This window comes from Osmerus eperlanus, chromosome 10 (genome assembly GCF_963692335.1).
Source record: "Osmerus eperlanus chromosome 10, fOsmEpe2.1, whole genome shotgun sequence".
Classification (NCBI taxonomy): Eukaryota; Metazoa; Chordata; class Actinopteri; order Osmeriformes; family Osmeridae; genus Osmerus; species Osmerus eperlanus.
This window is the reverse complement of record NC_085027.1, coordinates 15,269,897-15,331,001: the sequence shown is the minus strand read 5'-3', so window position 1 is coordinate 15,331,001 and position 61,105 is coordinate 15,269,897. Positions and strand designations below refer to the sequence as shown.

Here is a 61,105-nt window from a genome sequence, read left to right as displayed (position 1 = left end):
TTTAGACACGAACAGACATGTAGTAAAGTTTGCTGTGTAGGCTGTGTTGTTTTCTCTTTGACTTAGCAACTTAATGTTCATGATTTTCTGTGTATGTAATAATGTTCAGAATTAAAAAAATATATTTGTTGAAAGAAATATAAATAAATATATACGTTTCAATGTATCAAACCACAGCATGATCAGACTGGAAAATGTATTGATTTGGTTATGATTAATAATGTCCCTCCTCTTTTAGGCTCCAGTTTGAATTCAACGTATTCTGTGAGGTCATCTTTGAGGATTTTTGTCCCTTGTCCCTCCTATCTACCGCTGACTGTTAGGTTTGGAATGACGACACCTTTGCTCCGCCCCAATGCAAACTCGCTCTTCGCGTTCATTTCATTCCTGTTCTCATTCCGAGCATTCTTCGCATCTCTGTCGGTGCGCTGCCGATTCACGTACACATACCCGGCTGGTCCAGAAACACAAGAATAACTTTACACAGTTTACAAAAACTACAATATCCCACATTAGACAGAAAAAGGGGGACGATTTTTTTTAAATGAAATAACAATAACGGAGGTGTTGGAGGTAAGTTTCTATGTAGTTAATGATATGCAAAATGGTTGCAGATAACATTGTTAAGGTTTAGTTCATCGTGAATAAAAGGTAATTATACTATCATTGAATACATGTATTCGGTTTCATATTAGGTTACCATAAGAATAAGACTGGGAAGTATCTATTGGTGAGATTTTAGGTGGCCGTTTCTCATCGCTGTTGCAACAGGGTGCTCTCACTTTGTCCACTCAGTGTTGTATTCACTGACATAGCACGAAAATCTTTGACATTTTTTACATTTTTGTAAAGAAGCCCGACCATACGCCCTACTATAATGCAGTAAGTCTTGTGCATGAACCTCAGAAACTCAGAACAGGATTCGGGAAACGATTGGACGAATGCTACATTATTTTATGAATCACAATTTTGGACAAGATGACCGATCAAAATGTTGCTGTTTTCTTCTCTATAGTTGGCTCAGTCGGGACTTGGAGATTTCACTTGAGAATTTTCGGAGCACGGCAAAAACATCATCCTGAAAGACTTGTTGCTTCAACACATTTGGCCGGGGGTTTTCCTATTCTTGCTTTGAAGTTACTGTAAGTACATGTTTCTATATTTATGGCTACATTTACAGGAATCCCAACAAATTCTTTACATTCCATTTCCCTAATGGTAAAATCGATGTAACCGATCTGAATAGGACTAGTCATGTTGCAGGAAAGATTAGATCAACGTTTTTAGATAATGTGTCTGTTTTGATCATCTGTAAAAGTGGGGGGCTGGTTATTGTTTTGAATTCAGAAACCCCAAGTACCAACTCACAAAGTAGGATATTTTGCGTACAATAATGCTACTATTTTATCGCTATCAGTTCCATCTGTAAATAGTATAATAACGACACCAAACATTTTAAAGTGCCATAGGTCGTTTTGCTTTCAAAGCCGAACATGCCATTTTTTCTGTTTTTGCACTTAAACATGGTTCAAACAAACCCCTAGCATTAAAAACCCCCATGTCATGTTTGTTTTTGCTTGAAATACATGCTTTTTCTACTCAGTTTAAATTGAAATAATGTCAAATAGTTGTACACGAAACTTCAGTCTGTTTTATTTTTATGTAGCCTTTCGCATTCCACGCTCCGTTCCATTTTCCATATATCAGTCTCCTTTCGGAATACATAGTTGCCTGCTCAGCTAAAAACAAGAATGCTCAGACGACAGTAGTATGCAGCCAAGGCCACTTTTGAGTTTTTACCATTGGAGAAACTGATCAGATTCCGAAGAAATTATGGGTGTCACTTGTAACGTTACAGTGTTTTTTTTAATAGTCTGTGCATTTACAAAGTTTGTGATGTGGACTTAACATTCATTGTAGGCCAACATCATTTACCTTCTCGAGTTTTATTATGTTGAAACTGTTGGAAAGGGGGGCACTTACTTTTTGTTTATTTGTGCATTGGTGTATCTTAAGATGTATTTGTGGACCCCTGAAAGCATGCAATATGTAGTGCTGGACTGCCCTTGCTTAAACTATACATTAAACAACACTAAGATCATACCAACAGAAGAGAATATTCGCTTTTACGCATAGTATAAATGCAAAGTATTCATTCAAATCTTGTTTCTGTTCATTTCATTGGGTATTTGCCAAATGTATGATTCAAGTCAAAACTCACGTGAAGTTTTTCTCTGCAGCAGTCCAGCAAGTGTTCTGCCATGCTTTGTGTGATTAGAAAAAAGACGCCTTTCATACAGTCAATTATGGTCTTATATTTCAATGTGGCTCTTGTGGAAACAGGGATAAATGAGTCTTAATGTTTTTTTTACGTGTGGATTCCTCTAACTAGGTATAATTTGCTACAATAAACACATTGACACCTATCAGACTTAACCCTGACGTGACATCACCATGTTGAGAAGTACATCTGCTGCTTAGATGGGATCACAAATAAAGGAGAGCAATAGATGCATTGTTTTCAGCTTATGCAAACAAGGGGACCTGTTGGACTCTGGCCTGCATGGCATTTTCAAGTGCAAGAATAGGACATTGTCTCTACTTGACCACTTAGCTCATTACTTTTGAAAGTGGGCTTATGAATTCCTTCCCCTCTGAACATGTGCTGAGGCTAAAGTATATCTGAAAGTATTACGAAAATTCCAACTAATGTCAACAAATCCAATAATAAAGTCAATACTATAAATAGAATCATATTATGACACAGCGAAGCACATTACTAGTATGGCAATATTTGTACATATTTAATCCATGATTGAATGGAAATTGGTTGCAGGCAATTTCAGAAGAATAACATTGAGTATGTTTTTGATTGGCTCACTCACATGTGTGCTAAACAAACATTGTTCTCTTTCCTCTCCTTCTTTTGAACATATGTTATCCGTGTTGTTTTAATATTCAATCACAGACTAGGACGTATCAGAGAGATAAGGGATTGTACCCTTCTGCCCATGATATCTTTACAACGGATGCATGATTAGACTATGTACAATTTTATTAAAAAACAAAAATCCCTGTTAACATCTGGAGATACATTCCTATTAGTTTAGGCGTTCTGATAGACAGTTGAGAAGCACAGCCCACATAGACCGACAGAATATAATTAAACCTCTGTTTTTTTGCACATTGCATTTTAGCAGTGCTTTTTCAGGATTTAAAGAAGAATGTAGTCTTTCAGTTGTGAAATGTGAAGAGAATAATGTGCATTTCTAAGGCATTGAGTGTATTGGGTTACTTCTGGGAGCAGAGAGAGAACCATTGTCTTTTCAGTCAGTGGTCCAAACTGAGATTGTGGAAAGCTTGTTGAATTGCAGAAAGCAAACAACGATGTTCACAGACTGACATCTGTTCAGGTTGTCTTCTGCACCTGGAGATGAAACAATGAAGGCACAACGTTTGCTTTTACTGTACTGAGATTTCATGCAAATGACGATTTGACAAACTATGCTTCTCACTGTCAGGTCCATGCTATCGTTATGCCAGTAAAAGGTCACTGCGGCTATGGCATCATATAGCACTCGTGTGCTCCAGATAATCTGTCCGTTAACAATACAATAGTATTTTAATATGCTTCATATTTCAGTCACCAACTGCTGTTAACAAATGTAAATGTTTGTGTGTGCGTGGGTGTATGTGTGTGTGGCGATCATGGGGTCCGTAGGGAAGGATTGATGTGAACTACATGTGTATATATGTGTATGTTCAGTGTTTCCTGCTGTATTTTGAACCCAAAGGGTTTTAAAAATTAATTTTTACTATTTTTGAAAAAGCATATAACTGATGCTTACTGAATTAGAATGGCATGTTCTGAGAAAAGCACAAACATAGTCGTGTCATAATTTATGTGTCATATAAATTCAGAGAATACGGTACATGCTAATTACCAGCATCATGCATAGTAACATACACTTGGCCTGATCATTATTTTGATTATTTCATAAAATGAAATAATATATCCCTACTGTACATGCAGTAAGTAAGGATGAATGGTCCGAACATGAGTCTTCATGTAGTGTTTCACTTAGAACCAGCCTGTGGGTTTTCACCCTCTGGAGCCACAAGGCATTGTGAAGCAGCACTCTGCTGGGATGAAGCCCAAAGCAAACAGGCACATCCTGACTCTGATAGTCTGCAAAGACATAATTTCCTAATAAAAAACATCTGTGGTTGAAGCAAATTAAGATTCAACGTAGGAAAAAATAATTAAATGGAAACTTTTGGATGTTCCATGTTCGTTTTTCTTTTCTTCAGAAATTGTTACCTTACACATTTTATGAAGACAGCAGTGGACATAATTGTAGAACGCTATTTTGTGTATGAACAATATTGCTTCCCTTCACATTAGTTGCACTTCCGGATCTTAAGAATCTGAAAGACATCATTCATGTCAGTTCGACTCAAAAAAGTCGCATGTTTATTGTCATTTTGTGTGTTTTATGACCAAAACAAGACAAAAACAAGGGCATCAGAGTCATTGATAGAATGAACACAGGATTATTGGCAGTGTAATTGTCAATTGTTGTGTGTTTACTGAATACAACGTGTGAATGTGCAGGGTCAGGGCCACCTGAAAGCATTGGTGTACCTGTAGGGGAGGAAGCATGCTGCATCAGATGACAGACCAGCTGCATCTCTGGCTGTCTGTGCCCTGAGTTAAACCCTGCTCCAGAAAGGGAATTGTTGAGTATGGTCTGCTGCTCAACAGTTTGAGTTAGGCCTCAGAGAGGCCGGCGTAGAGTGCCACCAAAAGAAAAAGCTGGCTCAAAGCCACTGACGTCATCTAAGTAAATCAGCTTCAGCACTGCAGCCATAAAATGACTGCCAGCTACTGAGTGCACTTTGGCCTTGTCAACTGCCTTTGAAAGTACTGTGCACTTTTTCTCCATATGTGTAATTGTGACAAACAGCCTATATATATATATATATCCCTTTGTTTATTCTTGTCACAATGTTTACTTTCAAAAAGACCAATGAACGTGCTCTTTTAAATGAACTACAATGCTGTTATTGCGTTGTACTGGGATATTCTTGCAAAGCATATGTGGGATGAAATAAGAGGGAGAGAGAAACGTAAAATGTAAGAGCTTTCTTCATCTTTAGAAGTCATACAGTAAAGAAACCACTGTTTCAGCACTTTACAATTATAGTCTCATAATTCCTACCATATGTCAGCCCCAGTCAGCTTCTCAGGAAAGAAAATAATGAAGAAACAAATTATGTCTTAATCACTGTGTCATTAAACAATAATGACACAGAAGTCATTGTGACATTGTTAGACATAGCCTCCCTGTTTTCTCACTTTTGTAACTTCTGGAGAGTTTCAAATTAGCTATCCCACGATCATGAAACAGATGAAAAGGAATATTTAATCTATGATTCATTTGATGAGTCAGTTCCTGAAACCACTATAAACCTTCTAGTTCTTGGCCACAGCTGAAAGCAGGAAATCCAGGCTTCAATAACTTCCTTGCCCAGTATTGGCTGTGCTATGGGGCTAGCAGCCGTGGTTTAGAGCATGCTGCCTTCCACTAGCAAAAGATATTTGAAGAGATGTACACCCGTGGAACAAAGGTTCTCAGTCACTTCATTTACTGAAACTGTTTATAATTTGTGGGCTGTATTCAAATGTGGGCCGTCCAGGCTCTCTGGCACCGTATTCCCTAGTCCTCGCTTGTAATAAATCCCTACAAGGCCTTTCATTAATGGCTGCTGTATTGTTATCATGGCTGACAGAGATCAGACAGGCTCTCTTTGCCCCCGAGCTGCCCTGGCTTCGTCCGAAACACAGATACACCCGGGGGTGGCTCTCAACATTAGTATGCAGGCTCTGCCCAGTGAATAAGGTTGAACTATCTGGGGCACAGCATTTCAGCGTTTCAGTTTCTTTAACTTACTAAGTCAGTGTGTATGTAAATAGAGAGCACGTACAGCAGGGAATGCTGGGATAGATAATATGATTACACCTCATAAACAGTTTAACTGCTCCATCCGAGAACGATGCATCCTGCTTTGGTCCATTTGTTTTGTGTGCATGCTGGAGTTACTTGACTAAGTACTACAGCAATGTATGTCCTCAGAATGTTGCTGGGCAGTCACTAGATGTTCTAACCAAAAACGTGTTTTTATATCTACAGTCCTTTGTGCCCAATATTCATCCTGTAATATTGTTTTGAAGGTAAGGAATTTAAAAGCGGAAAGAGGGAATTTTTACTGCATTTTTGGCTTCAATAGAGAAATGGGTATTGGCAAAGTGTACACAGATTTAATAGTTGCTTTAAAATAATTGTGAGAGTGCTGGATGCTTAATTGGAAAGGCTTATAAATAGAATGCAAACTTTATTGAAGTAGGTTATTGAAATGCTGTTTATTGTTTCCTTTCAAAGTACAGAAGACCTTAGGTCAGGTTGTGTTTCAATTTGATCCGCTGGCAGATTTATATGCTATTTGTCTCATACAACAGCCCAATATGTACTTACCATGGTAGGTCGGAAAGGAATTTTTGCCCATCAAATTACCTTGGAGCTCTGAAAAGACGATGTGTCACATCTGGCCAAGCTCTCCTTTAAGTACCAATAAACTGGACAGCATCCGCCATACAATGAACAGCAAACAAAATAGTTTCTAGAAAATTCTATTTGACCTTTTCACCACTAGCTGCTCAGGAGGAGGGGGTGGTTTATGGCAGATGGAAGCCCAAACAGACAGCTTTTTTGATGAGATAGGACGGGTACAAGAGGAGAAGAGAGGGACATGACAGAGGGGAAAGGAGTGGAGAGGAGCAAAGTAGAGAGGATGGCATGGCTGGGGGAAAGAGGAGATTAGGAGAGAGTAGAGGGTGGGCTGAAACACTGAATGCAGATGGTGGCCTTCATGCCCATCACTGTGATTAGGCCCGTCCACAAGTGTCATGACCGAGACTCCATGGCCAGGCTCCACTGCCCTCCAGTCCTGCTGCCCTCTAGTCTCACTGCCCTCTAGTCTCACTGCCCTCTAACCCTCCAGTCCTGCTGCCCTCTAGTCTCACTGCCCTCTAGTCTCACTGCCCTCTAACCCTCCAGTCCTGCTGCCCTCTAGTCTCACTGCCCTCTAGTCTCACTGCCCTCTAACCCTCCAGTCCTGCTGCCCTCTAGTCTCACTGCCCTCTAGTCTCACTGCCCTCTAACCCTCCAGTCCTGCTGCCCTCCAGCCCTCCAGTCCTCCAGTCCTCCAGTCGAACAGCCCTCCAGTCCTCCACCCTTCCAGCCCTCCAGCCCTGCGCTGCTCTCATAACTGTCAAGGGATCCTTTATCTGGTAGACCTTTATTTACAGCTTTAATTTCCTGAGCTGTATGTGCTCTCTATTCTCTCTCCTCACACTACTGTGATGTGAGCATGTGCAGCCTCTGGAATGCACCGCATATTTGCGACAGCCTGAGAGAGACAGGACAATCAAGTCATCAAATGTATGGATGGTGTCATTGTTATTGTTCGATTGGAAAATGTTTACGTCTCATTTCAGATATTTAGTCACAGGATCTCTGTGGCCTGCAGGAACACTGGATCAGCAGTGACATGATTGGCATGCTCTTGCAGAGTGATAGGGATCTTCAGCATGCGCTGCCTCCACAGTTGATGGGGTGACAGAGTGGCGTATGCACTAGCCACCTGACTCCCATCAGACGGAGGCAGATGGGGGGAGCTGCGTTGACAGTCCCTGTAAATCAATCCCATTCTGCGGCGAGCAGAGATTGATCCCCGAGGGGCCCATTGGTAGGGTGCCGCCCGTGAGCCTCCAGGCCTCAGATTTGAGTGGGATATTATCAGACGGATTCACGGCACCCATGCCTGCTGGTTTAAAGAGGCATGAAATAAACGCTTGACAGTTGCCAATAACAGAGGAGGCATTAGCCCGCAAATGCACTGGATCTTTAGCGGCCTGCATCTGGAGATTGGTATTGAAAAGCTTGTTCATTCACTCATCAGCACTCTGTGCCCTAGAGATTTATTCATGAAACCTGGAGAAAAATCCAATACAAAGTAGATCAATCGTTTTGTCCTGTGGACAACAAGACATGCTTGTATACTGTATTAATACAGACCGCTTTGCAATGTTACCCTAATTACTCTGATTGTTAGGGTCATTTCCCCTATCTATCACCTGTTTTTCTTCTCCTGTACAAGGTTCAGTGTCAAGACACGTTGCGGAGGAAGTGCACTTTCATATTATGGGTGGGGTGATTCTTTTGTTTATTTGTTTGAAACTCAGATTTGACGTTTTCTAAACAAAGATATTCAGAAATTCAATACCACTAAAGTTTTTATCACTTTTACGGAACATTCATCTATTTCGTTAATCCTATTCAAAATATTCTTCAGTTGCCTGAAACTTTATTTCCCAAGGTCTGTGTCGAACAGAGGCTTATTTTGCCTTTTTATTCTAATACATGCCATTCCACCGATAATGAATGTGTTTTGATGACAGGAAATGTACAAGTAAGTGGAATCTCAGTAATGTTCCATCCTTGTAAATATGCATAATTGGCTACTTTTTGTTTCAAACATGAAGGTTTTGGAATACTTTCAGCATTACTAAAATAATTAACCAAAGGCCACGGTAGGGTTTTAAAACACACAGTGAACATCGAGTTTTGTAATCACATGGTAATTATAGTTCTTCACAGTGCGGCCTTAACTGCTACGGGTCATTATGGGGTGCGCAAAAGCCATTCACGGAATCATTATCGCACCCTCCGAGATAACAGCACAAAAGGACTCCACATGGAAAATTACATTTAAGACCTCTCATTTGCTATTTCATTACCTTGGTTGGTGTGAGGGTGAAATGACTTCTCTTAATGTAAGGAGCTGGATTACAGTTAAGGGTAAATGAGAGTGGTTTATATAATCTGCTGATAAGTTTCATATCCCATAATGCCTTGTCACAGCTATAGCCAACTATAGCCAATGCAGTCACTTGTTGCCCTGGTCCCCTCTCCTTTTATCTTGCTAATAAGACCATTTCCATGGTGCGGACATAGGAGAGATAGGAGGATGCAATTATCTGTGGCTTCAAGTATGTCTACAGGTGAAATTCCTACCTCTCCCTAACACAATTAGTGTTCAGATTCTCAGACACTAGGAGACCAGCTCAATGGGCATCAAGGCAGCCTCCAGCCAAGGCTGCTTCAACCTTATTGTAGCTTCAGAAGGATATCATAGGACGACAGGAAGTGGATAGAATGGTGGCGAAGGAGGAAGAGAAAACAAGCATTTGTATTTTTGGTATTTTTTAAGTACAATCCAAGCAAGTGCAGGGATATTTTTTTATTACAACTGATAGGATTGACTCAACATGAGCAGAAAAGTCATAAAAAAACATTGCTCTCTAACATACAGTTATTTTTTATATTTGTACCCGTCGAACACTAACACTCCATGAGGTTTTCCAACAAACAAGGTGTACAGTAGCACAGTGTCCTGAGGATGTGTAAAATCTATAAACAGAGCAGGAGCATGAGGAATTAACAAGGAGTGTGGCGTGTTCCATGGCAGGATCTGTGATGGGCCGATAATGATTCCCTCGTCAGAACAGCCCACTCCTGGGGAATAAAGGACGTGTGACCCACACGGCAGCACTAAACATGCTCACTCTCACACAGAAAGGAGCCTTTCTGGAGGATTCTGGAAAGGCAGATTCAACAGATGTAATTTTCTTGGTCAGTTAAATTGGATTTTGCGATAGTCGAATATACAGAAACCTTTTCAATCATTCAAGCAATGTTCTTTGTATTTGTATTCATCATTTATGGTCAGGTTTAATATAGATTAGGACTTAAGGGGGTTAATTAAGCTATTAAGGCTGTTTCAATGCACTATCTAAGAGCATTCAATGACCTTGGAAGAGCGACATGTACAGTAATGGCAGTGGAATTCCATGATGATCCATATATCTTGGAATGCTCAGCTTAGCCACCCCTCGGACTCTAGGACTGCTACCAAACATGCCGTTGTTGTTTTCTCATCGCCGTAGTCTTTGCTCATTGTATACATGGATTCCAGTCGTTAGTTAGCCGATATCAGTCCACCTGTCTCTCTCTCTCTCTCTCTTACTCTCTCTTTGTCTGTCAACCAAAACAGATACAAAAAATCCTACCATCAAACAACAACCACATACTGAATCCTGTTAAGTTCCCATCATTTTTTTTGATGGATCCAAATCCCCAATCCTGGAAGTGTGTGTGTGTGTCTCTGTACATGTGTATGTGTGTGTGTGTGTGTCTCTGTACATGTGTATGTGCGTGTATTGGTGCAGATGGCTGTGAGTTGTGAAAGAGGCGTGTAGGAACACATCCTGGCTTCAGTGAGTTAGACTTGTCAACAAGAGGAAGGGCCTCTGGAGAACTTAACTTGGGAACATAGACACGGGTGGAGCTCAAGTCTTATGTGGGAAGATATCATTTAGGGTCCTTGGCAGTAAATACTTTTTCTTTTGGAAAACGTTCTTGCCTTTCTTTCCTATCTTGCCTAGTAAAGACAATTTGAACATTGAGTATCTGTGTAAAAGCAATTTGTTCCAAGAGACCTCTATATTGCCACCCAAATGACATTAGAAACCTGGCCCTAAGTTATTGGCCACTAAAGTTGAAATGCTTAGACATGCAGTTCAGTCTATGCTTCTACATGTTTTTATAGAGCTTCAATCCATTGTATGTCAATAGTTGAAAATGTAAGTGGAGGAAATATGTTGCTGTAGCTGAGTTACCTACTACATGTGCTGTCATCATGTACTTTGTAGAGGGTATGGCTAGAACAGTGTTTTGGGAGATTGATATTATTTGGTTTGTTTGATAAAAAATCCTGCAAGCTAAAAAGACCCAAAAGCCAGCATGTTCCCTACCTGCTGGAAGATGCAGGTGTCTGTATTGTTTGAGCATGTTTGTACCATTAGGTGTAATGTTTTAATGGGTCCAGACTGAAGAGCTTCTACCAAACCCCACTGCTACATTAGAGCCTCCGTGCATTTTTATTAAACCTCTTATTGTTTTTGTAGGCATGCTGTTTGCCAGCTAATATAAGAAGTGGTTTATCAGACTTGTGCAATCTTTGTAATGAAATGCTTGCTAATGATTAAAAATGATACATTGGTTTTCGTTTCTTCTTGGACATACTTACTGACACAAAGTGTCCTGACGACACCCTATTTCTTAAGGCAAGTTGTAAATTGAAGGTTTACAATTTACAACTTGCCCTTCCTTCACCCCCTCTCCCTCCAAACATACATACAAATACAATTATATAGCGAAGTGTGATCACACAAAGTGTCTTATCAGAATATCAGGAGGAGTGGAAGATTATTTCTTGAGATCACTGTGGTATGCAGCCTTGTATGCCGCATTTGTTTGAAATGTTTTCCATGCTTGGAGAACGAAGTGCAGCCCTGATTGTTGCATGACCAATCTCTCTCGCCCATCTGCCACAACGGCCTGGACAAACAACGGCACTTCAGCATCATCTGGACACATATTGCTCTAATCACAACAGTCGTCTATTGCCTGCTCCGAACCTCACAGCCAGCTAGTCCTGCATTGCATACCTGTAACGGCTGAAAGATTGAGTCTAATTATATTCAGTGACTGTTCAGAAATAATTTTGTGCTCCTCAAACTACATCTCATAGTCAAACTGTCCAATTGCTGTAAATAAACTACAAACACTATTCATTCACGTGTTGATTTGGGGCATATTTGACAGATGGTTTTAGTATGACCCACTGGGAAATACCTTGAAGCTCTTCTGCAGTACGTGACACTCAGTAAATGGACAGGGAAAGGGACATGGATAAATACCTTATGGAGACCATTTAGGAGTATATCTTGGGAGATGTGGTCCATGCTGCGTTCGGAAGTAAAGAGAGGCGTTTAAAAACAACATGTCCCTTGTGTTTGTTTGTCAACTTAGACTAGAGATGTGACAATTCACAGGCCTATGAGGAAATAGTTTAGAAGCCATTGTTTTTTTTACCATAAGCATTTTATTTTGGCCTATAGATCCAATAGGTTTATAGTATTCACTATATTAATAATGTTTAATATGATGTTATGAAGAAACCTGCGTGCTGTACATGGAAAGACTGAATGTACGTCAAATAAATACAAATAAAGGAAGAAATGCTATCAAGATATTATTATGCAGTTCAACGCCGTTCAGCTACTGTTGTGTGATGTCAGGAGACAAATGAAGTGGAGGTTAAAGAACAGAATGTGGCGGAGTTGACCCGACCTCCCTCTCCTCTCCGTGGCAAAGGGAGACCCTTCCTCAGCATGGAGACACAGCTGAGATCCTTTTAGAACCCAGTCCTCCTGAGACAGGTTGTTTAAGAAAAAGGGTGCAGGAAAGGTAAATAATTGAAGCAGATTTATAGTAAAGCCAAATGACTGTGGAGTGAGTTCGGCCCATGTTTCATGACGGAGAGGAGTTTAAGACTATTGATTTTGCGGACGTTCTCTAACACATGTCCAGGTTAATAGACTTCAATGTCTTAATGACAGAGCAAGGTGAAGATCTTTACTACACGAACCAAGATGGATAGGGCTTTTACTCTAATTCCTAATGATGCTTTCACTCTTGATAATGTATTCTTTCATCCAGTCTGCCTAAAGAAAATGAACTGGCAAAAGGTGCAACCTTGGTTATAGTAATAATAATAACGTGAAAATAAGTTTAAAATCTTACATATAGTATTTGGATTTGTGTGACTGGTGATTGAATTGTCTCCATTGGCAGTGGGGATGGGGGCCCTGGGATGCCTTTTGATGCCTTTGTGGTGACATGGCATGCAGAGGGTTCTGCTGTTTTCCTCTCTTGGGTTAATCCCACAGCACATGCTTTTGTCCACCTACCTCAGCTCAGTCTTGGGAAACCGATGACAGGCAGGCAGTGCCAGAACAACTCCTGTAGCTACACATAGAAACTACAATTCAGCTTACTTCTAACCCCATTCACATGTCAGGATTGTACCTAATATTTTATTCTTTTGTTGATGTTAGTGTCAGAGAATCCAAGGTCTGTTTTCCTATCCTAGTGGTGGAGTGAATTGTAGTTGTGGGTGAAGTGCAGTTGTTTTTGTTGTTGTGGGACAGGGGGTGGGGTAGAGGGTTCAATAATTCATTGTGTGTTTCACCGTACGAGTATTCATTTCCTGGAGTGATGCGCCAGGGGAAACCACCTGTGGAAGAAAGGCGAAACATCAGGCTGCCTGGTTTGCTTGGATGAACATGGCCATGGTCTCACTGTGGATCCGTCCAAATGACACTGCTGGCTCTGTGGTTCCGAGGGAAATCTTGAGCTGGTATAGACTGTACAAAAAGAGAAGTTGTTTTTGCTTAGCTCTGGCCAAGCTAGATGTTGCAAAGATATCGTTTGGTCGTGTCAAGTCATTGGAAAGCAGTTTAGTACAAACGGTAAGGCACATGAGATAACGTATTACGTTCGACAAAGCTGCAGAAACGTGGATGGTTTCACTCGTAGAGTAAGGAAAGAAGTCTTCTTTGTGGGAGCGATGGGTAATTCCTATCACCCTATCCTATCACAATGTCCACATCCACGCTGGGAGTGATTATCAGTGTCGTTCATGATTCAGAGAGGGGAGAGTCATGGTAGAGAGAGAGAAAGAGAGGGCAATACAGAGACACATACCCAGCCCATTTGTGGGGGAAACAGGAGTTTTCCCCTCCCTCATCAGTCTGTGAGTTAGTTCTGCAGTGTCAGCAGTCAGCACACAAAAACGGAATTCAGTAAAAGCTCTCTCCACTCTGGGAGGGTTTTTTTTTTTTTTCCCAACAGCTTGCTCCCATCCCCCCCTCTCCCCCCCTCATGAACCGACATTCTAGAAGAAACATATGCTGCTGGTCCCACTCCACAACAGCTTGTGCTGCTTGAATAGGATCTTGCCGGCAGAGGAAGCGGTTGTCTGGAGGGAGGGAGAGAGGAGGATAGGGAGAGTGGGATGTAGGGAGAGAGGAAGATGGGGAGGGAACATGGGAGGTAGCAGGGAGGGTGGGAGAGAGAGAGGGGGAGGAAAATAGGGAGGGAGAGAGTAGGCTAAGGAAGGAGGTGGACTGAGAGATTGGAGCCGGGGAAGGGGATGAGAGAAGTACAGAACATAGAGCAAGGTTTTTTTTTTTTTAAGACTAAACCTTTCAGCGAACACTGATAATGTTTGTTTTCAAAACCTTTTTACGAGTCTCTTTTTTGGAAATGTTGATTTAGCTACTTCAGTTTAGGTACTTCACTGCCACTAATTTAAATGTGATTTTTTTCCACTTCTTTTGCCCCCATCTAGCAGCTGGCATTCATTTTTAATGGAAATGAAATTCAGTTATTTGTTTACCTGGCGTACATCTAAATGGAGAATTACTTTAAGGCCCACTGCTGTCCATCATTGAAATTCCAAATGTAAAAATGGTTGTTCTTGTTCGGTTAAGGAGTAATTGTGTGTGCCATTTGTTTTTAGTGTGGGTGATTTATTATCTGCTCTTCTTCTCTGTGCTTCATACACTCTCTACCCAACTGTACTTGAGGTTGGTATGGTTCAGAATGACCTCATTCTGAACCATACTCCTCTTAAAAAGAGGATCCGCTAAGGTTCTGCTCAGTACACAGGTGCCAGGTGCACTGGCTGAGTGGGATTCTGTCATTTCATATTTTATAGCCTAAACTCAGACATCCTCATATAGCCATCTTGTACCAGCCCGCATTCTCTCTTGTGGCCTTACAGAAAGATGAGATACTCTGGAATACTGAAGGAACTACTTGTGTGCAAATACAAATCTCTGTCCAATGTGTTACATATTTATTGCGTTGAGTTGTGTCCCCCAACCTAAGGACCAGCTCTCCCCAGTATTGTTCAGATTACCTCGTATATCATGTGACACACCAGAAATCTTCCCCGCTGGTGTGTGTGTGTCTTTAAATCAGCTTCTTGGCAAAAATAAATCATATACTTCCATGGCAAAAGTGTTGTAGCTCCTGGCAGAACTGTCCCCCAGTCCAAACACAACATCCTGGGTAGATCAGCCCAACAACTGTCTGGCTGATCCTCATGTCGGCCCTGGCGCTCTCCTCGCCATGCTGTCGTCCAGCAGGCAGCAGTGTGCCCTGGTCTGAGTGTCGTCCAGCAGGCAGCAGTGTGCCCTGGTCTGAGTGTTGTCCTGCTGCAGGCAGATGTCTGTGCTCTGGAGTGGAGAGTGACGGGTGGCTTGTGTTTGTTTATTGGGAATTCCAGGTCTCTCCCTAGTCTGGTCCAGGCTTCGGCTTGGAAAGCCCGAGCGCCACCATTGATCCCAGCAGCTGGAGCGGCAGCGAGAGCCCTGCCGAGGACATGGAGAGGATGAGTGACTCGGCAGACAAGCCCATGGACAACGACGCGGAGGGGGTGTGGAGCCCTGACATCGAGCAGAGCTTCCAGGAGGCCCTGGCCATCTACCCCCCCTGCGGCCGCAGGAAGATCATCCTGTCTGACGAGGGCAAGATGTATGGTGAGTGCCACCTTCGTGTGTGTGTGTGTCTCTACGTTCTTTCATTTAAAGGTTACGTTTTTTTTTTTTTTATATCAGTTTGTTTCATGCTTTTGAAAACGGACCAGAATGTAACTGGAGATGACAATGTGAGGAAAAAAGATGAGAGGAAAACAACCGAATGTGAGTGAGATTGTCAATCAGAAATTAGTTTGTTAGCACTTAATTTGTGAGCCCTCAATCAGGGCTCCCTTGGCTTTCTAGGGGATGACCATACATTCATTTCCCTGCTCTGCAATAGTAAGATTCTATAAGTAAAGCAGCATGAACTATTAGTCTGGAGCAGATGGTACTGCGGCTGCCACCAGCTGTGCCCGTCCCCCCCATCCCCCTCCCCTCCCTTCCCCCATTCCTGGCTGGGTGATGTCATGGAAAGAGGGAATATTTTCTTTCTGCAGTGTTGGACTATCTCACAGCCTGTCAGTGTCAAGTGAAAGCAGAAAGCCCCTCGGGGAGTTCGTTTGCAGCTGTCATGTGACCCCTCCGGCCAAACGAAATGTAAAGTCTAGGAGTCGCGGCGCAGACCCTCAGCTGCCGGTACAAAGAGACTGCTTCAGACCACACCACTCTTCCCTCCCTTTCCCTCCCTTTCCCTCCCTCCCTCCCTCCCTCCCTCCCTCCCGCTCTCCCTCCACTCCTCTCTGCTCCACTCAGACTGGGAGTGCCAAAGAAACTCGCTCACACTCCCCCTGTTCTGGATTAGAGCATGACAAATAGGTTTGCCTACCGAGTTTTAAATGATTAGCGCTAAGTACTAGACTCACTATTCTGATTCATGCTCCTTGACATGTCAATGAGAAGTTGACATCACACTTTTTTTTTTACCACGGGCACGGTGACTCTACAAACATATTTCTGAAAGAAAAAAACGAAGTCTGAAAGTCACACTTCTTCTTGGTGTACTTAGTACAATAAGTACATGTAGAGTATTGTTTTCTTCTATTCTGTCCGTGGTTTTGTTGTTTGGGGTTATTGAATGTACCTTGACCTGGCCGAGAGCAGGGGTATTGAGTGGAGGTCAACCATACCAGATGTGTGTAGTATCCGGTTGCATATTTACTCAGGAGCACAATCCTCTGTGTCCCCGGGAGTAGCCTTTCACGGTGGCTCAGAGCAGTGCACAAAGACAGACCTGTCAGACACACACACACACACAGAGAGAGAGAGAGAGAGAGAGAGAGAGAGAGAGAGAGAACATTTTGACTGGGGTGTAACTGTGGCTAAAGGGATGTTTGTGTCCACAACCTACACATGTTGTTATGCTCTTATAACATTTAAAACAGGATTGACTGCCAATGTATAGCTGTCTGAAAGAGACAGGCCAGGGTTTTTTGTAGTTTTTTTGTTTGTAATTTGGAGAAATTGGATGTAGTCTTCTTTTTCTCACTAACACAAAGTTTGGCGGGTCTCCGTGGAGGGGAGGAGATTGGAACTAGTGTCAGTGTGTATGTGTGTGTATGCATGTATATGCGTGTGTGTGCGTGTGTATGTGTGTGGCTGCTCTGTCTGGTGGGAAGGGCCTGCTGCTCAACCCTGCAGCTGTTGCTGGGTCCTAGTGCCAAACTCATCACTCATGAACTGTGAGCTCCAATACTCACTCAGCCATGAAGCAAGCTCTTTCCAGATGGAAAAGAGACAGTGGGTGGTGAATGTTAATTTATGGATAGTGAATGTTAATTATTAAAGGTTAATGTGGAAAAGTATGATAAATGTATGTGTAATCAATCAATTAATTCATCAGTAGTTATTATAGAACAATTTGCGTGTTCAATACAGGACACAAATCGAATCAGAATGCCAGACTACATTTATGAATAATGAATATTTAAAATGTGAATGAAAACTTGATGATCTTGAAGTAGAGAAGTCAACCTGTAGATACGCTAGATATGTTTAGTGCGGTGTGTGAGACCCGGGTCCAGCCCCTAGTGTTGGAAATAGCCAGGAGACATGCAACTAGTTTAACAAATCTAATGTTGTCTAACAGGAGACACAGTGTCTGACTGGAGAGCCGGGAGGAATCTCACGAGCAGACCTCCTCGTCTCCTCTAGGAATCTCTCACCTTCTCTCCTGTCCCCGGCCAATTCAGACAGCTATAGGATGCATGCTACATTGTTTACGGTCAGAGGATAAAATGCTGATCTCCCGAGGCTGGGCGCACTTGTTCATGAGGAATCACTCACGACAAGAGAGGCCCCCCATCTTTAGATTTCCCTCTCCAGCGTAGCGAGCTGGCTCTGCTCCCCTGTTCCTCATCCCCTCAGAACACTGAGCGGTGTTGTTTACCATGTGAACATGGGTCTGTTCCTCGCGGCGTGCCTCCGATTGCCATTAGCGAGGCGCTCCTTGCTCGCAGGGCATCACTTCAGAATGCCACCAGAGGTGATGAGAAACACATGAAGTGGCCCCTCCACGCTGATGGAGGGCATTGATTTGTCTGAGACACAGCAGTGATTTGTGTTTTAAGAGGGCGAGGCTCTGCCAACCATGCTGCAGCTCCCAAAGTCCCCCCCCCCACCCACCCAGTAATCCTGGTCCATGTGGGGATAGGAGGACACCCACAGACAAGGCCAGAACCTCTCCTGGCATCTTGGAAGAAGAGGAGGATGGAAGGAGGGTGATAGGAGGCAGGCGCAGGTATTTTGGTGATGAGAGACCCATGGGATGGCACAACATTCTGAACACAAAGCCCATCACAAGAGGAACCGTCCTGAGTGCCCTTAAGCCCTTTGTTACCCAGGGGCCGAGAGCAGTTAATTAGCAACAGTCTCTATAGCAACTGCCTCTCGGTTCAAAACAATGTCTAATTTCTGCTTCTTAGCTTATCATGGTGTTTACCTGAAGGGCTTTCTTGATGCCCTGGGTCTGCTAGGGCCTGGCTTCATGCCCAGACTCGGGGCTGATTGGGGCTGAGGTAGAGAACGTCACAGCTGCAGGGTGGAAGCCAAGCAGGGCCCCAGCCCTGGCTCTGGCCCTAGGCTGATGAGGGGATCTTGACAAGCACAGTGAGAAAGTGGCATCTACCCTTTATGGCTGGCAGAGGGCTCCATTCAGGCTGCCTACTTATATACACCCCCTGCTGTGGAGCTGCATTAACCTAACTTCAGAAATAGGCTTTGTGCAGGAAATGACATGCATCACACGTACAGTGTTGTATGTGTTGTTAAATCAGGGTGTCAGTCAATGGATTGTATATCTGTATTTCTGTTCATTGTGTGATTTGTCCTGACCTTGATATAGTATGTCATCTTTTTGTGGATAACATTTTATCCACATATAAAGTCCACATACATACATTTTCTCCGCTCATTGGTGTATCGGGCTGCATGAGGCCTATTTTTCCGTTGCAGACGTGTTGCCTTGTTTGGTTGAATACACACACTAGCTATTTTTATGACACTTTACATCACTGTAGACAAAGCAGCGTGTCTGCTATCATAAACCAGTCTAAATATCACAATATGTTTTGGATAGAGCAGCAAAGCCCAGGCAGGCAGTAATGATTATGATGTGTGAAACGACCATCTGTCTCCGAAACTCTGAGCTGTTTCTTTGCAGGGCTGTGATTGGTCCATATCTAGCCTTGGCTACATGAACAGTACATCTGTTTGAGGTGGGAAATGTTTACCGTTTTCTGTCATCTCAATTTGATGACTACAATGCCGGTCAGACAAGGATGGAGATGAATCCAACCGCTAAGCTGGACAACACACTCCTGGACACTGCCGACAGGGCCCAGATAGTAGGAGGTATTGTGATCTAGTTCGGTATCAGAGGCCTCTTTCCCTCTCTTTTGATGCAAAGCTTTTTTTTTTCTTTTTTCATTACCGCAATGCCGTGTGCTCTGTCATCTCATCAGTGGCCTGGCCTACACCCCTCCTGGGGGGGTACTAAGTGGCACTTGGTTTGCAGAGATGCCAAGGATGAGTTAGGCATAATGAGCAGACCTGGATTTGCCCCGACGGCCCAGCGCTGGGCTCCTCTGGAGCTCGCCTCGCCTCGCTAGCGGAGCGCGCTCCCAGACGGAGCGAGAGGACGCTGCGGACCTGGGGTCCCCTGCTGGGCAGATAATGAGGAATTCTGGGATCAGCTCAGGCTCCCTGAGTCACCTGCATTCACACAGAATGGAGAGTGTGGAACTTCAGGGCGGAAAGGCATCACACATCTCTAGAATAATCCCCTCTTTGTTCCTGAGCCATACTGCTGTGTTTTCACACACATGCGCAGTCCCCAAAAAATTCCAATTATTTTATGCTTTTCTTTTCCAATATAAGAAGAACACTCTCAAAAGTATAATGTGAGTCTACTCTCATCTGGTTAGACGTTGAGAATGTGTTAGGGAGAAGGATTCAAAAGCTGTACAGGTTCAGAGGTTGTAACAGACTAAAGTAATTTTGTTTTCACGGTTCACTGTGGAGGACCTCTGTTTGTTTGTCTGTCCACTCTCCATAATTAATTTACTGTTAGGGACACAGCCGCCAATTGTTTGCTCCTTCAAATTCAGTTTTGTTTTCTAAGAGATAGACTGTTGCAGTATTACAAGCTCAAAGGCACATGCCAGCCCAGCTTGTAAAATTTGAGGATGGTACCTTTTTTTCATGTGGCCTTTATGCTGTCACTTTAAACAAAGCTCCATGCTGACAATCCTGCCGCTGCTTGTCTGCACCTGTTGTTGTTTGTGCCTCCGGCAATAAAGAGACAGAGCAAGGGAGAGAGAAAGAGAAAAAGAGAGGGAGAGAGAGAGAGAGAGAGAGAGAGAGAGAGATGAGATTGTAAATAGACTTGAGTTTCTAGCATTAGCAAAGCCAGGTGAAACACAGTCGAACATAGGAACACAGGTCTTGTTGACTTAATCCCAGTTGTCGCCTTAAAGTGTTGTTATTTCTTCATTTGCTGCAGGGTTTGCTAAACGACTATTTGAATAAGTCTCTATTGCTGAGTGAGACCCTGTGGGGTTGTTGTCCGGTGTGCAAGCTGGACCTATGCGGCTGTTCAGGTGAAGCGGCGTGTGAGGCAGGACACGGCCTGGCATGTTAGCGCTTGTCTGAGATTCCTGTCTCCTGGCTGGGTGGGCACTGAAGGAAGCAGACCCCCAGGTTGTTGGGGGGGTTCAGGCCACGCTTGGCTGCTCAGGTTGAGCCAGGGGCCTGGGGCTCCTGTTGTTGTTATTTGTCGACCAGTGTGTGATGTGATGCTATTGACAGAAGCTTAAATAGTGCAAAAGAGACGGCTTACTCTCCACCACACAACAAAGAGGCTCAGGTTAGTGAGCTGCTTTCTTGAAACTCGTCGGAAAGCTTTTTCGTGTCAACATGGAATGCTGAGAAATCCTCCCCAAATGTCCCTTAATTTATGTGGTTTGTATTTATCTGCTGCGTGCGATCGAGGGAATGATCAGGTTGTAATGTAGACGCTGTCTGCGTACTGTAGTTGGTTTGTTAGCAGGATGAACTCTAAAGATATATCTTTAAAGCCAACTGATCACACAAGCTAAAAGCAATATTACGGGCCTCGTAAAAACACGTGTGGATGTACGTGTGGATGCACACGTGCATTATCTACATCATGCCTATGCTTACATTTACACATCATCAAACCCTTCAGTTACAAATGCTGGTGAACACTTGTCCCCCCCCCCCCGTATAATTGGAAATAGTGTTTAGGATTTAGCTTACAAATACATTAGCTACTGCCCTCATTATATTGTAGATGTACAAATACTCAAGTGAAAAGTGAAGTGTATATAGTCTGAGTTAGCAAACAAGCCTCAAACAGGCTTGTGAGATTAAAGACACACCGTTGACCGAGGCAGTCAGAGTGATTTGACTGTGGGAAGAGTCAAATCACTCCCTAACGTAGCCTCTGTCTACGAGAGGAGCTTGGTTGTTAAGTGCGTCAGATTCTGCTGCTTGTGCCGGGGCCTCGATGGGGTGTGTCCCTGCACGGCTGGCTGTGTGAGACTCCCCAAGCTGAGCCGGTTTCAGGTTGCATGCTTCCAATTGGTTGCTTTTGTTTGACTAAAACCCTGGATCCATGCACTTCTTAAAGATGCAGCGTCTCTTATGAACAACATTCAAGAGGACATTAGCTTTTCCTATTGATGAAATCGCTTTTGTGCTGATTGGATCATTTTATTCTGATGAAATCCTTTTGTATAATCAATGTACGGATGGCATCAGAACCTCTATGGATGTGTACACTAGTGCACTTCAGTGATCACAGCCTTCTGGTGTCTGTTGCTATACAAATCCCTTTTTAGATGTTACTCTGGGCTACACGTATGAATCATAACTGGGTGCATTGCTGGCATTTTAAAGAAGAGGTTTACCTTGTAACCTTGCTGTCTCTCAGGGCCCTCAGCTGTGGTTATCCCAGAAACGCACGTCTTTCTTTCATGTGAGTGTTGTTTCATGGGCTTTCTGTAGACATTCAAAGACCCTTTGCCTTCGAAAAAGTATACAATAAACCAATTCACATAGCTTTGTTCATGACATTAGAAGTGTCGTTGTCAATTTACCAAAGAGTAGAATTCCCTTACAACTCGTCAGTGAGAGGGTTTTTATGGGAGGGGAAGGTAGAGAGACGGGAGAAGTGGAGGCAGGAGAACACTTCAGGGTCCACAAAGTTTTTCTTTTCATTCACACATATCGCTCACTGCTAACAGCTCTCTCTTGGGGGTTCAGATGCCGGATTGATCCTGAGAGATTGAAAATATTGATTGAACTTTCTGACTGTGTTGCGAGGAGGAGGAGGAGGAGGGGGAGGGGAATCTCTCTGACAGTCTAGCTGCCAGTGTCATGTTCACACGTCAGACCCGGCTCCTTGCTAGAAGTTCCTCGGGGGACTCCTAATTACCGCCGTCCTCGCAGATTAGTCCAGCAGCCAGTCCCACTGTAGCCACTCTCCCCTCACCATCATTTCACCTCCTTCCTCTCTCTCTCTCTCTCTCTCTCTCTCTCTCTCTCTCTCTCTCTCTCTCTCTCTCTCTCTCTCTCTCTCTCTCTCTCTCTCTCTCCTCTCCCTCCTCCCCATCTCCTGAGATACATACCTCGACCCCAGCAGACAGGCCTGCCTCTCTCTCTCTCTCTTTCTCTCTCCCTCTCTCTCTCTCTCTCTCTCTCTCTCTCTCTCTCTCTCTCTCTCTCTCCCTCTCTCTCTCTCTCTCTCTCTCTCTCTCTCTCTCTCCTCTCTATCTCTCTCTCTCTCCCAGGCCTGCCTCTGCAGTAATGTATGTGATGACATACTCAGTGGCTCCTAATTGATAGAGTGATTCAGACAAGGGCTGGCAGCATTAATTGGTCCCATGTGAACGTGTTGCTCGGAGATGCAGAGATGGAAGTCAGCCACGGCCGGAGGATGTTGTGAGCAGCACTGGGCCAATGAGAGGAGAGACAGACCTGGCCGCGGCTCCTGAGTGATAAGGAACTGCCTCGACTCCTCTGCCTCGTCCTGGCTCAGTCACAGTTCAGCAGAGGTTGGCTGCCGTAATGCTCTGGGTGTCTCCAACCAGGCTCAGGGTAGTGACCTGTAGGTTTTCAGATGTCTTGTTCGCCGTCGGAAAAAAAACACATCCCCTTTTAGCCCATTACCTCAGACACTCAGAACTATGACCCTTTAAGAGAGGCTTTTATCCAACTTAAAGGGCAGATAAAGTTAAGTATTGATTTCTTTTTGGCGTCCAAAGAAATAAATGGAGTTTTAAGGAGGTACTAATTACAAATGGCATTATAAGGAGCGATGAATAGATCAACAGTCGGATTTTCAGACACTTAATGAGCAGTTGGTCTATTAATCAGCCCTTAAGACTAACAGACTTCTGTGTTGTTTCCTTATCCAGTGTGATGGAAGTGTGTGGGGAAAAGCGAGAATCTATTCAGCTAGCCACTTCCTGCGGGTGAAAGTGATGGTCTATTACCAATGAAAGCTTGTAGATCCTGGATACATACCCGTCTGTGAGACACTATTAAACACCAGCTGTATCACATGACAAGGATGGAGCGGTGGATATCAGGAGGCATGTCAATGATGGAACGAGGAAGATTGGCTTTTTTCTTTTCTTCTTTTTCTTTCTTGTCTTTTTTTGGGTTGCAGGAGTGATATTTGTTCTGTATGTGCATCAGAGCGCAAACACAGCCAAAGCAGCAGAGAGGCTCCTCCTCCCTGTAATCATCTGTGGAACAAGCCCACTTCTATTCTGAAAACCAATCAGTGCAGGGGCACTGAAGAGAGACCAGAAGAATGGGCAAGATGAATCACTTGAAAGTGCATCTGATGGAGATTTGGGATTGTATTTAGGAATATGTAACTCAAAGATGTAAAAAAAAACATATATTTATATATATTAAACAGACATAAACAATTAGTAGTGGCTTCACAACTGCAAACAAGGTTCAGGGAGCATCCTGATTCACTTCAATTGTTTTCATTTTCTGATGTGGTTCAGAGGATACTCCGTCACCAGAGTAGAACCATAGGAGTTTGCTCTCAACACTGTGAAAGGAACTCTTTTAGGTTACAAGAAATGTTCCAAGGACTTAGAATCCCTCTCAGTTGTCCAGTAAGTTGGTCAATACATTCCTGGTACATGTCTCACCACTGAACACAAACTCTGTGCCGTCGTGGTAGTGAACTAGTGAAATCAAGTAGAATACTGTATACAGTGGTATAACATTTTTGTGAAATTACCGTAATTTTATTACAGATTTTTCATGGGATTTTGCACATGAGAGGTTGGGAGCATGATTAGTTAACGTTTTATCAATTTGTTATCTCCCCTGACCACATGGAGGTTTTACCTTACATAGTTCTGCACTGTTCATAAGTCAGTGTAGCTTGAAATATCTTGTTATGTAAACAGCGTCTATGGAGATTATCTGTTTGTATGAGTCTAGTTGGAGTGCAGAGGGTCATTCTAGGACACGTGTGTGTGTGAGTGTGTGTGCGTGTCACATGGTACAACTGGGCAGGAGGCGGATTTCTTAACTTGCACATACACACACACAAGCACACACATACACACAGTATCTCTCGAAGATGTATAGGCTTGAACTTTTAGTATCTGAAAGCCAGAAGAGATGGGTTTGACGTGTGTGTGTGTGCTGAGGGGGGGTAAAACTATTGTGACCCTAAGAATATCCCAAGTGTGTGTGATTGTCACGGCTGCAGGCGTGCCGACTTTAGCCTTGAAGTCTGTCTTAGGGCCCCACGCTTCAAATCTGGGGGCCCCACAATGCGGGAAGTTAAGCCAGCCATAATAGGCAGCTGGTTGCCTGGAGTCAGATGTTGGGATCTGCAGACGTTATCCTCTGTCTTTCTAAATGGATTTGAGTGGCATAAGGCCCTGAGCCGCCAGCCCTTCTGACCTTAATGATCACCGATGGGAGAGCAGGGATTTAAGGGGGGTGGAGCCACCCACTTAGAGACACGCCTTCCTCCAGAAACACCGTCAGGATCTCAATATACCCTCCATTACCAACAATGTAACTCCATCAAATAATTATTTTATAATGATGTCATTTTCTAATCAGACACTATAGGTTATAAAAAACTGCCAACACCCCAAAAAATTCATAAATGGGAGCCATTGTTTGTCACCTGTTGTCACTTCCAAGCCACAAGTCTCCTTTATTGTTAGTGACAGGTTCTCTTCTTGGCCGGCCGTGTTCCCAGTGTGCCGTTGTTCTAGAGAGTAAAAGGCTTCCTGCCCCTTCTCCCCACCCACAACCCCACCCTCCTGCTGAATGCCTCCATATTGTTGGTTTAGTCTATTGTGATGCTAATGTCAGACCCTTGAGTCATCTATCACGGACGACAGGAAAGCCAGAGCTATTGTCTAGGCCCACCACTCCACACACAGGCTTCATCCGGGCCCACTCCACATTCTGGGGAAGGAACCCAGCATGAAGGGTTATTGCAGCCTGTACAGGGTAAATACTGGTGTCGCAGGAAAACTGTCATGTAATTTACAAGTATACAAGTAATAAACACATGGATGCTAGTCTTGAAAGCGAGGCACTCGTTGAAGTACCTTGTAATTCTCTTATTTTAATTTTTTCACGCTTACAAATTATTGTTTTCGGGTGTGAAAGGAAACGATGTAAAAGGTTCTTTCACTCAGTCGTTCTTTGAGCACCACGAGGTTATAAATATTGGTTTGAGATAATTATGGAGCAGACTTACGTCTTTAAGCATGTTAAGCTCTCACACATCTAATTAAGGTTAAGCCTGGGCAAAATCTCACTGGTGGTTTCTCTTAGACTCGACAAGTGACACTTGGGAAAATGACATTGTAATGAGAATTAATGATGGTTTTCTCAGGCTCGGCAGTGCGGGGCGTGGGTGAGAGGGTGCCCCCCTGTGCTCTCCGAGACTTCGCCGACGATTCAGAGGAGAGGGAAAGAGAGAGCGAGAGGTGGAGAAAGAGAGCGGAGGAAAGAGAGAGAAAATCCGAGCGGAGGAGACGAAACCACATGAAGTGATCCTGTGCGTGTGTGAGAGACCCGGAGCGAGCAGCGCTGGTTGACTCGGAGCCAAGCCCAGCGCCGTCTCATATCCACTGACATCACTGGCGACCACTGGACCAGATGTGACTGTGGTTGTGGCTGCGTTAAACAAAAGTGCTGCTACAGGAAATGAGTGCTTTTAAAAGGAGGAGGCAAAAAAGCTTGTGCAAAGAGTTGTTATTGCTGCTCAAAGGACGTAACCAAGGCAGTTCAAACGTTTAATACGCCATAACCTAAATTAGACCCGATGTTTAGGTCTTATGCTATAGTGCAGCATGAGGCTTAGGAAATGAATGAAATGCCAATGGGGAGGGTGAACTTGGTACTCACAAAGCTCCCTTGGTTCACTGGCAGTGGAAAAGTGTATGCAGGTTAAATACACAAAGTCACTATACTAATGAGCCCTTATCCTGTTGACCGCTCCATTGACACGATGCATGACATACATTCACTCATTTGACTGAGTACATCAGTCTTACTATGGTCTATGACTTAGAACTATGCTCTATGACTTCCCCCTCTCCCCCCAAACACTGTTGTCCATCTGTGAGGTGAGAAAACCGACAAGGCCTCAGTGTGGGGCCTAACTTTGACTTGTGCGTCGACACGCACCCCAGCGTCATCTGAAGGAAATGACATCGATAAGGGGAGAGACGCTGCTCATCTGGGCTGGACGCGTGATGTCATGAGACGGAACATGTTCAGGATGAGCACAGGGAGAGCGGAGGAGTTGTAAACAAGCCCGGAGCCGTCCCTTCCATCTCACTTGGCTCCACGAGCACAGGAGGGGGTAGGTGTCGGGGGGTGAGGAGGAGGTGTCGAAGGAGGGGAGACTGTGTCCAGACACTGGGGCGCACGGGGGGGGGGGGGGGGGGAGGAGGAGGAAGGAAGGCGGGGGGGCAGTGGGGGGGCTCTAACAGACACAGCAGCTGTGTAAACCCCAGCAGTCTGAGAGGGATGGAGAGAGTTTGGGGGGGGGAGGACTTTCCAGTCAGACCAGTTAACCGTTCGCACTCTCTCGGCTCACTCAAGCCTATTGACACACCTCATAGATTTTCTGGGTCATAAAAGCAGTGTTCCGTTCAAAACGTGGGTCTTCTCATAGCATGCTTGATTACGTCTGCGTTTCCGCCGCTTTGGTACATACCCTACATATCTGTAAACGCTAACCGCAAACATGCGCCGATTCACTTTTTATACTGAAATAGAATTATGAAACGTGTTAAGTGTAGAGTAAGCCGGCGATAGGGAACTTGCTGAGTTCTGTTTGTCTGTCAGTGTGTGGCCTGTAACCGTAGCTTAGCTACAGAGTGGAGGCACCATTGTGGCCCACCCAGCAGGGTTTCCGGGGCGAGGCTGCCCCAGGATCCTCGGAGGAGGGAGCAATGCTGTCGGCCAAATTGGATTTCTGACTGAATGAGGAATCAGCTGCTGGGGGGACAATCCTGAGAAGAGTGGAGCCACTGGCTCTTTGTGAGGCTGCTGGTGCTGGAGTGCCATTGATATGGTCCAGGAGATCCCGGGTTATGGAGATTCACGAGAGGCCTTTCTGACCGGGGGGACGGAATACCGGCTCCCCCAGCTGCCCAGCAGCATGAGTGGGCTCTGGGGGTCACCCCATAAATATCTAATCCTTTTCCTGCTGCTTTGAGTGACAACATGACCACTCCTTTAAGAGTTAACTCGGTCCTCCTGCTCCTCCCCACCCCTCCCCTGGGCCATTCACTCCTCCAGAATAGGCTAGGAGTGTTTCCCCAAACAGATCGTCACGTGACCGTCAGTCGACTCGGGTGGGTATTAACACGGTGACGCTCTCTCACTCTTGTCTCTGAGAGAGACAGAGAGAGAGAGAGAGAGAGAGAGAGAGAGAGAGAGAGAGAGACAGAGAGAGAGAGAGAGAGAGAGAGAGACAGCCTCTCCAATTCCCCCTGATGAAGAAAGTGTTTTGTCCGTCTCTTCATAAACGGAGTGATTAAGTTCAGTTGAGTTCTGGATTTTAATAAGTATTATCAATCTGCAGATTGGGAGAGAAAACCAGACCTCTGACAATAAATGACCACACAACACCAGGCTTAGGTCTCAATCATGTCTCTCTCCGCTCTGAAAGCCGGAGGACCATCTTTTATAGGGCACAGGAATGTAAACATAGATAGTGACAGTCAGGCAGTAATGACGTTACAACAGTCTCAGAGGAAGAGATTCACAGCTCCCAACACATGACCACTCAGACTAGAGAGATCATAGTTGGCGCTCTCCTTGTAGTCATGACCAAGGACGTTTACCCAGTACTTTCTCCTGATCACGAACATCTATTAACCCTGACACATAGACACCATCTACTCTTATTAATAGCAAGCTTACATGAGAACATACTAACTAGTATCCAATGACTAGTTATATTGATTAGTGAATAATGTAAGCACACCGGAAATCGCAATTTCTTCCACACCCCTCTCCGCTGTTCAGGGATGCGCTGTGTAACCGGGACGGCAAGACATCATCTGTTGCGACGCAGACGTCCTGTCGCCCACCAGCCCTCTCTGAAGGGGAGGGGAGCGGCGCACACGCACTGTGGCGCATCAGCCCAGTCTTGCCTGGGAGAGGTGCGAGCCAACGTGTTGACAGGTTGTGGAGTAAAACAGGGGCGGTGTAGGAATGAGAGGTCACTGGCTGGCTGCTTCCCTGTCTTTGGGGGCAGTAATTCATCCCAGTTGTCGAGCTCACAGAGGAAGATGAAGAGCTTGTGGCAGAGCGGGCTCTTACCTCCCCCAGAGTTTAAACAAGCCAGGAGGGCAAGAGTCCTGATTTATTAACAGCGCACACCCGGGTGGAAGAGCCTTTTACATTACTTTCACTGTAACTTTCCGTGTAGCTATTGTAGTTGATTAGCTACGGTCCGTGCTGCACTGAGATGGTAAATGCAATATGCTGGAACAGTTAGACATTGATGTAGCGGTTGTTTGAGACTAATGATAAAGACGTTGAGTCATTTTATGTATTAAAAAATGAATCATTATATCATAATAATCATCGATTTATATGTTTAAAATGTATTTTTGGAACATGTACGCCTGTAAGAACGTATGTAAAACACTTGTCATAAAAAAATTACTTGATATAATCATGGTCTCTGAAAGACTGTTTGATGTGATCCACGTGGTCTTTAATTACGTTATATTATTTACTTAAATGGAACACAGTCTAAAACCCCAGTGTAAACATGAAACTGCCTCTGCCGTGAAACGTAAAGACTAACAATGAGTGAGCGTCATGGGGCACTGCGTAATGTGCCTCCAAATGAAAAGGCCTGGGTTTAAAACTTTAATAAGAATCCTCACCAGGGGAACTTTTTCACCATTTGCCTGCCACCGGTCCCAGAGCCTGGCCTCCTGGTAGAGAGTGACACATGTTGATTAGTTTACGGGACACAGAGTATTGCCCCCTTCCAAACACCCTGGGGGGGGGGGGGGAGCTGGCTTTGTGTGGTGGATTTGGAATCCTGAATGTGGTCAGTCACTGTTTTTTTTTTTTTTTTTTACAAATGTTGTTCTGCAGCGCAAACACAGCAAAGAAAGCAGGCCGGCTCAGGCACGCTGAGCGCCCTTCTTTTTCAGTCCCGGTGAAAAGAATTAATTATTCAACAGTAAGCATGCTTACAGCTGGCCATTTGTGAGCTTTGATCTGGGAATCAGGCGTGTGCATGAATGCCCTTATTGTCATGTTATGTGTACACAGTGTGTGAATTATTGAAAATAGCGAGGCCCCAAGCTTCATCTGGGAAAGATTACAGCACAGGCACGCTGGGCAACAGGGCTGCAGTCGAAAATCCTCAGATGCTGTTTATTTGTCCAGTAAGTCACATGACCTACTTCAAGCACCCTGGCCTCACCTAAGCACTCCTGGTGAAAGATGCCTTAAAGTCAATGCCTGGTGGGGCCTTGCCTGGAAGAGCCTTAGGTCTTAGCCTCCACCCACCTGGCCCCTCTGAATTACTCAACACCTGTCTGGGTGTGGCTGCCACAAGCAATCAGGTGCTAGTCCAGACATCTTTGATTTATGTGAATAGGTTTTTTGCCTTATGCTTTCTACAGTAATACAAATCTCACACAGTTGAAACTCGTGATTTCATTAGTTTGGTTAAATCACATCCTTTTTTATAATTGTAGCAACAGTAAAGTCTCCTGGTATACTTATTACTGTAATATAAGTCGAGAGAAGTGGCAATGTAGGTGCATGTGAGAGAGAGAGAGAGAGAGAGAGAGAGAGAGAGAGAGAGAGATAGAGAGAGAGAGAAAGAGAGGGAGGGAGGGAGAGTGGGATGACAGGCAGCAAGACAGAGAAACAAAGACAGAGTGAGAGAGTGAGGGGTGACAGGAGAAGATGTAGGGAGAGCAAGCAGGCGTGAGCCTCCCTCTCCCTTGACAGGTGTTGTTAATGGCAGTAACTCAAGAGGCTCTACCCAGACTGGCCTGCCTTTCATCTGGCACACCTGAACAGAGAGCGCTCCCTGGGCTCACAGCAGGTGGAGGCTTCAACCTGGCTGCCTATGTGTGCCCATTACACAAACAACAGAGCTGCATGCTGCACACCCTCTGCCAGCCTCAGCCCCAGAATCAGCCTCTTCCCCAGCCTCAACCCCAGCCTCACCCCATCTCTGCTATACTCATTAACTCTCACAATATCCATCCTCCCATGGAGCACGTTGTGTCATTCATCCTGGCTTTAATAGAGACTGCTTCTTCTTCCTATAACATATTTGCATGAAACCATCTCCTTGGTTCTGCATGTGCAGTGCTGTTGCTAAGTGAGAGGAAGCAAAGACACAGCCTTTAAATTAGCTGAGAGGGAAAGAAGCTGGGTAGGTTGTTTAAAGGACTTGTTCCATTACACAGAGGGGGAAAAGCAGGTCCATGGTATTGGTTGACTACAGCTGGACACATAATTAGAGTGGCTCCTTACCTATAATTTGCGTAATAGTTTAGGGGTGGCGGTATGTTATTACCATATGAAAAGGGTAAGCAGGGGTCATTGTACATGGCTGCAGCAATTAGAGCAGAGCTGAAGGCAGAAGAATGTTTGGAGCCGCCATTAATTAGAAATCACTACAAAGCCATGGTTTAATTATAATTTAGTGAGAACAACACTGTTTTAAATGAATATATTTCCGTTGCCATTATTTTCTGTAACAGTATGAATGTCTTTATCTGTTTCCTTTCATAGCGAGAGGCTTTGAAGAGAATCGGATTCAATTAGATTCATTTGAAAGAACGGGTCTTTTTTCATGCTAATTCAACACGCTGCTTTTACATCTAAATGGAATTCTGTTTGTTTATTACCTGACAGACACATATGATGGGATGTCAGAGTAGCGGATCTTTGATTATGGGACATGCATTCTGCCGCTTTTGATCATTCACAGATTTACCAAAAGAAATTAAGCCAAATGGCTTTTTACAATTAATAACATAGCCCTAATTTTGTATTTGTTGTATTTATTGGTAGGTCGCAATGAGTTGATAGCCAGATACATCAAGCTTCGGACGGGGAAAACGAGGACGAGGAAGCAGGTAAGACAGGAGAGGGGCGTGGCCTGCATGACACCGTAGACCATAGAGAGCCATCATACATGATTGTCTCTGCTGGCTGTGCTTCTGCAGGAGAAGAGACTGTATGTGTACTAAACACACACGCGCACACACACACAAGATGCATGTAGCTTTGCTGCATAATTGGGGCCGATGGGAGGCTGCTCAAGGCCCTAGAACAATGTGACTGGATGTTTCTGGATGCTGACAAATCTGTCTCATGAACACACACACTCTTACTTGCCCGTAAATAAACGAATCAAATGCACTCATATCAGTTTAGAAAATGCTACACACCGTCTCACCCGTCAATGTTTTGGAGCCAAGCACATGCATTCCCATTCTATCACCCATGGGGAGATCCATTACCGTCAAACCGGACTACTAGACAACACGTTTTTAAATGTAATACCTACAAACGCTACGTATGTTCAGTGGCTATTCATAGACTAAGTGCATCATCTGCTCACATGGCCAAGCTGGGGGTATCTGAAAGAGAGCTCCAGCCATGAGCTCCATCAGTCTCACTGAGCAGGAAGTCCCCATAACCACTGGCTCGTAGTGCCATGAAACATGCCCCCGTGTCCAAAGTGACTCAGAAGCTGGAAGTGAATAGATCCATTCAGAGCGCTCCAGAAAGTTGGGGACCGTCGGAGAGGTCCACCAGCAAAATTTGCGTTCACATTTTACCGTAGGATTCGAGATACATGGCTGGAAAAGTATTAAGGAGTGAAATAGATTGAATGAATGTGTAAGTAGCATACAGAACAATATATAATGCAAGAGAATGCCTTGCAATGTGTAAATTGCCCCTCTGCTCTGAACGGCTCACACACACAAACGCATGCGCACACTTTCGGTGTTGATCATTCCCCCGCGAGCTGCCTCAACAGACACTTGTATATGATTGGCCTGATTACAATAAAATTTGCACAGACAGTAAATCTGACACACACACCCTCCCCCCCCCCCCCCAACACACACCACACCCTCACCACCATCAACAATCCTATGACTGAGTGAACACACATTATCTCCCAATAACTCACTATGTCTGGCAATAAATTAAAAAAATACATTTGAATAGTGCACAAAATCTCTCGAGCTTCTTGTGAATGTTTAAGTTAAACTTGGCCTGTGCAAGGTTTAATTCTTACTCGCTGAAAGATACTAGACTGGCCTATTCTCATTCAGTACACAGCAGATCCCATCTGTGGCCTGTTAATGTGTGTTAAAGGGGCCTGCATTCTCCTTAATCAGCTCACTTAGGTGACAACAACAGGCAGCACAATGCTTTGGTGGCTGTGACCTTGTTGTGTGGCTTGGAGATCCTTCCGTTCTCCTGTTTGGCTGACAAGGCCTCTTAAAATCCCCTGAAGTGTTTTCAACAAAGAGATGTGTAATCCCTTTTTGTATTTCTTTTGGTTTCTTGTTTTGTCCCCCCTCTTCTTTTGTTTTTATAAATGGAGGTGTCTAGTCACATACAGGTCTTAGCAAGAAAGAAAGTTCGAGAAATCCAAGCTGCCATCAAGGTACGTCTGGGTCTGCCCAGTTGCAGGGGGGCTTTTCATCGCCATGGTTACAGGCTGTTCCTTTGTCTTCCTCCTCCCCCCCCCTCCCGCAGGTGTCTAGTCACATTCAGGTTCTTGCCAGAAGGAAATCTCGTGAGTTTCATTCCAAGCTAAAGGTATGCGCTTTTCTGCTTTTGGGCTTGTGGTTGCTGTGCGTCTTACTTCATGTGTCCCCTTGGTGACAGTGAATGCCTGGTGCTTTGACTGCCGTAACCTAGATCCCCCTGTTCACCATGGTCTGTTTTGAATCCATAATGTAACCTCCCTCTAACCCATCTCTCTCTCCATCTCATTCTCATTCTCTCTCTCTCTCTCTCTCTCTCTCTCTCTCTCTCTCTCTCTCTCTCTCTCTCTCTCTCTCTCTCTCTCTCTCTCTCTCTCTCTCTCTCTCTCTCTCTCTCTCTCTCTCTCTCTCTCTCTCTCTTTCTCTTACTCACCATCCACTCACTAACTAACTAACACAATTTGTATCTGTCGTTAGAAGATACGTATTTGCTTTGGGAAGAGCTGTAAGAATCTGTTCAATTATCAAAACAAAACAAAATTCTGATTGGCCGCCTAATTTAAATGTGAGTTTGAATGACAGGCATAGGAATAGGAAGGGCATGCGCATATTCAAAATCCAAAGACTGTGGACATTTAAAAAAAATAGTGAGCCCAATGGCATGAATTCTTAAAGCCACCGAAAGCAAATACACCCATCAGGTTCACAGTTTGTTTGTCTATTTTTGTGTGGCATGACTGTTTGTAAGACCAGAGTCTGGTGCAGGTGTTTGCCACCTGTATGTGGATGTGGGGAAGCATGCTGGCAAAATGCATTGGCTGTTGGTGAGTGGCTGAGAGCTGGAGTTTAGAGGCCGTCATCAGGACCTTCCACCAAGTGGACAGTCTTTTAAAGGGCATGCTTAAAGGCGCTAGGTTAAAGCCTAAAGGAAGGGTCACCTATACAGATCCTCCTTCTGTGCTGTTGAAAGACTGGCTGCATTAGGAACGCCTTCCCTGCTGTACTCTGCTCCCTTCAGTGCATCTGTGATAACTCCTGCAGTGACATGGCTGTCAGTCGCCTTCCTTCCTCCTTTTTCAGTGTACATTAGCCCTCACAGAACATGTCGGAACATCCCCACTGTTTAACATTAAGCCAGTCATGTGTTCAGTCTTTGTCTAATATCAGATATTCCTAATGCGCAAATGTTTGGTGAAAATATAAAAAGTGCAAAACGTAGAAAATATGTTGTCATCCAATACATTAATGCAGGGGTCATTTTGTTGTGTTTTAAAGGGTTTGCAAGGTTTTTCAATACTTTTTGTGTTTTATTTTATTTATTTAATGAAGGGAATACTACTAGCAGTGTCTTTTGACTTTCACACATTTATCCCATTCCCAGTTTTCGGATGGATTAATGACCCCTCCTTAGTGTGTGTGCGTGTGTGCGCACGTGTGTATGTGTGTGTGTGTCAGCCAGCCAGCCGTGAATGCATGCTCTTTCAGGGACACAGGCTGCCGTCTGAGTAAAAACAGACAGCTTTTGTATGGGTCTCTGTCTACTCTCATCTAAAGCAAATTAGAGATCGGCAGCAAAGAGAAATGCAAGCACCCCTTCCATTTACTGGGAGCATCTCTGTAGATCGGCACTGTCTCTTTTCCTATCTGAGGCATGTTGAGTGAAATGACAGTCATTATGCTGCCTTTCTCTGGGCACTCTCAAACGATGCTGTAGATGACCAATGTGATCCCATCCTATGAAATTACTGAGAGAAGAACATTCTCCAAAATGACCCACCTTCCATGATGAATTTGCTCATCCAATTTTCTTTGTTGAAAAAGTTATTGAAGCCTGCATGGATCATGATAACTATTTCTGACTATAGGCCTACTGTTATTTACAGGCAATTATGTAATTCCAGTGTTAATTCAAATCATTACAAAAATTGAAGAATTTTCTTAAATTCAGGTTGATTTGTTGGTGCCGATTCAAACTCAAGTCATGGATCAAACCAAACCTAAATTCACAATTGGAAATATTGTCTTTTAAATGCTGTCAACAAAATTTGGATAATCATTGCTAGAGGGTGCAGATCATTAAGAATAACAATTCATGTAAATGACTTCTGAATGCACACTCATTTGACGGTTCAACAGAGGGAACTGTAAAATGACAATAAAACCTTGTTTGTTTGCATTCAGGTTACAAGTATGGTAAGTATGGAGTTTTCTCCTTTGCCTGTGTTCTGCTTGTGCCAGGCCTGTCGTTTCAGAGCAACGCTGCTTCTTCCATAGTAGCTAGTGCCGTACTGTGTCTACCTGCAGAGTCTGTGGCTCCGTCATCCCAGCTTCCCAGCGCTCCACCTCGCGTCAGCTCCTGCCAGCATGCTCACCTTCCACTTCTGCCTCAGATAACAGCTCATTATTTCCGTGTGATCGGGAATGATCCATTTTTAATCATTGAATCTTTTTTGTCTTAAATACACTTCACTTGAGGTCTGTTGTTGAACAGGGCAAACCAGAAAGGCATTGGAAAGAAGGCCGCAGCAGTGTCTTGTCAGCCTGGTATTACCTTCAGCTCTGACACAAGTTAACTTTGTTGTTATATTATGAACTTTGAATTAAAAGTGGAATGTGTTGTTGAAAGTTGGATGAAATGCTGAGGTACAATAACTTTTTTTAGTCGAGCAGAAGTACAATTTTTGAAGTCTCTTCTTTATGAATGAGGGAAGAACGAACCAAAGCCTGTGTCCTTCGTTTTTATTCCCCTCAATCTCTCGCTCAGAAAAATATTTTCCTGACACAATAACCATTGGAGGGTACATGAAAGTAAAATGAAGGAGTCAGAGCTTATATCATTCTACGTGGCTCTGCAATTGTGATCGATCGGCCCACTGCAAAACTTGCCCTTTAAGTGCATACCTGTATACCTGTGTACCCTCTGTACATTGGAATTCAATTCTCCATTCACTGTTTGCCGAATTCCTTCAACAACAAAAAAAGCTCTTTAATGGCTGCAGCGATCTCTTTTAACATGCTTGCTATTCGTCATTGTGGGTGGCGACCTGTATTGCTTTGTGTGGTGAGAGAGTGCGTGCGTCGAGAGATCTGCTGTTGTTAGCCCTCTCCCGCGTGCCCCTGGTCCCTGCGCCCTGTGAGTGCTCAGCCTTTTGTGACTGCCGTTAAAGGATCAGACGGTGAAGGACAAAGCCCTCCAGAGCATGGCCTCCATGTCCTCGGCCCAGATCGTCTCTGCCACCGCCATCCACAATAAGCTGGGCCTGCCAGGCATCCCACGCCCAGCCTTCCCAGGAGCAGCAGGGGTAAGATGCCTTGCCGAGATCCCTTCTTGTCGGTCCACTGGGCCCCCTGTCTGCCCCTGCTCCCCAGCCCAGCACACTGACACCTCGGCCAAATCTCATTACACACGGCAAGGCTTTGTGCTACTGGCCCTATCAGATAGGCACACGATCAGAACAAATGCTATGAGAGATAATGCATGCATTAACTGCGGTGAAAAGGACCATGTATTTTCTGCTATCTCTTAGCTAGCAGCACATTGCTTGTTTGGGGGTGTTATTTTTGTTGTCTATTTATTTATCTATCTACTTCTGTAGTTTTGGCAGGGCATGATATCGACTGGACAGCCTGGATCCTCTCAAGAGTGAGTATAGTATTTCGGTTTTAGAAAAGAGGCAACATGAGTTCGTTCCTGTATCGCTCTGTTTTATCTTTGTCCTACTTTGTATCTCCCTCTCAGTATCTCTACCCTTTGAACTATTTAATTCAATATCTTACTCTATGGTTTCACTAGTAGAAAGGTCTATGCTCCAGAGATAGGTGGATGGGCTCAAGTACACACTTTTCTTCTTCTGTCTCTGTCCTCAACAGTCCAGTGTGTTGTGCGTTCCACATCCCTGGATGTTTCTCATGCACCACTCCTCTGTTGTTTCAGCATCAAGCCTTTTGCCCAACAGTCATATCCTATCCAGCCAGCAGTCACCACAGCCATTTCAAGTAAGACTTCAAAACTCCATGGTTGGAAACACAAAGTAAAATGTGGAGAGTACATTACTTTTGACTGACTTACATGATAAGAGATACACTTGTGTAAATGCTGTAGCATTTGTAGCGTGTGTGGCGGTGTTTGGGAGCGCCTGCTGGATGAGTGTTGAGTGTCTCCTGGTTGTGCTGCTGCAGGCTACGAGCCCACGACAGCCCCCGCGCCCACAGTCCCGGCGTGGCAAGGCCGCTCCATCGGCACATCCAAACTCCGCCTGGTGGAGTTCTCCGCCTTTCTGGAGCAACAGAGGGACCCTGACTCGGTGAGTATATAAGAGCAGATGACCAGAGTAGATAAGAGTAGATGACTAGAGTAGATAAGAGTAGATGCCTGGGGGGGATGAGAGGAGATCAGAGTAGATAAGAGTAGATGACCAGAGTAGATAAGAGTAGATGACCAGAGTAGATAAGAGGAGATGACCAGAGGAGATGAGAGGAGATGACCAGAGTAGATGAGAGTAGACCAGAGTAGATGAGAGTAGACCAGAATAGATGAGAGTAGACCAGAGTAGATGAGAGTAGGCCAGAGTAGATGAGAGTAGACAAGAGCAGACAAGGGTGGATGACAGTTGATGAGAAGAGATAAAAGTAGACCAGAGTAGATGACAGTAGGAGAGAGTAGATGACAGTAGGGGAGAGTAGATGACAGTAGGGGAGAGTAGATGACAGTAGGGGAGAGTAGATGACAGTAGGGGAGAGTAGATGACAGTAGGGGAGAGTAGACGACAGTAGGGGAGAGTAGACGACAGTAGGGGAGAGTAGATGACAGTAGGGGAGAGTAGATGACAGTAGGAGAGAGTAGATGACAGTAGGGGAGAGTAGATGACAGTAGGAGAGAGTAGATGACAGTAGGGGAGAGTAGACGACAGTAGGGGAGAGTAGACGACAGTAGGGGAGAGTGAGTGAAGAGACCCTGATCATACCGTCATCCATCTGTCGTCTATGAAATATCAGCGTAGCCTCCCTCGTGGTCATGAAGGTCCTACTGACAAGATGATGAGATACATTGAAGATATGTTTGGCAATGGCCTTAATCAAGGCTTTGAATAGATTGACTAAATAGGTAGAATTCCCTTGATATGTTCCCTGTGTGTCCCTCAGTACAGTAAAACAGGAGCTGTGAAAAGTACTCTGAGCCATGTCATGTCATGTGAACAGACACGCAGACCGGCAGCCCCAATCTCATGCCTCACATTTTTTATTGTTTGCTTTGGACGGGAGCAATCTGTCTTGGTTTGTCTACATTCCCCCGAGAATTTTATTTTGCTATTGATATCGCATGACAACCATCATTAATCTTACATTTAGTTGAATATTTGAAATGGTTATGTGGCCCAAGGCTATAGTCTGGAGAGTCCCTCCCCAGACCAGTCCTGAAGTAAAGGGCAGCGGTGAATTAGAAAAAGCCATCATAATGCAATTTGATATTGTGCCTACAAAAGACCTTATGACAATGATTCAGATTTGATTGTGTCAAAATTCCCAGAATTGTTGGTATTTTTTTATGTTTCGTTTTTATGCTGTGGACAACAGAGAAGTTGGCAAGTGTAAAAGCTCATGCTTTGCGGATGCTGAAAACACAGGGCATCAAACTGTTCCATAAAAATGTGTTTGTTCACACAGAGTTTGTTGCTATTGGCTTGATCAACAAAGGATCGTGCTACTGCAATATATCGATTATTATATATCTGTGAGAACAAAATCATAATATAAAGTCTCTTCAAATGTGTTTCCATGTTTCCGCTTTCAGTACAACAAGCACCTCTTTGTGCACATCGGACAGACCAACCACTCCTACAGCGATGCCTTGCTGGAGTCTGTGGACATTCGTCAGATTTATGACAAATTCCCAGAGAAGAAAGGAGGGCTGAAAGAGCTTTTTGGCAAAGGACCCCAGAACTCCTTCTTCCTTGTAAAGTTCTGGGTGAGTATCGTGTTATTGTGTATCATATTTGTACTGGTAGAGTGACTGATTCTTTAATAATGATACTATTATTAATAATCAATAAATGCTAACAGTATTTGTGTTAATGCACATTGATCAAAATAGAATATTGAATGTAATGGTGTTTTTTCATAGCCTTTTAAAGCAGTACGCCAATGGGTAACTTAGTACATAAACAATTTGTTTGTTATAGCTTAGGTGAATGGATCCAAACAGTTAAGATGGCTCTTTATGTGTCTGCAGAATGCACGTCGCTATATTTGGACTAGCATAGCAGGAGAGTTTGTGATCAAAGCACTTGCTAATTCAGTCTAATATCTCAAAACAATAGAGTGACCTGGTTGCAATCCTAATGGCTGTTTAAACATTGCATGTATTTTGTCCCCGATGCAAAATGCTAACTAGCGGCAGCCAACAAAGTGTCTCTCGTCATAGCCTGGTCGAGCCCGCTCAAATTCCTTTTGAAGTGACCGGCGAATCTAAATTTGAAATGAAAGGCAGAATCTACACAATAATGAAAGTACGACTGCTTTGCGTAATGAAGGAGGGGAATGTGGTACAAGGAAGGCTCCTCTATTTGTAGCTGTAATGAACATGATGTTGAGGGCATAGAGAGACTGCCCTCGGGGAGTGCATCCTTTTCATGAGCCCAAATCAGCCTTTTAACATAACTTCATTTAATCTTCCTTAGCTATCATCCTGTTCCAAACACGGATGCATTTACATGGTAATTTTGGGAGGAGGGGGGGAGGGGGGGGGCTGACAAGTGCTCTAATGAAATTTAATACATTCACTTCAAACAGACAGGGTATGAACTGGTTAACTGAATAATTCCACTTTGACCAGCTGATAAATTGGTTCGATTGTGCTCATTTTGCCTTGCGGTAATCTGTGCAAATGGCATACATTTTTGCTCACTAGGGGTCAGCATTGCCACTCTGTTGTTTACGCTATCACATTCCATGTCGTCCAGGAGCTGACGACTCCTCACAATGCCTCACATGTAGGACGTTCTGATACTCAAAACAGTTATATAAAAACTCAATCTCTCTCAATTCCATAATAGCAAAACCTGTAATGTCCTTTTCTGATTGACAGTGGACAAATGAAAACAGCGGCAGGTTATATAAATAAACAACAGTTGACTGCCACCCCCTTACGCATTTGTTTTGAGACCTTGAATACTGAAGTGTTTGTTCTGTTTCACAGGCTGACTTGAACTGCAACATTCAGGACGACTCGGGGGCATTCTACGGAGTAACCAGTCAGTACGAGAGCTCTGAGAACATGACCATCACCTGCTCCACCAAGGTGTGCTCATTCGGCAAGCAGGTGGTGGAGAAGGTGGAGGTAAGCACTGGAAAACAGACTTGCCCGTGCTCATATGGAGACCTGCAAAATGAACTACGACTGAGCGTTTCCCTTTAACATGCTCACTTTCCTTTCGCTTTCGCCTGTTAGACGGAGTATGCGCGGTTTGAGAATGGACGCTTTGTCTACAGGATAAGCCGCTCTCCCATGTGTGAATACATGATCAACTTCATCCACAAGCTCAAACACCTGCCGGAGAAATACATGATGAACAGCGTTCTGGAGAATTTCACCATCCTGCTGGTAAACATGCCTCCCACCCACGCACATACACACGCAGCACACGCACGCACACACACGCACACATGCATGCACACACACACATCCCACCCACATGCGCGCACGCACACACAATGAGGCTCAGGCCTGTGTATATAAGACCTTCCTCCTCCTTTCTCCTGGCTGGAGGGAGGGTTCTGGGCTCCTGTGGCTCTAGCCAGCCTGAAATGGAGCCTCTCACTGGGCTCTGAGATGAGCTGCTCTCCCCTACTCCTGCATTCCCCACATTCCACTGGGGATGGAATGCTGTGTGAGGAGTCTCATTATCTGCAGGGTGCGATGGAGGGATGGAGAAAAGGAGTGAGGAGGGGTGCAGAGGGGGAGGGAACCCCTGTTATTAGGCATCACATGGAGGCTCTTAAGTCTCTATTCTTCACTGCCCCGAGAGAAAGACCTTTTCAATTTTTTTTGTAATGCATGCATGGGTGTGCAGGGTGCACCCTCAACAGTGCCCTACATTTGTTTGGTTCATTTTCCTTCGTCTCAAAATTTCATATTGACCTATTTTTTGATATGCGTCTCTCTGATTGTCAGAGCCTTTTTTGCTAATGTATTTTCCCCAAGAGGCTGATATAACGTCAGACTCAACGGCTTATCTCTGTTTTGGGAATATGTCTTTGGTTCATTTTCTTAGTGTGATAAAAACTAAACAAATTGTTTGCGGGCATGTGTGTGTGTGCGTCTCAGATCGAGAAGGAGACTGACAGAGAGAGAGAGAAAGAGAACGAGGGAGAGAGAGAGAGAGAGAGACAGAGAGAGAGAGAGAGAGAGAGAGAGAGAGACAGAGAGAGAGAGAGAGAGAGAGAGAGAGAGAGAGAGAGAGAGAGAGAGAGAGAGAGAGAAAGAGAGAAAGAAAGAGAGAGGGAAAGAGAGAGAGAGGGAAAGAGAGAGAGAGAGAGAGAGAGAGAGAGAGAGAGAGAGAGAGAGAGAGAGAGAGAGAGAGAGAGAGAGAGAAAGAGAGAGGGAAAGAGTGAAATAATAGAGTGTAACGGCTGTCTCGGTGTGTTGCAGGTGGTGACAAACAGAGACACCCAGGAGACGCTGCTGTGTATGGCGTGCGTGTTCGAGGTGTCCAACAGCGAGCACGGCGCCCAGCATCACATCTACCGACTGGTGAAGGAATGAGACCCCTGACCCAGCCCCCCCCCCTCCCCCCAACACCCCTCCACAGAGACTTAAGAACCTCAAAACAAGTGGCAGTGCCTCTATCTGAAAATCACACCTACAAATGCTTCTCATTCATATTTTGGGTGAAGCTTATTATTGTTATTCATTCCCTGTTTTGTTTCTTAATGTTTGTGTTTGATGTTTGACTGCAGCTGTGAATTGTGGTACAGTTGTTTCATGTTTTGATACGCAAGTAATTCTATCATTTAAAGGATGTTGGTCTCTGTTCGTAGGATGTACATATAAAAGTGGCAGTATCGAAAAAAAAACTCTTTTGGTTGGGGTTTAATTTGGTCAACAGACATACAGCACATGGATGTTTTCTTTTTTGGCCTTGTGATGTACACAAATGTGTTAGCCTTTTCTCTATGGGTTATGTGAACTACATAAAGTTATGAGTGTGCACTGTATGCCTGTAGATTATCAGTTGTGAGCGTCAATAGATACACAAACATACAGTATACAAACAATAGGTTTTCCAAAGACAATTACTTTAACATTATACATGTTACATAACATATAAAGTTAGTAAAAGGCGAGTGGTCATTGTTTCCAAGTTATATTCTTACTCGTCTCTTTAAGGGAAATCATCCCTGGTTTAGAATTCCCGCACCTCAAATACTAAAATAACAGTGAATACAAACACAGTTCACCTTGCATTTCTTACTCAGTTATACATAGCAACAAAAAATACCACCTTAACATAGTCCCACACTACAAAGGAGAACCCTCTCTTGGGAAAAATGGAAAAGATCTTTAAATGCATATATATTATGAAAACATGAAAGCACTACTTTTGAGAGGACTGTCACCTTGTCCTGAGCACTTGGTTCCTCTTCTATGACATGCCTTAGTGATTCACACTTCGGTCTGTGTTTTACAAAGAATCTTGAAAGAATCACGAAACAATGGATCACTTCTAGACGGCAGGCCTTGTTCAGTATGCTGTGGCATTGCTCCTGGACACATGCATTTTTCAATCTCACTTGACTTTTTTTTTTTTTTTTCTCTTTGGTTATTGCAGTGTCATTTCTACAGAGTCGGATCGAGTGTCGCTGCCTTTCTGTTCACACAACCCTCTGACTCTGTGGCCTACCACGATGCTGAGCCTTAAACATGTCATGATGGTTGTGTGAATTCCAAAAGATGCCACTAAAGCTGTGATCTCTTTACTAAGCTGGAAGACTTTATTTTCACATTGTGTAGGGGATTCTGCAGTACCACCTGCCAAAGTGTAACAGTGTGTACAGTGCCTTAGTGTATGTGATAACATTGGAATTGATTCATTTCTGAGAATGTTTTTCGTTTTTAACACTAAAATCAGTTGTGTCAAGACAAATTAACTGCCAGTATTACATGCTGGTACAAAATTTCGCCAGACTTGTGAGATACAATTTTTTAACGGTATACAGAACATCAAATAACTCACTTTGCCTTTTCTATTAATAGACCAAAAATACAGATACATTCTGTCATGTCCTGCACTGTAGCGAGGAAGTGCCTTTGGTTTAGGATCTCTCCAGCTTCGAAAAGACAGAGAAATATTGAATTAAGTGTTGCTGAACCAAAAACAAAGAGATGTACGTGAAACTAATCACCGCATTGCCTTTCTGAAGGTTTGTAAAAATGACATGGTATAGTCTGTGGATGGCATGAAATAAATTATATATACAGTATATATATATAGACATATATATATATATATTGATTCTTACTACTACAGTATGATTTGATATTTTTATCTAAAAAATGCTCTGTTTGTATTTGTATTGTTGAATTGTGTTCAAAACCTGTTGGGATTAATTAGCAGCTGACCAACCAGAGGATGATGAGTCATTCAACCAACTGTCAGAAGTCACAGAGGCTAACATGGTCTCTTAGCATCACAGACACTCCCACAACTTTCGTCAGAAACAATATTTATCTAAATGTATCTTATTCTAAGAAAATGCTAATCTTTGCAGACAATGTTTCTGGAAAATGCAGATTACGTTTAATTTACTCAGTATATTCAGTACAGCCCTGAAACTGTGGTGTTCAGTAGGCCTATTTTATGTTTTATTTTGAGATGAGATGACTTTATTGTCTGTCACAAAGTAACAGAAATTTTCCTTTGATTTTATCAATGTGTTCTCTCGTTTATTCCCTGTGTACTTGTCCATGTTTTATTGATTACTTGCTGGGATCTACCTATTTTCCTGTTCTACATGTACACAATGGTTTTGTGATGATGTCGTAGGTTGTATTCCAAGCCCTGAGAGGGTGGTGATGCTGTTACTGCTGCACTGCTGGTACATTGACATGTCAGTTCCATCCTGAGGAGAACGACTGACTTTACCGTGCCTCCCTCGTCCCTGGTGGCCGCAGAACTGATGCCTTTGATAGGATGAATGTCTGGAGGACTCACTGTCTGAAACAAGCAGGCAAAGAATGGATGTGTAAAGGAATCTAGACACAAACATATCAGCAGTTTAGCTCTCGTTGTTATTTGTTTGTGATTTGTCTAAGTGTAGGTACTGGTACCTTTTTGTTTCATTACCATTTAAGATATTGGCTTTAAAGGTGAACTCTCACAAAGTTCCGATAGTATCTTGAAAAAAAACTATTGCATTTGTGTGCAGAGATTTTTTTGTAAAAAGGTGCTTTGTATAAAATTATATCCTGGCTTTTCTTGGTACAGAAGTGTGATATCTTTTCATATCCATGACGGTAAAGCGTTGGAGCAACGGAGGGAAAATCAAATCTGCTATGTGTATGTGTTCTCTACTGCATATGGTCTTGTCTCCGTAACATTTTGATGCCTTCTTGAAAAAGTGGTAGATATTTTGTAGCTTTCTAGATACTTTGTATGTATACATTATTGAAGTTAAATAAATCAGGATGTCAATTCTGCATAGTCTCTCCCATCTTTTTCTCCAGACTCACATCAATGAACAACATATAATACTGAGCCCAGTGGGATTCTCTGTGGATGTCACAACCACAAAGGGGAACAACAAAACCCTGAAAACACGTAAGACATCCTCATATTTAGTTGTCACACTCCATTAGCATTCAAGATAAACAACTGCATTCACCACTGATTCACAGTAGATGGTGCCCTTCTAGCTTCATGATTTGGGCACACCTGTGCTCCAAAGTCCTTTTCTTGTTTACATTTCCCTTTAATTGTACTATCTGGGACTCATTTCTATAGACACTTATTGAATATTTCTAATTCATAATAACCAATGTCATCAGGAATTTGTAAATCTTTCCCTGACAGAAATATATATATTTTTTTCCAATTCATTTTTGACACTTACAGTAATGACATCCAACACTAGAGGGAGCCTTTGTCAACAAAAAAAATTGTAGCTACACTGGATTGCAAACTTCAAGTTTGAGGTACTGCCATTCAGTAGAGCTCATGAACAGTTGCTCATTGTGTTCAATTAAGAGTGTGAAAGAGCATAATGGCTGTGTGTCAGGGAGTAATAAATATTCATTTAGGCTCCTTTTTCCAAAACCTTTTTACCTTGCTTTACTTTCACTGCACTGCTGTTCCCTGACATGACCTCCGGATGATGTGGTAATGCTGAATCAGGCAGAACAGCTCAGTCTTCACCAGAAGGCCTTTCCCAGCACACAGACACAATCACACTGAGCGCCTCACCAGATGTGCCCCCCTGCCTGTCTGTCTGGATCATGTGTGCGGAGGGGATCTGGAGTATTTTTTTTTAAATCCATGCACCATGCAGTGTAATCATCTGGGGGCCTGAGCCCAGACAGATTTGGTTTCTAGGGAGGCCTGCTTACTGTACGTGCGCTGAGGCCAGGTTCACTAGCCTACTCAATAGGATCAGTTGTTATGCACACTTTATCTATGCAGTCTTCAGTGTATGTGGTCATGTGAAACCATTGACTGTCATTGGACTGACAGCAGCAAGGGACCTAACATCACACCAAACCATAACTGTCTACATCAATAGCCCTTGCTCCAATGCATGGTCAATTTAAAATCATCCACCAGGAATCTTATAGGGTGATGCAATAAGTCTCTCTTGTCATTCAGTTGTAAAGCCGTCACTTGCTACTTCAAACCTCCTCAGTCAGATCTCACAAATAGTGATTCTAAATCACTATTTGTGAGTTATTCAAAATCACCCCCACTAATCAAGGCTGTATGTGTGTGTTTTGGGAGCTAATTAAGGCACAGAAACATCAACATTCCTCTAAAAGCTTTACCTGTTAAACCAATAAAATCCTTTAGATCCAGCTGGAACATGCTACTCTTCAGATCAGTTTGAAATACCTAAGCAAACGAGAACGTGTTCTACTTCTACAAATGTATTGATGTAAGATAGAGGTCAAATGGGGCAGGCAGAACATTGTCAAAACCTAGTTGGCTCAATACAAATCGCTTTTTCCTCACCATCTGTTGGTTTAGGTCAAGATCAAGCTGACAGACTGAATATAATTCTACAGTGTGCATTAACCTCTCTCATCAGTCTGAGTCGGCCATTTTCTATCTACAGTGTCAGAGATTAGGGATAGTTTAACTTATATTATCCTATATTCAAGCTATTAAACTGTATGCTCTGCGACGTCTGTTGACTTAAACTTGTTTGCTAGTGTTCTAAGATAATCCTCCATTGGTTTATCCAGTCTAATATCTTGCGCATTCATTGCATAAACTGTTTATAAACTGTTACATAAGTGTACTCTCAACGTATGTTGCCATTACAAAGGACAAAGACATACATTAACTGGTGCTTTTTCTTGCACAATAGGCCTATATTTCACTTTTCTTAGTCTGACCATATAAAACATTTACTGTAGCCTTTGCAGTATTGGCTATTTTTAATCTGAATCGATTATGCAATAATAATTATGTATATGGGAGTTCTAATTTAAAAACGTTTAAGCTTTTGTAAAAACAAATTGTCTTTAAACATAAAAATGTTCATCCCAATCGTTATAGTTGCTGCTGATGAAAAAAAGTATGGTACTAGTTGAGAAGTTTATGGAGAACAGGCCACAGATTGATTTGGACATGTGATCAAGCCGACAGTCAGCCAGTCATACAGTGATTTTGCGCGCAGCGCGCAACGAACGCTGTTTGCTCTGTTGACTTACGGAACTCATTCAGAGCTGTGCAAACCGCGACAGGGAACACATGGGTTTCATAGCCGCTTCCAACTACTCAAGAAAGATCAGCTCGGGACGTCATGGATACACTTTCAGGGCACGCGTAAAATGAGAAATTCTTATAGTCTCTATGTATGGACTTTTGCTTTTACAATATACTGATGCGGATTTACAATCGCTTTAGTTCTCAAAGGACAACAGACTTTTGTCGTCAGTTCCTTTCATCAGAAAGTAAACCTCACTAGATTTTTTTCACTAGTTTTTTTATTTTTTATTTCCAATTGAAAATGGAATCTGAGGAGAGTAAGATATCAGTGTGGGTTTGCCGAGAGGAGAAACTTGTCTCCGGATTGTCAAAACGCACCACCTGTGCTGATGTTGTCAAAGTTCTCCAAGAGGATCAAAACCTGCAACAATGTGTGTCTGCAGCCATGCTTTCTGGATCTCCACAGTCCTATTGCATTGTAGAGAAATGGAGAGGGTTTGAGAGGATCTTGCCGAACAAAACGAAAATTCTCCGCCTGTGGGGCGCTTGGGGAGAGGAGCAGGAAAACGTTCGTTTCGTTTTGGTCAAAAACGAGGCTTCTTTGGCTAACCACGGACCCCGAAGCGCAGAGGCGCGCGTAGTGCTGAGCAAAGAGAGCCCGTGCGTTTACAAGGGGACAGCCAGAGCCACCATGGGGTTCTCTCCGGAGAAACAACGTCGGATTGTTAGAAAAGCATTCAGAAAGTTGGACAAAATAAATAAAAAGAGGGCCCAAGCGGAGTCCAAGGATGCGTCATCGGCGGAGAAAATGGAAACATTGGTTCATCTAGTAATTTCACAGGACCATACTATCCGACAACAAATCCAAAGAATTAAAGAACTGGACAGGGAGATTGAAAAGTATGAGGCAAAAGTTCACTATGACAGAATAAAAAGGCATGGGATCAATTATGTGCAGGACACATACTTGGTGGATGCGAACCCCGAAGCACTCTCCGGCCGAGAGGGGGACAAACCCCTCTCAGCGGAGGCTGTTGCCCAGTTTGAGGAGTATGCCCAAAGGTGTGAGGAGGTGGTCAAACTACAAGAGGAACTGGCGGAGCATGAAGCGCTCATGGACAGCATCACCGTCGAGATCCAGGAGGAACTCAATCAGAGGTGGATGAAGCGGAGACAAGAAGAGCTGTCAAGTAAAGAAACTGATTCCAGCTCGGGGGAGAGCGTATCAACTGTCCCTGCTCCGGACACAACTTTAGTCCAGGGGGCAGATACATCATCAGAGAACGAGTTGCTACTGGAGGAGGAAAGGATCAAAACGCAACTGGATACAAGTTTATATATTGGACTTCGTCTGAATACGGATTTAGAAGCCATTAGGAATGATTTAACCCTGACCCAGGAGATATGGGGAGCAAAAGAACAAGAGATCCAGGATTTGCTGGAAAAAGTGAACTCTTTAAATGTAGAGGACAACACAGAAGAGACAGCTAGTACAGATAAGGACTTGAATCCTGTAGTCACTGAGACAACAATGTTGCGTCCCTTGGAGACAAAAAGTGAGTGGGTGGAGCAAGCCAGGGGGCTCTCAAAGAAATGTGACCCCAACGATGATGACTCAGACACAGGCCTGAGCTCCATGCACAGCCAGGACTCGGATAATCCCCCTGTGTGCGAGTCATTAGTCTAAATCCTATGTTCTCCTCAGTGACTTTATTCACAGACTGAACATTTGGACCCACACAGCAACTCAGGGATATGACTGACACATGTACACCACAAATAGCTATGTGTTCCTCTCCAAAAAAGTCTCTACATTTATAAACTTTTTTTCATGTAGTTTACCCTCATGAATAGCTCAAATAGTCACTTATATGCACTTATAGCTACTCACATACGGTTGCTATCTGCCTGTTCTCTGCAACTATTGTAGTACTAGGATGTGACACGTCAGGGTATTCTGACAGATACAGTAAGTATTGATGGTTGAGGGATGGGCAACTTCTGATGTGTTTTCAAAAGTAAACTAAAAGTGACATTAGAAGACCATAAAGATAACAATGCACACATGTACAGGTCTTTGTAAGGATTGAAGTAGTGTCTGTGACAGTGACTTCTATTGGCACACTTCTGTATGTCTTAAATATGAAGGGTGTATGATGTTCTAAAATAAAGATTACTTATGGTGTTTATTCATGTGCTGTTTGCTTTCGAATAGATCATTCATTATAGTATTGCTATTGTAACAAATATAGAAATTAAATATAATTGTATTTCAGATATGTATTTTATGATAATAAGGGACTGCATGTGTATGTCAACGCACTTTATGCACATGTGTTCCCGTGTGTTTATGTGTGTACAGTATGTGTGCAAAAAACAAATGAGAGACAAAAAAAAATGAAAAAGACTTAGTGGCATGAGGAATTACACCATGTAGTCATCCTGGTGCTCTGCAGGGTGAGCTCAGGAAGCAACCAACTAGCAGATGCTTTAATCACACAGCCTTCAAACCAGAGTCTTACGTAACCCACATCCCAACACACACCACTGACACAGAGGGATACAGTAAGGAGGTTTAAACCAGGGGGGTCATTGAGGGATTTGGACTTCTCCACAGGGAATACCTCTCAGTTTGACCCTGGTTAAAGGTTCTCAGAAAGAAAAAGCAAAGTGTTCATGTGTGAGTCAGAGGTGAGAGAGGGACCCAGGTGGGGGATCACGTGATGGTTCCAGATGTTACACTGTATCTAACTGCTGATTGGCCTTCAGTCAGGCTTCTCATTTATCACTGTTTAGCCATAGGTCTGTTAAGCGGATGATCCTGTTCCTGCCTTTACTATGACCCTGCCATATTGCCTAACACCACCCGAACACAAGATCAAGAAAAATCAGTTGTGATCAAAGGCCCCACCAGAGGATATCCAATAATACTGTATGTGTCTGTCTATCTGTCAGCCTGGCAATCTACTGTAGTCTGTCTGTCTGTCTGTCTGTCTGTCTGTCTGTTTGTCTGTTTGTCTGTTTGTCTGTTTGTCTGTCTGTCTGTCTGTCTGTTTGTCTGTTTGTCTGTTTGTCTGTCTGTCTGTCTGTCTGTCTGTCTGTCTGTACACATGACAGCCAGCAAACATCTGGGCAGAGGTATTAGCACACCTCTGCAGGGGAAGGGAAAGGGGTCGTCCTGGATTAAAGGAACGTATGCCAGGCCACTGCCTGCGCCAGATGGAAATTCAAATGGATTTTAGAGGACTGGAGATTGGGCAATTGGTGTTATGTGCAGGAGATGTAATGTAATGGCACTGTGTGCAGGATATACAGTATAATATAAGTCCAAATAAAAAACTTCCATCTGAGCCCCTCTGAGGTTTGAGCAGGTACGGACAAATAATTCATTTTGAATGTCAGTCCAGGAGCTCTGGCTGGAGTTTATGGGAGCTTCTATTCCTCTTCTCCTCAGTAAAGTCAAGGATCGGTGAAGCTTCAATGAAGAGGAATGCTGTAAAACTCACTCCCTGCAGAGGCCTAAATAGGTCCTTTATGAGGAGCCTCTAAAGAGGCTAGGAGTGTAGCTTGTTCTCTCTAAGAACTGGCAGGGCCACCCAACCAGTCTGACATTTAACGGACGTAAAAACTTGATTTATTTGATGGCCTGCGTTCATTCACACCCATTTGCAAAAGCATGCACGCACAGATGCAAAGTTAACTACAGAAACAGCATGCAAGGGCATGTGGATTTTATGTTTTCTCCTGTACAAGCACAATTTGCAATAAAGTTTTACTGTTGTCATAAGCTACTTTAGAGAACATCAAAATATGCTGAAAGAACTCTACGCCATCTTACAAAGTGTTTGGTAGATTCCCCTCACCTGGGAGAGCCGGACTCCCTTCCCTGACAGGGACTGTGGGAAAGTCAGTAACCCTGTACTGTCTGGGCAGAGAGGAGGTCTGGGAAGGAATCTTACTCAGAGACCTCCTTCGTCTTTCCAATAGAAAACAGGACGCAATTACTGCCATGTCTTTGATCCCTCATGGGTCTCCTCCACTCCCCTGTGCTGAGTCGCCCATCTTCTCTAATGAGATCCTGTTCCACTGGTGGCCACCAGTAACCCCCCCCATCTCATGTCCGTAAAGAGCCTAGTACTGGGTGACGATGACAGGTCGCTTAACACAGTTCCTATCATAAATATTTGACGACTGGCATATGAGCGGAAGACCTTTTTGTTTGTTGACCCTGGTGGTCTGGGTTACACCCCCACAACTAGCTGCTTCTGCCCTTTACTGTACACCCCTCCACCCTTCCACCCCTCCATCCCTCCCTCCCCCCCTCCCTTCACAATCTCTGTCTCCCGCTCTCGCTCTCTGTCTGCACCATTGTGTCTCTGTGCACTGCCAGCCCATCACAACTGCGATGTCTGACGGTCCAGTGGATTCAAAGTCACTGAACCCAGAATGGGGCGCAGGTGTCAATCAAGTCATGGGACACTGTGTGCACTGGGGGGGGTGTTTGTTTGTTTAACCGTGCAAGGAACAATTTCTCGTGCCAAACCGACTTTCCCTCTGATTTAACAGCGCTAAAAGCATCCTGACGTGTTGTACAATGATTTATCCATAGGGTTTGGCTGCTCTACAGCATGACTTACATATAGGACCGTTGTACATTGCACCCGGGTACCATGACAACTTAGCAGACAAGCCAAACACAGCACGTATACAATCGCTCCCACCAAACATCCAGGGCTCCTGTTCACATGGGGAGAGAGGTTTCCCTCCAGTACATACCACACCCACTATAAACATGTTGTGTAAAATGTCTAGTACAATAGCTATCAAGTGTCAGGATGTGGTTTCTCAGAGAGGATTTTGCATCAGTATACATTACTGCCTGCAACCTGAACACCTGCAAGTAAATGCTCGGCTTTATAAATCTCAGGGATCCATAGAAAAAGTCAATGGCATGGAAAAATAATTGTTTCCATAGGTAAACAGTTTCAACGCAGGGTAGATGAAGGCTGTCCCGGTGGATAAGGGTGTAGGCACAGGGATATACTATATGATGATTAGAAGAGCTAGATGTATTTGTTCCCACTGATGTCTATGGATTTGAGCTCTCTAGATCGATAAGATGATGGCTGATGATGACAGAACTTGCATTAAGGTCATGTCCACGAACACTGGACTGGAGGATGGGTCATGTTCATCTCTCACAATAAGTCTTTTGAGTCGAAGTGCAGTCCTTACATCAAACAGTGACATGTAATTATATGCCATAAAGTGAGATCTGATACGTTGACAGCAGTGTGAACAGATACTGTGCGTAAGAAGACTATTCGTCTGTGTTCACACAGCCCATAGTGCTTCGCTCATCTGCTTTTAACCAAAGAACACAACAGCCCTCCGGCAATATTATCATATAAATGTCAACCGATCACAGTCATTACCTTTGGCATAAAAACTGGAACTGCGGTCCAAAAAAAGAAAGAAAGAAAAACAAGAAAAGCCGACTCAAACCATCTGAAGTGAAACTTTCCAACACTGAACCTGACTTCATTTCCAGGCCGCTCTGTATGCTAACACCCTTCTTTATGAAAAGCAACAATGAAGAAAAACAACAGAGCCATTTAGACTGATGGGGACAGGCCCCAGCTGTGAAAGCTACACAGACACAAACAGTGAGATAACTAATCCAGTCGACCAGAAGATGAGAGACTAACTGTGCAAACACAAAATGCCAACTCCAACAGGGCCGGAGTGGGACCCATTTTCAGCCCGGGAGTGTAATGGTCAAAACCCCAGCCCATCCCCACCAGGGGCCAAGCCATATGTTGTAAACATTCGAGGCTTAGCCCGAACCTAAGACCTAGTCAAGGTTTTGATGTGAGCTGAAATCGGAACTTCACAGGAATGGGAGCGCGAGCGAGATTCTTTGCATTCATTTCCGTGCAAAATAGTTGATCTTTATGTAATATACACATTACGTTGGACTCAATTAATATTTTTTGGGGAAATGATAACCCCATTTTTTACCTGAAAGATTCGTGGTTTTTTAGTAAACAGATTTTTCCCACCCTTGCAGGAATCTAGATTAATGAAGTGACAGATCTTTCTTTTTAATACATGGTCTGATCATGCGCTTATTTAAATTAAAACCTAGTGTAGCCTATTAGCTTACTTATCGGTCACACAGTAACTTAACAAACTTAACACATAGTTTTATTCGGTGTGTAAAAAAATAAGAGAAAGCAGGCCATCTGCCGGCCCAATTTATGAGCGGGCAGAGCGGCCCACCGGAAATTCTCCCGATTCTCCCGATGGCCACTCCGGGCCTGAGCTCCAACAGAACAGAGGGGAAAACAGTGAAAAAAAGTGGCTTGGGGAATTGATGCAACTCTGTTCATACAGACGGGGATACGGAGTTCATGTTAGTTATTCACACGAATCCTCCCAGATCCTGAAGAATGGGAAACAGGGCACTCCTTGACATTCCTTCTAGCAGGTAATGGTCTTTCAGACACGGCTATAGAGTCAGGGAATGTTCAACATCCACAACCAATCCAGATAAAGCGTCGTCCAGAGACACTATGGACCTGTCCAGGCGTTGAAGGGGCCTCTCACTTTTATGACCTGAGTGCTGGGAGCTTAAAGTTGCCCTGCCCTCCGCCACGAGAAGCCCTGAGAAAAACACATGGCAGAACAGGGTTCATCCTCCCTCCTGACATCTCTCCTCAGCTATGCTCCCTTTATCAGTGTATGAAAACAGCCAGGCGAGTCAGCGAGCAGTGTAAACAGCTGGCTGGCTGAGAGGAGAGGGTGGGAGGTTTACAGTGTACGCATGGCCTACCAGGAAGCCTAGGGGGACCTCTTCATCTCATGAACTTTGGAGCTGTCTGACAACAACATCTTCACTCTATCTCGACTATTTGACAGTTTGAAACCATATAGACCTTTATCGTCGCAGTGATAGTGGCAAATGTATGGCAATGAAGGTTCTCAAAACACCCTCACAAGCATTCCAATGTCGCAACATTTCAACTGCCATAAAGGGAGAGGGGCACGGCTGAGGAGAATAGGCTCTAATTAGCATTTTGAATTAGAGGGATTACTGGAAGCTGACAACACAGCTTCAGTGTGCGGCCAGAGAGTTTGGAGAGTGTGCTACTCCAGCCGGCTCATATTAAAGAATGTGTCTCAGACCCCCTCCTGTGTCGGAGGCTGTGACTTGTGCGGGTTCTGTGAGGCGGACCGTGTGAGGCCCTGTTTGTCTCGCTTAGTGTGTGACGTCTCCCTGACAGCTCCCTTGAAAAGGGACTAGAAAGGAAGTGATTAGAGAGCAAACAGGCTCTCTCTGGGCCAGGGTGGAGGCGGTGGGAGGAGGAGGTGGGAGGAGGAGGAGGAGGAGGAGAAGAAGGGAGGTGTAGGAGGGAGGTAGCGGAGGGAGGTGGGAGTTGGTGGGAGAAGGGAGGGGTGGGCAAACAAGTGCATGAAAGGCTCCAGCTTTCAGTGGCGCCATCACAACACACCGTGTGCCTCTCTGTGACAGGAGTATACACAGGAGTCCTGCCTGAGTCACAGCCCACACTCTGGCCAAGTCAAAGACAGGACAGAGGACAATAACATACACTGTGCATCTGAGGAAGCAAGCACTGCATGCCTCCCATTTAGTTCTCAATAACTTCAGAACTTGAATAGTTACAACTAGAACTTAGTCTTTGTCATGATTCTCGGTCGCAAAATCACCATCTACGTATAGACTTTCTGATCTAACCTTATACTGCCATAGCTTTTTTTCAAACAGTCGACCCATGTGAAAGATCCTTCTTCAAAAAGTTTCTTTATCAATCATTAATACTGCTTGTGTTTGTTCAAAGTGTAACAATGCTACCTTTGAATAAAAGAAGAGCTGTAATACAAAATGGAACTGAAGCCCCCACGTGTCAGTAAGAGACTTGCTTTCCTTCAGGCTGAAACAGCACTTAGACCCTGACAACTTAACACAGGCCAGATACACAAGAGACCATAGCTCTGTTTTATAATAGAGACAGAAATTAAACTAGAAAGGACAGGACCAACTTGTGTAAAATTAGAGGAGTCTGGGATGGAGTTTCTCAAACTTTTGCAAACATTCAAATCCAGCCTTCACCCCCCTTCATGGTCCTGATGTGGGAGTTCTGACGGTGTTCCTCCTCAGACAGAGTTGTCCTTGGCAGGGAGGCTTGCTAGAAAGTCACAACTTGGACTTGATAATGTGCCGTGCTGGGCAGCTGCTGGACCCTGTCGGCCTTTTGTCTGGCTCCCCTCCACATAGGAAGAGGAATTACCATGCAAATCTGACTTGCTCTTCAGCTGTGCTGCTCAGACAGGCCTGCTGAGGGGGGATCAGGGTGACAGGCCATCGATGGAGCACAGGGGCCCATACAGAGCAGGGCTTATGCTGCTCCCTCTAAGCCCAAGATACACCTCTCCATCCCCAGGCTGCCTGCCTGCCCGCCTGCCTGCCTGGCCACAGCTGATGGACTGACTGCTCTTCTCCAGACTGTTGCAGCTCCACAAACTGCTCTCCGTGAAAGGGACACAGAAGCTCCGAAAGAACCCGCTGCCAAGTCGTAGGGTTCTGTAAAGACGGAGAGGAAAGAAAAGAGGATTAGAGAAAGTGAAATGGGAAACGAGATAACTGAAAGCCTAATTTGTGTTGACAGCCAAAAACAGTGTTGGGTCACAGAGACAAATCCTTTTTTTTTCTTCTTTTTTTTTGTGGATGTGGAGATACCAGAGGCTGGGCAAGCCATTCCCCTCCCTGTGTGGGTTCTGTGTCTCAGATCAGTCAAGGCTGCAGACTAACCTTTGCCCGTAATCACACAAACATGTGCAAACATCCTCTGGAATCAGAGGCCTTGTAAGATTTGCATTTCCGATGAGCTCAAATAATGTAAGACAAAGTGTGCACAAGAACAGTCCTAAAACAATGTGACTCCACCTCAACAAACATTCTAATGCAGTGATGACAGGCAGTCCTTTGTGGAAATATGGGAATCTTTTCAACGTGAAACCTAGTGTTTACCTAGGCCGTCATATGGAATGTGGTCGGATAGGGACAGTAGCATAGTTGAGGTGTCAAGCCAATAGTCATACCCACAGTTGACTTATCTGCATTTCAATACATTATTGTTTTTGTGAAGAAAAAAAAGACATGACAAATGGACAGTGTATTTCCAATGTGTAACCAGCAAATCTACTCAGGATAAGAATTGAAAGATGCATTCAGGCTAACACGTATTAGGCATAAACCGACTGACGCCTTCATAACATGAACAAACTTTGAAAAAGAGCCTGCAAGCGGCTTTTTGACAGTGAGGAAGACATATTGCATTGTAGACCTTCAGCAGGAAATGTTCTACATGTTTTGACAATTTAAGTATCCAGCGAGAAAATTAGGCCATTCCTTTCTGAACCTAGTTGTAGTCCCCCCAAAATGTTTAAAGAGACACACTAACACATTGAGGCGTTACATAACCAAGCACTTCTCCTTAGCTTTCTCCATCTCCTCAGAGAAATAGGAGCCGTCTAAAATGTGTAGCGTTGGAGGAGAATCTGGAGCAGCAGCGTTTTCAGACAAGAGGAGCGACTGTATCACATGACCTGTGAATGCTCTTCCTGCCTCCTCCTGTACTCTCCCTCTGAGCTCCCCGCGCTCTCACGTGGCTCTGTTTTCATCGCACGCATTGTTACACACAGGAACATAATTTAGCCACAGGACTTAGGAGCAAAGCCTTTTTACATTTAACACTGCTTTTCTCTTCATGCAAACCACGAGGATATTACTTTCCCTTTTGTTTTACTGGCCTGGCTCTCATGGAGTGTATTTCCCACGCTAGTTGTAAGAAGGCAGGTACTGTAGTGGGCAATAGGCAGGGAACCCACTCACCCCAGAACACACACAACTCACACACAATGAGAGAGAGTGGAACAATCTGGAGGGTCCGCCACTTCAGAATTCTTACTAGACAGATTGCCTAACAATCCTATAGGTCTCCGAGCCTTGATCAGTCACAACAGTCTCTGGCCCTGTGGCTTCCGAGGCAGGCCCTGACATCTCCCTCCTCTCCACCTCCCAAAAACGTCTGCTGGCGTCACGCTCTGTAAACAAACATGAACCCAGGAGACGCTCCTAGCACTCCCTCAGGTGCAAATCACATGTACACTCTCTTCTTTCCACACACACACACGCTGACAAATGGACACACAGAGGAGGAATTGAAAGCTTTGTTCCGGGCCCTTCTAAAGGGATGGGTCAGGGAGGCGGAGGTCTGGCCTCTGTACACCCCTGCTCCTGGCTCTACTGAGGGGCTGTGGAGGGCAACAGTTGGGGAGTGGGGCCAGATAAAGACAGCATGCTCCGAGGGGCCTGGTGCGGCAGGACCTCCTGACTCTGGTCCTTCAGAGGCAGGGCGTCCTGCCGAGGGCCACAAGCTTCAGCCCCTCTGGGGCCAGAGGTCTCCTCGCAGTCAGCACTTCATCATGTCACCTTCACCAGCGCTGAGATAGAAGGATGGAGCAGTTGTCACGCATCAAATGTCTTGATCCAAGCATAGCTGTCAGTGTTGTGTTTCTAGCTTGATGTCTGGTCAGACATGCAGCCCACATGTAGTTAAAAGAGGACTGACATAGAGGGTTAAAAGCAGAGCATGAGGTCAGGAGAACTGATGTCATTTTCCGGGCATGGCATCTCCCACAGTGTCAGGGCTTTCCTGTGTTCCCCCTTCCCAGCCACAGGACAGAGATGCAGAGATATGCAGACTAAAGTTCCAGGCACCCTCACATCCTCAACACCTATTAATACACCACTTAAAAGGCTCTAGCAGTTTGGGTGTAGGCCCCAAAGTTCAAAGATAAAAAGGTGTTACCCCCTCATAAAAACTCAATAACCGTGTCCTCGTAGCTCAAACTGACAGAGCTCTCCATGTGTAGTATTCATCAAAACATTCCAGTCAACTTCACATCCAGATCGTTAACCCTTCAGCTGAATTAAACTGAACATTTCATTGTAAATGTAGGTCCCTTGCATGTCAGGAAATATTGCGTCTCTTTTAATGGCAAGCTCTCTGAGCACTCCCTAATCCCCGGAATGTGTCACTTTGCGTTGCAGAGAACACTTTGTTCGTCCGAGAGGGAGCCCTGTGGTGGAGGCACTAATGAAGGTAGGAACCAGGGAGCCCAGCCTGCCTTCCATTAAGGTCTCACAGAGCAGGGGGGGGCCAGGGGGGGGCCAGGGCTGGGGGGCCAGGGCTGGGGGCTAGCTGGGTTGTAGGGGGCCAGAGCTGGGGGACCAGAGCTGGGGCTAACTGGACTGGAGGCCAGGGTTGGGGGGCAAGGGCTGAGAGATAGCTGGGCTGGGGATCCAGGGCTGGGAGCTAGCCGGGCTGGGGGGCCAGGGCTGGGGGGCCAGGGCTGGGGGCTAGCTGGGTTGTAGGGGGCCAGAGCTGGGGGACCAGAGCTGGGGCTAACTGGACTGGAGGCCAGGGTTGGGGGGCAAGGGCTGAGAGCTAGCTGGGCTGGGGATCCAGGGCTGGGAGCTAGCTGGGCTGGGGGGCCAGGGCTGGGGGGCCAGGGCTGGGGGCTAGCTGGGTTGTAGGGGGCCAGAGCTGGGGGACCAGAGCTGGGGCTAACTGGACTGGAGGCCAGGGTTGGGGGGCAAGGGCTGAGAGCTAGCTGGGCTGGGGATCCAGGGCTGGGAGCTAGCTGGGCTGGGGGGCCAGGGCTGGGGGGCCAGGGCTGGGGGCTAGCTGGGTTGTAGGGGGCCAGAGCTGGGGGACCAGAGCTGGGGCTAACTGGACTGGAGGCCAGGGTTGGGGGGCAAGGGCTGAGAGCTAGCTGGGCTGGGGATCCAGGGCTGGGAGCTAGCTGGGCTGGGGATCCAGGGCTGGGAGCTAGCTGGGCTGGGGGGCCAGATCAAGAGGAATCGGTGGCTGGGTCTGCTGTTGGTTGACTGCCACCAGTTGTGATTTCTCATTAGGCCTAGCTGAGACAGACACAGGTGTGTTAATCCTGCAGGACAGGAGTGCGACCTCCTGTCCTGCAGGCAGGCTACAGCTCCTTCTCCCCCACACTTGTCACATTGGCTAGACTCACAGCCTCTCCCACTCTCAGGGGCATCATAGAGGAGGTACAGTGGGTTCAGGCCAACTGAATGTGGATTGAAGTTGAAAAAAAAAAATACAGTCATGCAGTTGTTATTTCCCTCAGGCAGAATTCATTATAGTCTAAAGACCAAAGCCACAGTCAATTAATTCTGGTGTAATTTCAACAGGATAAACCAGAGCCTCCATGTGGAAGGAGAGTTTAATGCATCAATACACCGTTTTTTACCTTTTAATCAGCACATGTCACAGTGCCAAGCTCATTCCTTCAATTCAGTCCCATCATCTGGGGATATTCTGGTTGGTTTGTACTAGAGGGCAAAGGTCCTGTGAACATCACTGGCCAGTGTGAAGTCATACGAGGACGTGCTACGAGCTAGGATAATCCATGTGCTGGGATGACTCATAGTTTCACATATCTAATATGATATTACATATTAATCAGCTTAACTGAGCTTCTTGCCTGGGGGGCAATTAGCAGGGCTCCAATTTAGAAGGTACCACAAGCCTGGCTGTCCCCAGCAGTAGCTCAGTTCAACTGCTCCCCAGCAATGGGCTACATGAACCAATCAGGGGGGGTTCCTCTCATGTAACCTTATGCGACCGTGAATTCCTGTGTAGGAGAAGATAAGTGCCAGCCTGATAAATTAAACCTCAGACACTGGCAGACGCTGATCCACCTTTCTTTTACTTCAAAGTTGGAAAGGTACACAAACTTTAACTTGAGATTGTGTCTACTTAACCACAAAGTGCTGACAGCGTGGAGCTAACAAACAAGCCACAACAAGGTTAAGTCCAATCAAAACAAAGCTTTCTCTGCCCCCAGGGGCCTCTTTCCAACCCAGTCTCACCACCAGGACGCTGGTGAAAAGCATGGCCCAGGGAGGCAGGGAGGGTGGAGGGGTTGGGTGCAGGATGACTTGCATTGCTGGAAGTTGTGTCTTGGGCGAAGGACTCATAATCCACTCGGAGGTAAATGGGAGGAGGAACGATTTGTGAGGACTTGTTGGATTGGACAACAAACTAGCTGTGCCCTGCCAACCAAACCAGCGCCAGCCAGTTTACCTCAGGGTCTAGAGCTAATCTGATAATGTTGATTAAATATCATTTTACTTGGCTAATGCTGTATTTGGTAGCCTTGAGGCTTGATACACAAAGCTGCAGAGAAAAAATCAACTGTAATATTTTCAGTAGGAAACTCTCCTCTTTTGGCTTTCATTCAGTGGTCTCTGTCCAGTTAATCTTGTCCTGAATTAATCTAATCTGAGATAAGTACTCTGCATTGGGCCCCACTAAATCACTGTGCTGTCGTGTGCTGTAGTATTGATCAGCCTGTATTTGAACTGTTGAGACCCTTAAGATTATACATTTTCTGGATAACTGCCACTGTGCTGAAAAGCAAACAAGGCATTGGAGCCGTGAGCTGAAAGAGGAGTTACTGTAAATCTATTTTTTTCTCTATCCTGTGATTAGAAATAATTCTCTACCCCTGACCCTTTGGTTACTTGCTCCTCTTTTAGGAGATTCCTGCCACTCGTCCACTGGCATGAAGAAAGGCAGATCAGGAAGTCAGGTACGCACTCCTTTTCCAAAATGGACAACTGGATGTTTTGTCTGCGTTCACACAATGTATGTCTGATCCGGTTTGAGAGTATCTCTGCCAGTAGGAGATAATATACCTGCGTGGTTTACATGTACACCCAGGCAGTGGGAAAACAAGCAACCTAAGCATGCTAACTCAAACAGGTTTTACTTTTTAAAATCAATATTTTGTCCTGAAGT

The 61,105-nt window shown here is 44.5% G+C and overlaps 2 protein-coding genes across 8 annotated transcripts; both read left to right on the top strand.

Annotated features, from left to right (window-relative positions):
- Positions 1 to 392: 392 nt before the first annotated feature.
- tead1b (TEA domain family member 1b) lies at positions 393 to 44,971 on the top strand. Of its 7 annotated transcripts, XM_062470868.1 has the most exons (15): positions 393 to 573; positions 1,016 to 1,142; positions 15,322 to 15,574; positions 31,619 to 31,683; positions 33,171 to 33,233; positions 33,326 to 33,388; positions 35,458 to 35,469; positions 36,444 to 36,578; positions 36,873 to 36,919; positions 37,211 to 37,272; positions 37,456 to 37,580; positions 39,068 to 39,241; positions 40,472 to 40,612; positions 40,724 to 40,876; positions 41,924 to 44,971. In XM_062470868.1, the coding sequence occupies exons 3-15, from the start codon at positions 15,418 to 15,420 to the stop codon at positions 42,035 to 42,037; spliced, it is 1,311 nt and encodes a 436-aa protein (XP_062326852.1). In that variant the 5' UTR covers positions 393 to 573; positions 1,016 to 1,142; positions 15,322 to 15,417; the 3' UTR covers positions 42,038 to 44,971. The 7 variants fall into 7 exon arrangements, with proteins under 7 accessions (XP_062326852.1, XP_062326854.1, XP_062326851.1 ...); XM_062470870.1 differs by lacking the exon at positions 35,458 to 35,469; XM_062470871.1 differs by lacking the exon at positions 33,171 to 33,233 and having other exon boundaries at positions 394 to 573.
- A 2,249-nt stretch (positions 44,972 to 47,220) lies between these two features.
- On the top strand, positions 47,221 to 49,389 carry rassf10b (Ras association domain family member 10b). Its single transcript, XM_062471128.1, has one exon. It carries the CDS (start codon positions 47,497 to 47,499, stop codon positions 48,880 to 48,882), a length of 1,386 nt encoding a protein of 461 aa, XP_062327112.1. The 5' UTR covers positions 47,221 to 47,496; the 3' UTR covers positions 48,883 to 49,389.
- Positions 49,390 to 61,105: the final 11,716 nt, after the last annotated feature.

Coding starts and splice junctions, on each gene's coding strand:
- rassf10b (XM_062471128.1), top strand. CDS start 47,497: ATGGAATCTGAGGAGAGTAAGATATCAGTGTGGGTTTGCCGAGAGGAG.
- tead1b (XM_062470867.1), top strand. CDS start 15,418: ATGGAGAGGATGAGTGACTCGGCAGACAAGCCCATGGACAACGACGCG. Junction 36,579..36,872: donor CCTTCCCAGGAGCAGCAGGG/GTAAGATGCCTT, acceptor CTACTTCTGTAG/TTTTGGCAGGGCATGATATC. Junction 39,242..40,471: donor TCTTCCTTGTAAAGTTCTGG/GTGAGTATCGTG, acceptor TCTGTTTCACAG/GCTGACTTGAACTGCAACAT.